The sequence below is a fragment of the Cuculus canorus genome, chromosome 1 (genome assembly GCF_017976375.1).
Source record: "Cuculus canorus isolate bCucCan1 chromosome 1, bCucCan1.pri, whole genome shotgun sequence".
Taxonomy (NCBI): domain Eukaryota; kingdom Metazoa; phylum Chordata; class Aves; order Cuculiformes; family Cuculidae; genus Cuculus; species Cuculus canorus.
Window position 1 is genome coordinate 109,457,985 of NC_071401.1, and position 72,089 is coordinate 109,530,073.

At 38.8% G+C, this 72,089-nt stretch overlaps 2 protein-coding genes across 5 annotated transcripts; one reads left to right on the forward strand and one right to left on the reverse strand.

Annotated features, from left to right (window-relative positions):
• The first annotated feature begins 5,324 nt into the window (after positions 1 to 5,324).
• Positions 5,325 to 17,338, forward strand: CHMP2B (charged multivesicular body protein 2B). Its single transcript, XM_054056118.1, has 6 exons — positions 5,325 to 5,481; positions 9,000 to 9,091; positions 12,005 to 12,199; positions 14,683 to 14,785; positions 15,850 to 15,956; positions 16,106 to 17,338. The coding sequence occupies exons 1-6, from the start codon at positions 5,448 to 5,450 to the stop codon at positions 16,217 to 16,219; spliced, it is 645 nt and encodes a 214-aa protein (XP_053912093.1). The 5' UTR covers positions 5,325 to 5,447; the 3' UTR covers positions 16,220 to 17,338.
• Positions 17,339 to 21,917: 4,579 nt separating this feature from the next.
• POU1F1 (POU class 1 homeobox 1) lies at positions 21,918 to 33,727 on the reverse strand. 4 transcript variants are annotated; one of them, XM_009557196.2, is made up of 7 exons: positions 33,586 to 33,727; positions 30,758 to 30,823; positions 29,642 to 29,755; positions 28,414 to 28,659; positions 26,381 to 26,545; positions 24,884 to 24,944; positions 21,918 to 22,131 (listed from the first exon to the last, which is right to left on the reverse strand). In XM_009557196.2, the coding sequence occupies exons 1-7, from the start codon at positions 33,725 to 33,727 to the stop codon at positions 21,918 to 21,920; spliced, it is 1,008 nt and encodes a 335-aa protein (XP_009555491.1). The 4 variants fall into 4 exon arrangements, with proteins under 4 accessions (XP_009555491.1, XP_009555490.1, XP_009555493.1 ...); XM_009557195.2 differs by having other exon boundaries at positions 30,758 to 30,907; XM_009557198.2 differs by lacking the exon at positions 29,642 to 29,755.
• Between the last annotated feature and the right edge of the window lie 38,362 nt (positions 33,728 to 72,089).

A 72,089-nucleotide genomic window follows, 5' to 3' on the forward strand; every position in this document is an offset into this window, starting at 1 on the left:
TCCAATTTATTTTCCATGGTTGGGAGGAATCTGCTGCTAAACTAAAAATACAGTTTTACCCCCCATTATCTCTGCACATAGAGTCACAGAGCTTCAGGCTAGAATTAACATGAGATAGGCTATTATGACTGTAAGAACATTTAGCAGTCCCTGTTGACTTTGCAGTTTGTACTAATAAATATCCTCCCCATAATCTTTCGTTCTTTTTTCTAAATTTGATGCCTTGAGGAGTTCTTGAAGCTTGTGATAAAATACGAACAGTATTTACCTATTTTGTTGATAGCCTGGATTTCCTTTTCTCCTTGGGCAAAGTCATTTAAAGATATGATATTGCAAGTAAATGCTTTTAAAAGTATAACCCTTGATTTCATGAATGCCCTGTAGAAATCTGATGTCATAGAGTGCTTGATTATTGAAGTAAAACTAAACCTGCTTGTATGAAGTAATGACACTGTATTATAATGAAGCGTTTGCTCTTTAACCAAGGAAGAACCTTGCAATCAGATGTGAAGGTTATAAAAGATGTAGTCTGCTACCCAGAAGTATCTTATTATCACCAATCAAGATAGTAATTAAAACCAGTCTTCCATAAGGAGCAGTTATTTAGAAGGTTTTACAAAGTACTGAACCTCACACAGATACTGAATGGCGCAAAGTACTTCTACTTTATTAAGAAGATGCTGAAAGTGACTGAAACTGAGGTGTAATCTTGCATACATAATTATCTTACTTCGATATGTTGTTTTCATGCAACAAAACCCCCTTATCTACCTAGTTACTCACATACATTAGGGATGTTTAGGTTGGTTTGTTTTGATTTTTTTCCCAGGATTGTTCACAAATACATCCAGGAGTAAGAAATTAGGATGAAGACAACTTCCTTTAAACATTCAGAGTTCTAGTTCAATAAAAGCTCTTCAGCAAACTCTACAGTAACATTTCAGTTTTCTTTAACTTATTCTTGCTGGTTTTTACTTACGTAGAAGTCTCTCAAGTGAATTCAGTGGATTACCAGGCAAAGCATGCAAATAGCAAAGCCTCTCTCATATTAAAAGACAATTTCAGTTTCCACACATCACATAGACCTCACAAGAACAAATTAAATCAGAGCATGCTTCCACACCTAAATGTGTATTTCCTTCTATCCTGTACACCTTATATGCTCTAAGGCATAGATGAGTAGCAGTCCATTGGCAATTAATCCTTTTTAGACAGAGAAAGCAAAAACCAATTAAGTTATTCATAAGACCAAGAATACACTTTCTCTGCTGCACATTCATGCACAATTTGATGAAAATCGTGAACAGATGGGAAGGAAGACATTCACTTACATTTCAGTCACCATATTCCTCAATATTTCCTTGACTCAAAGAAAAATATCCTTTTTTTGAAAAATGGAATGTTTAGAGTTATAAACGATTTCCCGATAGTTAATCCACTGATTGCTCTGTATCTCTCTGATTTGATTCCCCTTGCAACCTCATTTACTTTTGCATTATTCTTACCTGACAGCAGTTCACTACTGCCATCATTTGCTGACAGTTAAACAGTTTTTCCTTATGAAATCTATCTCATAATTTTACTTTCAGTGTTTTTAAGGGATATTTCACACCTGTGTATTTGCTAGATGCTACTCCTCCCACGAATGAGGTATTGTTCGGTTCTCCTGTGCTTTCCACAAAAGTTAACAGAAAATTGTCTAATCTTCAAGGTGAGGGTGAGATCCACCATGTAAAACTCTTTTTTTATACTTACACACATAAATAAGCGATTTCAATTTGAACAAAGCAGAGAAAATTAATTTTGTTGCCACAGTACAGGAGGGAACCTCCAGCATCTTACAGCTGCACTGTTTCCACTGCTCTTCTCCATCCTTTTTACCCACACCTCTAGGGCCTTCTTTATTTATTCCTGCCATTTCTAACTCTTTATTCTTCTTTACAAATTTCTACACACAACTTTTGTGACAGACACTGATCCTCCCCTTCACCTTTTCACACGCATCTCACGTTCTGTGCCCATCAAGTGTGTTGACATCACGTCTCCAACCAGGAGACCGCATTCCGATTTCCAAGTGCCATTACTAATGAATGCAATTAGAGATAACAACATGACATACGTGCAGGCTCTGTGGAGCCATACATGCAAACACAACCATGATGTTCAGGCAGTGCCACAGAAAATTCTTGCTCAGGAAAGAAATTGAGGTGTTAAGTTGAACAGCTGCCTGAGCTTCCACAGGGTCTGCAATACCCTCCCTGCTTTTTCTTTTCTTGAACTCTTCCTAACTCAGCCTACCTTCATACAAGGTAGAAGGTTACATAGCCTGTATAGTGTGATCTCACAAAGTCTTACACATGGAAGTGCTGTGGCATTTGATTTCAGCGGAGCTCCTCCAGAATAATGCAAAGCATCATCAAGTCCTTGCAGGGTTTGGAACATGGCCAGTTGCCAAGGCCCCAAAGACACTTCTCCTCACAACCTTATTTTACACATTAAGTACTGTGCATTTCGTGTAACAATATACTTACACCAGTCTTTGATCATTTATCTCATTCAGGCTCCTATAATTTTCAGCTTACCCACTTCATTCTTTACTACACATGGCCTCATTTAATTTCCTTGTATCTGCAAATGAGAAACTAGACAGGCCCAGAATAGATCAGAGTACTGAATTTGGGTCATTATCTACAAAGCATCCCAAGGCAGTCTGCCTTAGCTTGTCAGCTAAAGTTCACTTGCAGTGTTTCCCGCACCCTAGAAATAGAGACAAGGAAGACTAATAATTTTCATTAGACCAGCTGATACAGCCAGAACATTTGAAAAGATTTAAAGCATGACCTCGAGTTTCTTCAAGACCCATATGCCTGAAAGCTTATGGCTCCTTTTCCTCAGACATACCTTATTTATTGCGGTCAAGAAGCCTATTGCGGAGATCTTTGTTTGCCTCATCACAAGTAAACATTCATGAAGAAATATTGTGGAAGAAAAGCGTTTCTGGTCTCACAGCTAATCAGTACAATCTAACAGTACCCCCCAGTCAAACTACCCAGCCTCTCTCGAAAAAAGTGGGGAAGTGAATCTAAATTGCAAGCGCTCTCCTCCCCTTCATCTGTGCATTTTCAAAGCCATGATTTACTAACCCATCCCTAACTGATCTGACATAACAGACAACACAGACATACAGGAATAAGCTTGTAAAGGTTTTTATTTTATTTATCTCACAATGAATGGCGAAATGATCATAGTGTCTATGGCATCATACAAGATCTGGATTTTAGTGTAGCACAATTGGTGAAGAGCAACTAAAACGCCACACGAAGAACAATGAAAATTTGCTATTTGCAATAAAATTAGTATTTCTGGAAAATCCAGAAATACTGACACCAAATATGTAGTTTGCACATACTTATGCCCAAATATATCTTTACACTGCTATTACAATATTCTAACAGATTGTTTTTCTATGCAAGATTATAAAAGTGTGGTTTATTAAGGTACTGACACTATAAACTTACAATTCTTCCTCAGGTTAAATTTACATCTAGCTATCAAAATGCATTGCTGCATTACGATGACTTGTTTTTCCTTACAAATTAACATAACGCCCCCAATACATTAAAGTCAAGGTATGTGTAGCTAATATTCACACTGATAGCTGTATATTTTCTACTATAGCTCCTTTGTTATTTTCTAATGCTAAGACGTGTACATAGGCAATTGGCAACGATGAAACTACAGCTATGTTCTAAACTACCTTATTAAAAATCAAGGATTGTAATTAGGCACTGAATACCAAAAAAATTATTACTCCTTTCTGCACAGTCTCACATCTTATGCACCATGGCAGCTGTGATGCTCAAAGACTCATCTTAGAGAATTCATATTACTGCTTCCCTAAGCACGGCAACAGCTGAGGACAAGCTGGAAAGGTCCTTTACACAAAAAAACAAACCCAAAGCCCCCTATGTTGATACTCGCAAAGGCTGCAGGAGCACTGCGCCCAACACACCCCACATTCCACGACATGCACGTGCCACAGCACTTCCCACCCAACACAGGTGGAAAAAAAACCCCACACATGTTTAGCTGCAATTTGAGACCAACCCCTCCCAGCTGCCCAGTGTGTGGAACTGCACAGGGAGAGGTGGCATGGGAAGTGAGCCTGAAGAACACCGTGTTGCTGAATGTAATTTATTTGTAATCGTTAGATAGGTATGACGAAAACAGAAAGCATTTATCGGTGAGCAGAGTGGGATGATGCAATGGCCCAGATACCAACACCACCGTCATCATTACCATCATCATCATCATCATGGGGAGAGGGGGGCTCCCCACGATACTGAAAATGTTGGCAAATAAACTCCTTCAGACTGGATTTGGAGTCTTAGAAAGAAAGCACCCTTTATCAAGCCTGGGCAACTCCATCAATCGTATGCAGTGAGACAGGAGCTGGAACACGATGCATTTCCCACTCACATGCAGATGGACAGATTCTCCCAGAAATCTTATGCATATTCTATTATTTTCCAAGGACTGATTTTAATGTTATTATGAACTTCGTAACAGTCCAGTCTCTTGCTGACCTGGAGCTTTGGAGCAGCTGTGCCTGCCCTTGCACTGGAGATGGGGAGAGGCTGCAAAGAGAGGGGATGGCAGGGGCGGAGACGTACTCAGCACAGACTGCACTGAACACAGGCCGTTATCATCTCCAAAGAATAAACAATGTCTGGAAAAAAACCTGTTTGGAAACAACACTCTGGCAGGGGGGCATCCTGTCTAACTTTCAAGAATACAATTACTTAGATGATCTTGACTCTACTTGAGCTTAAACCAAAATATTCCACTTTTTTGTAATACGGGCTACTTGTATCAAGCAGAGCCCGGTCACAAGTTCGTGTCCCCCTGTCGGCATGGTCCCAGCGCTCCTTTCCCGCAGCTCGTGGTGACCAAGCCCACAGAAGAATCCCGCAGGGAGGCGCTGCCCTCTCGCCGCCCCGAGCCCCTGAGCACCGGCAGCAGCCGCGGCTGCGCTGCGGGTGGTGCCAGCGCGGTGGGCGGGGTCAATGCAGTGGGCGGAGTCAGAGCGGTGGGCGGGATCAGAATAATGGGGCGGAGTAAGGGTGGTGGGCGGGGTCGTAGTGGTAGGAGGGGTCAACGCAGTGGGCGGGGTCAGTGCTGTGGGCGGAGCCGGAGCGATGGGTGGGAGTCAGAGCGACGGGTAGGAATCAGCGCTGGGCGGAGTCACCTGAGTGGGAGGAGTTAGATCGCTGGGTGGAGTCAGATCGGTGGGCGGAGTCATCTCGGTGGGTGGAGTCAGAGCCCCTCCTGGGCGGGCGGAGGCGGAGCCGGGCGGGGCTAAGCGGCGCGGCGCTTCCTGGTCACCTGGGAGGGAAGGAGGCAGGAGCGGGCTGAGCCGGCGGCGGGGCTCGGATTTGGCTGCCGCCATGGCCTCGCTCTTCAAGAAGAAGACTGTGGATGGTGAGTGGGCAGCGATCCCGTCGGTGGCTGCGGGGCGCTGAAAGTCCCGGCGGAGCGGGGGCAGGCCGGGAGCGGTGGAGGGAAGCGCGCGGCGGGGTGACTCACGGGTGGCAGTGGGGCGAGGCCGCGAGGCAGGGCGGCTCCGGGAGGGAACGGGAAGAGCGGGGTTAAGGTTTGGGGAAAGACGGAGGAGAGGGGGAAGGGACATCTCGGGGATGAAAAGAGGAGGAGGAGGTTGGGACGGGGCGTCCTCGGATGGAAAGAAGGGGGAGGAGGGAAGGGGCCCTATGGAGATGGAATGAGGGGGGAGAGGTTGGGGAAGGGGCGTCTCGGGGATCTAAAGAGGGGGGAGAAAAGGTCGTCCCGGGGTGGCGGGCGCTGCGGGACGCAGGGGAGGCTGCGTTGTTTGCTGTGCGGTTGGCAAAGAAGAGGGAACGTCTTGCTGGCAGCGAGGGAACAGCACAGGCCCGCGAAGAGTTGCTGGAGCTGGGATTGACCGGGAAACGGGAGCGGTTTTTGCGGGAGGCAGTTCCCCGCGGGATCCGCGATTCTCCTGCTCGGCTGTGCTGGGAGCTGCGGGAGGAGCCGGCGCCTCCCGCTGCCCTTGGCTTTGTATGCGGGGCTTGAGACGAGTTTGCACTTCGCACCCAACGCGGGTGGAAAACAAACCCACGCGTGTTTAACTGCGGTTTGAGGACCAAAACCCTCCAGCTGCCCAATGCGCGGAACTCGCGGGGGTGAAGTGGTGCGGGAAGGGAGCCCCAAGAGCACGGCGTGGCAGGGTGCGTTTATTTGTAATCATTAGATATGCATGAAGAAATCCAAAAGCATTTAGCAGTGAGCCCAGCGGGATGTCCCAGACATCACCACTATCACTGTCATCATAGAATGGTTTGGGTTGGAAGGGATCTTAAAGCTCATCCAGTTCCAACCCCCCCTGCCATGGGCAGGGACACCTCTCACCAGACCAGGCTGCTTAAGGCCCCATCCAACCTCGCCTTGAACACCTCTAGAACACCACATTTTTTCGTTAATAAATCAGACAAGTTAGTGCAGAAATAGAGTTTTTGAAAGGCAAAAAACCCAAAAAAGATTGCTTACCTAACAGCAGTCCTGTGGGTGATGGCCAGCCCCTCCAAATTCATGTGCTCCACCCATGGGCAGATGCTGGCTGCAGCTTAGTGAGCCCCAGAACTGGCTAGCTAGCATGTTGGATGCCCTCTGTCAAATCAAGTAGGTCCTCATTTGAAAATGGCACACCGAAAATGATGCTGTGCGTCAACCAATTGTGTGTCACCAAGGGATAATACGTGTTTCCTGCTTGTCTCTTACTGTGTTTGGTGCGACACATGAGGGGGGAGTAAGGGTGAGATTGCATGGAGCTTCCATGACCAAGGTGGATTGTTGGAACCAGACCAAGCCCTGCTAGATGTCTCTTGTCTAACCTGTTTTCAAGAATGGAGATGCTTCCTCCTTACCCTAGTGTATGAGGTGGCAGCATGACACACAGGAGTGGTTATGGGCAAAAGGCTGTCTCCTCCTGTCTTCTGGAATAAAGCTAGGAGTTTGCATCACTGAACGCAGACAAATAAGAATGAAGTTCTTATCTTGGCCTTCACTTGCAAAAATGAATGAAAGAGCATGTAACTGGAGATAGTTGGTGGGGTTCTTTTTTGTGTATTGCTATTCCGATGCCACAATGTGACATCGGAAACAACAGAAATCTGCGTCATGCTCACCCTTATTGTCTCCTGTCTTAAGTACAGTTTTTGTTTCTTCTAGTCTTGAAGTTCCTACTTCTCAAGCTTTCTATGCTAAGAGATCTTTTTTTAGTAGTTATGGTAGTTAGAAAAGACAGTCTTGTATGTAGCTATTAAGCTTTTTAATTTTTGCGAGTACAGCTGTGCAAGTGATATGTGCTTGTGTACCTTCAAAAGTACTTGCCTGTAGCATTATTTTCAGAGTTATTGTCACTGCTGCTTTGCTGGTATGAAGAACACAGTGTTATGTTCTCTGTTATCTTTCAGCTCTTTGTTATTGTCCATTGAAAAGTTGACATGTCATGAAGATGCTTTTTGTGTAGATCTTGGAGCAGAGGTAGCGCTGTAAAAAGATAACTCTTCCAGAGTTTGTTTGGAATATGTATTTATTTGTCTAAGAACAGTTGGTAGGAGGGGATATGTATGTATATGTATGCCCTCTTTAAAAAAATGCCGCTGAAGGTTTGGGGATTTCTGATTCAAACCTATCAAGGCTGAAATATTTTCAGCAATAGATGTTTAATAGTATGTCTGATTGTGGGAATAAAGAACCTAAATGCTTCTTTCTGTGTATGGAAGAATTGTTGGAAGCCTTAAAAAATGAAAAGGGTGGCTGCAGTTTCTACAATCTATCCTTCGTGCCTTTATTTCTGTTAGTAACTCTGCCAGTTTGTATTAATTTTCACAAGCTTCAAACTTTAAGTATAATAGCAGCAGTCTGCGATGATGTTATTTCTGTGGATTAGAAGAAAGAGCTCTAAAAAAGTTTATGGGACAGTCTGCTTCTTTTAGTCTCCCATCCAAAGTTCATCTAATGTCATGTTGATACGTGTATTGGCAGTAGATTAATCTCTTGTCTATATAAGTTGAAGGATGCTAAGTCAGATGCATTCCTCTCCACCTTTGCCCGGTTGAATCACACCTGAGCGCATGCTGTAAAAGCTAACAAAAGTTAATTGCAACTGGCATGATTGCATATACTGTAAATAGTACTTCCTTTTAGTAAGTAGATATGACTAGTAAATAATTTTTAAATAGTGGAGTGATCAAAACTCCTATGAAGAATGATGTGTTTCACCTGACAGACTGTTCAAGCTTTTGCTGGCTACATTACTGTTCAGGAAACTTAAATTTATTAGAAAGCTTCTACTTTCATACCTAAATATTCTTACGCATCTGCTAACTGAAAAAAATTGGAAAGCTGTGGCTTGAAGTTGGGTTCCACAGATGCAGTACATTTGCAGTGGAGGGTAATCTCTGTTGAACCAGAATAAGGACAGAGAATAGCAGGATAAAGGACTTGCATTGGAAAAATATCTTCATGGTTTTCATGGATAGAGAAACTCCTGAACTGCTTTGAGATCTCATACATGAAGTTTCTTCTGCTGTTGCAGTTAGGCCTGACTTATTGAAAAGGCACGGGCTCACAATGTACAGTTTATGGCTGAATTAGAGTTGAAAGTTGAGAAGTGTATATACCTACCTTCTACTTGCTATGGTAAATAAATACACTAGGTAAAATAGCCTTTTTATTATGGGACCTGGCCCGTGATGCTGAAGCATAAGCATGTTGCATATACAAAATTGTATTTTGTTAATATTTCCTATATTTGAAATGCTGACAACTCTTCTGATAGCTGACTTCATTCTGAACAAAGGGAGGCTGTCAAACGTACTGCATGTCTGCAGAGTGCTAAGGAGACAAGATGTTTATGTAGCGTTGAATGCTTTTCTCAGCTATAAATATTTTCTTTTCAGATGTAATAAAGGAGCAAAATCGAGAGTTAAGAGGTACGCAGAGGGCTATAACCAGAGACAGAGCTGGACTCGAAAAACAGGAAAAACAACTGGTAAGCAGAGAAGAGAACTTTAATTTTACTCTTTAAAAACAAACACCCACCCCCAATAGAACAGAAAGCCTGCAAAACACTAAAGACATAACTGCGTGTGTAATAATTGTCTTCCCCTTTTTGACTTTTCAGTTGTCAAGATTGTGTTGGAAAAAACTTACTATCTAAAAGTGCTAGCCTTTGATATAGGAAAAGCCTGAAACAGTGTATTTAAATTGAATAACCACATTCGTTTTTCCCTTCTGTTCTTAGTATTCTCTATCCTTCAAAAGGCTTTTCCTGATAGGCTTGTAAATCGGTGGTCTTGTAGTGGAAAACCTAAAAGTGTCACTGCTGTCAAATGTTACCATGATTCTCCAGTGGGAGAGCGTACTTGAAAAACCATAGAGTATCATGAATACCCCATAGGCTTGTTATTTTCATTCATATAGAACTTCCCTAAAACTAGCTAATAATAGTAAAACTATCTGCCTAAATCAAGATTTATTTACAACTTAATCTGTGAGCTATCAAGTATTCAGTGAATGAATGCTGCACCTGTGTGGCAGTATAATTGGATAAATAGATGTGACAGATGGTGGGATTTGATGCATGAAGACATGCTCAGACTATGGGAAAAGCTATTGAAATCCAGCCACTGTTTCAGTAGCTACTGAGGTGTTGTTTCATGGCAGCAGGTTGCATAAATACCAAGAGCTGGGAATAATAAACTAAAAGAGGTCAGAGAAATTGTTTCTGGAAGCCTCGTACATGCACAATAGAGTAGGATCCTCATAGATAAAGCATTTTTCAGTATGAGAAATATACTGACTCTGGAAATAACCTTAATTTTTCATGAGTACTCATGTTGAAGTTTGGATTACTTGCTACAGTACATTGTTTCAGAAATGTTGGATTTCTGAGGAGAAGAAAGGTGAGGTGAAATATGTCTTTGAAAAAGTTAAAAATTGCTGTTGGGATGAGAGAATCAGTGGACAGTGCGTAATAATTTTCAAAGTCCTCAGATGAAAAATGACCAAGGACTGATCAGTCCATCTCAGAACATTTTATTAGGTACTTTCTTCAGAATGATTTATTTTTTAAATTTTTTTTATCTATGAGGTACTACACTGAGAAAACCTAGTTTTATTAATTCTGTGTGTGAAATACTTATAGTATGCCAACAGTACTGTTTCAGTTCAGTAACCTTCTATGACTATATGAATTTTGATTATTTTTTCCAGAAGAACATAACTGACTTGAATTAGTTGTCCCCAAACCTCTCAAAAGCAAATAGTGTATTTCAGCCCTCTACCCAAATTATTCTAATTAAAAATAAAATCATCCATATGTAGGGTTTCATTTCTGCAGCTGGATTATCTGCAGTGATTTAGCAGTAGTTTGTGTTGGTTTGTCTTTCACTTTGAAAACCCAATTGTAAATGCTACTTAGATATTTAACCTCAATGAGACAACATCTATTTTCAAAAGTTTGCTGTTGAAACTAGGGTGCAAACCTTTGTTTGCTAGTGTGCAAGTTAATCCCCTCTTCTATCCCTCCCAGTATTGAGGTATAAGAAGGAGAGGTTATTTGGGGCATGCTATAGAAATTTAGTTTTGTGGTCTCTGTGAGCTACTTGAAAAGGGGACAGCTTTGATATACTTCAAGCTTTCAGTGTTTGAACAGTCTCATGCTCCTTATTTGCTGATCTGTCCCTTCTCAGATCAAAAATAGTATGTATGACACAGCCTTTCAGAAACTGTGGATTGTGCCAGTGCAATCTCTAATAGTAAACTTAACCATGATCTTTCCTAGTAGTAAAACTAATGCAGTGGGTTAGTTTACACTTGCCTTTAAACATGACTGTTTCGCATATCCTGGTGACAAATGTTTACCTTTTCAGAGCAACATATCTTCTTGTAAGTGCAGTTTTTGACTACCAGTGCACATAAAGTGAAGCAACTGTGTTCCTGTCACAGGCATATTCTCCTGAAGAATCATAGGACAAAGCTGGTCTTCTAAGGGCTGCTCTTACTTAATGGTAAAAATCAAAATGTATAATTGGACATATATAGAGAAGTGAGATACTACACCAACCTCTTCTTAAAAAGGCCAAGAAGGAAAAATTATTTGAAAATTTTACATCACCAAGTCAGAAATCAAAAGGCATAGTTTAAAAAAATCCCAACTGACAAGATTATTTGTGCCAAACTTTTTCTTGGTACCTCTAGGTTAAATAGCTTGCTATTTCCTCTTCAATTGATAGGTTCAGGTTTGGGGATTTTTTGTAAGCCAGAAGTGTCTGTATTAAGGTTTAACCACATGTTGTAGACAAATTATACTGATTTTAGTATGCGCTAAGTCTCGCTAAATTATGTGGGCAAACAGCCTATAATTATTGCTCTTCTACCTTTACTTCTTCCCCTGAAAAGTATCCTCTGAAGGCTGAAAAAGTGTTACAAACCTGTGAAATCCTTGTTTCTTCCAAGGTTTGATTGTCTTGATTGCCCAGGAAAGCAAGAAATCAAAGATCATTTGAGTCATAGCACTAATGGTTGGCTGGCCACAGTAATTTCTTTTTGTTTTTTTTTTTTTGAAGTGTTCCCCCATATCCAGATATGGAGTTGTATATGCACATATAAGTGAATGTGGTGTTATTCAGAAGTTGAAGCCTTTTAGGAGACTGCATGCTATGTACTATAATTCAGCTTTGCTGTGTTATATTCTTCTGGTCAAATCATAAGAGCATTGCATTTATTCTATTAAATAGCCTCGGTACAAAAGCAAGGATAACTGTTAATATCACTCTGAATGTCTTTAAAAAATCAAGAGGATAGTTAACTTCTGGAATTTAATTATTAGTGTTTAGTGCTTAATTATAGTCTTTGTTTGAATGAAAATTCTGTAGAATTAATCTTGTACCTTTTTTAACAGGAACTAGAAATAAAGAAAATGGCTAAGACTGGTAACAAAGAAGCCTGTAAAGTGCTAGCAAAACAGCTTGTACAACTGCGAAAGCAGAAAAATCGAACGTATGCTGTTAGCTCTAAAGTCACTTCTATGTCAACTCAAACAAAGGTCATGAACTCTCAGCTGAAGATGGCAGTAGCTATGTCAACTACATCAAAAGTAAGGTGTTATAAGACATTCTCTTAGATTAAAATGCAGCATGAGGTTGCAAAAGTTAATTTGTGTTCTTTTGTATAAGATAATTGAAGGGTTAAAACTTACTGTTTAATACCCCAAATACAGTAGGGAAGTGTAATTTGATTCCTATTATGAAATTCTTGTCTACTCAATCCAGCCAGTTAGCACCTAACTAAGCATATTTTCTTAGGCTAGACATATGTCAAATGTTTTCATGATAAAAATAATCTCTAATACCAGGTGAAGAATTCTCTTAGTATATGAAAAAAAACCAAACAATGCAGGTACAGTGTCTTGCCTGTATATCTTGTCACAAGCAGTTTTTATTGGGAAAAAGTAGGGTGTTTCATGTAAAAATCGAGGCAGCATGTCACACTAGCTTTAAGGCTTGTGCAAAATGTAGGTTATTGCTTTGGATCTCATGTTCCTAAGGAAATCTAATCTGGAGTTTACTGTCATTCTCACTCTCATTGCTCCAAGGAAGCAGTATTGCATTAAGTTCTCTCACAAATCTCATCTCAGGAAAATGTGAAAAAATCTCAGTTTTCTGAGTTAGTTATGAAGTTTCGCCTAATTCCCTGAATTGATAAATAGGGAGTTTGGTTTTGGCAAGGAGGATTGTTCAGTTTAGGATGTAAGAAACAGAATTGGCGTGCATAATTGTAGACAAGTTGCACTTTTATCATGTTTCAATTTAAATCCAGTTACAGGTTAAACATAGTAATGCAGTGCAACTTAGTGTGGAAAGTAATTACAGCTAAGACTTTACTGTCAGTTATCTTTTGGAAGCAGTATATTGACACATATCAGCCATTCAGTGATACAAAGCTGTGGCTCTGTAGCAAACTTTCCATTGTCTGTGACTAACCCCACAAAGGAGGCACATGTCTGACTGTACAGCTGATCAAGTTGAAGAGCCTGCTTAGTATTCTAACAACGGTGTTGCATGTGAAGAAGTTAGTTTTGCTTTTTAATTATTACTTGGTTGATTTGTTTCTATCTGTAAAATACCTTGCATTAAAGTGCTCAAAACCAAAGTGTCACTAGACTAATTTTGAAATTGAAGTCAGTAGAAAAAATAAAAATATTAAAAAAAATAAATTAACCAGCATCCAGAAAAGTGATGGGATTTGAAACAGAGCAGATACTTCTATGGACTACTTTCTGTAACTTTATTGGAGAGGAAGTTTTAAATTCTTTTAGTCACATTTAAAGTAAGTATTTTTCCTTGTCAACACAGGAAGCTTAAAGAAAAATATTCAGTTATTCATTTTGAAGCTTATAAACTATTCTTAACCTTATACAACTGTCAGTGAAAAATACATGGAATCAATTGTCTCGGCAAACAAGAAATACATGACTGCAAAGTTTTCACACTATTTTCTGTATACGTTTTAGCTTGCTTGGCCCTAATTTCAGACATAGTAAAGTCCAGTTAATAGTTACTTGTTTCTTTTAATCATGCATCTGACCCTTATTTTATGAAGAAATATAAACTATGTATCAGTTTAGTACAAATATTTATGTCCATCTGTAAGTCCTTTAAAGAACCAACACCTTATAAGTTCAGACTAACCTTTAAAATTCAAATAACGTGTCTATAAACTCAGTCTTTGAAATTCAAGGAACATTAGAAGCATAATACATTATCACTTTAAATAAACTCAGACTTGAAGGCAGAAGAGCTTCTATGAAGCCAGTAGCGGCTGTAGTAGCTTGATAGCATCCCTTTTAATTAACTGCCTCTTTTATCTTCTCAAAGTTGTTTAGACTATGTTTGAATTGCTTGTGTCTGTATTTAGGTTTTGATGTCTCATGAGAGACACAGTAGTTTTCTTCTTGGGAAAGAAGCAAGTATTAAAAACTGGTGTCTGCAAAGGCAGTGCTGCATACTTGTAATATAATGGGTGTTTATTACAGTGTCACAGAAAGATCTCTACCTGTTTCAGAGGTTCACTCTAAGCTAATATATACTTTCTGAACACTTCAATATTTGCTTCTCAGAGAAGAGAAATTTTTGCATTAAATTATAACATAAACAACCAAAATTTAATGCTTGTCCTCTAGTGGTGGTTCAAATAAATGTTCCTTACTGAATAAAAGGCCTGCAGGCACTTACATATTTAAAGTGCATAGCTTGCAAGTTAGGAAATATTGTCCCATTTTTTTCACTTAGATCAGGCAGATTTTTCCTAATATAAGGTCAGGATAAGGGTTGTAGCACAAGAAAGATGGATGCATACATTTATAAGCATATCTATTAGGCTAGTAAATAGAAATATTTCTTACTAGGTGCAGACTGTAGTATTGATCTGTTGTAGGCTGCTGTTCTCACAGTAGGCTGCTGTTGTTGTAGAGAGGCAAGGGAAGTGAAATTTGGACTGAAGGTTTTTTATTAGAAAAGTCTTATTCTTTATTAATGTATATATATTGTGATTAAGGTTTGTTTTTTTCCATGTTAATAGACAATGCAAGCAGTTAATAAGAAAATGGATCCACAAAAGACACTACAAACTATGCAGAATTTCCAGAAGGAAAACATGAAGATGGAAATGACCGAAGAAATGAGTAAGTTCTCCGCTGCAGGGAACAGCTAGCTGCAGCATTCAGTGCTCTTGGAAGTGTAGAACCAATCAAAATACTGATGCTTGAAGTTTTGTTTCTGTTATTAATGAGGCTGACACCAAAAATGAAAAGAAACTAAACAGTGCATTCCTGAGCAGGGAGGCTGAGCCTTAGGACTTTTAGTAGCTGTAGGTAGTAAATCTAGAATCCGTCTCTTTCCATCTTCGTGCAAAACACCCATTATACTTCCAGAAAGAACATACTGTAAGGGAATGGCGTTTGAGACCAGTTCAAAATGTTCTTGGCATACTGGTAGCATGACTTGAAAAATTGCTCTTTCTGTAGCTGGTAGTTCCACATGTGCTTTTTCTTCTGGGACTGGACACTTAATTTAGGTATTATTGACAATCTCAGCTTTACGTATATGGTGGTATGGGATGGGTTTGTCTCCTTTTATTTTAAGCCACAAACAACTTCCTGGGGGGTGGCAAGTTTCTTGTTCCTGATTCCATGCTCAATTAAATACCACACTTCCTGATGTTGCTAGCGTAGTCTTTCCTATTCTAAGCCCTTCCACTGTGTTGGCTGTAGTAAGCGGCATGGACTCAAAACAGTATTGTTGAGCAAGATCTGCACACCTCAACTGTTCAGAAATATATTGTTGCAATTCAGAAATTAGCTGAGTAGTTAACAATTTTGGAAGAAGGAGAAAGGTGTTTGGGTTTTTTTTTTTTGTGTTTTTTTTTTTTTTTTCATGAAACTAACAGTTTTTAAGGAAGGTTACGATCTTGGTTGGGGAGGAGATAGAGCAGCTGAACTAATTTAGTGAAATTAAACATTTTTATAACAGCAGTCTTGCCTTACCCTGTTATTGCTCTAGTTGTGCTCACAAGCTTTGCAAAGCAGAGGTAAGAAAGCCTTTCCAATATACAGGTGCTTCCTTGTTGGTATCTTATGTAGTGGTATTACTGCTGTGTTCAGGGAGGGTACAAGGATGGTACTAGATTATGCTTGTAACTTTGTTGCTCAATGCAGTGTGGATTTCTTTTTTTTTTCTTTCTTTTAAGTTAATGATACTCTAGATGATATTTTTGATGCTTCTGATGAAGAGGAAGAAAGCCAAGATATTGTTAACCAGGTGCTTGATGAGATAGGAATTGAAATCTCTGGAAAGGTATGGCTATTTTTACCCAGTTCATGTGTTTCTTCCTCTTCGTTCCCTTTTTTCAGTAGTTTATTCTAGCAGCATTAATTTTACAGTCTTTTTCTAGAAGTCAGCTTGTCATAACGTGTATTAATTTGAAGAAAACTTCTCTCTTCTAGATGGCCAAAGCTCCGTCTGCTGCCAGAGGCTTACCATCTGCATCAACATCAAAAGCTGCTACCATATCAGATGAAGAGATTGAACGACAGCTCAAAGCTTTGGGAGTTGATTAGCTTGATGGCAATATGCCGTCTGCCTTTTGATTATTCAGCTGCAGACAGATGTAAAAAGTGCAAATACTCTTTAAGTGTAACTGATATCTAGGAAAACTCTGAAGCTTCAGAAATGACAGTTTGAACTTGGTACTGGGGACAAGGAGAAGGGGAGAATATTTTGAATCAATTTATGAGGAGAGATCTGCTTGGTGTGTCCATTGCATGGATTTTTTTTTAGCTTTGGACCAACCAAGGAGGTAGTTCTAATGATAAATTCATTTATACTTATCTGGAACTGTCCTCTGACAGTTTTCTCCTGTCTCAGTTTCTGATGTATCTTCAGGGTTGGCTGTTCTGTGTCTGGTGGCAGTGCCTCCTAGGACAGCACCTATATATCATTTCTATAGAATTGTCACTATAGGAAAACTTGTAGTTTCTCATCTTAGCACAAATGAAACTTCACCTTTGCTCTTAGCTGGAAACTATTTTATATTGTTGAGAAATACACTTGAAAGTGTAGCTAATTTAGGCAGAAAGAAAAGGGATTTTATGCATTTCTTTCAAGTTCCTGTAGTAACTTTGAATGGGTTAAATAATAACTGGTTATTCTTTTTACTGAGAGGGAAGGATATAGTCCTTGTGCAGTTAATTTTCCTGGAAGAGGATTTAAATCTTTAGTGAACTTTGCATGGAAGGCACTGACTGAACTCTTATACTGTAACATAGCTGGTTTCAACAGAATTGCTGTGCCTTTATGTATATAAATCTGCTATCTTTGTGGGGTTTTTTTCAGAATGAGTCTTTGAAAGGTGACTAAACTTATAATTAAGATGGTTTCATAAAACACTGTCGAGACCTCTGTGTACACTTGATGGGACTCTGCTGAAGTTCAGAAATGCACTTGTTCAGACATGCAGCTTGTGCTCTTGCAAAAAGGACATTTGCCTGAAACAACATTTGTATATACGTTACAGTATTTCTTAATGGAAGATAACTGTGCATAATTGTATTGTTTACTAAGATGCAGTTAATCACATTGATAAGCTAAATCTAAATCTTAGTTTTGAGAACAATTTTGGATGATACCTGATAATTACTTGCCTAAACACTATAATAAAAGTGTTCTGGTCCTGTGAAGGTTTTTCTGTGGTCTCTGAACTGCATCAGCATGGTTTTCTCTTTAAGTGGGATGTATTGGGCTAATGAAAAAGGAGCTGTTGATATTTTAAATACATGACAAGGCCTGAAAATGCAGTTCCCGGGTGGTGTGAAGTTCCTCAAGCCTTACTCTGCTGGGCACTATTTGCCTCTCAGTTGTGCTGATTTAGTGGGACTGTTGGTTGAATAGAAACAACAAAATCACCTTGGCTTTAAAAAGAGAAAAGCAAAATACCTCTCAGGAGAGAAACTAGGATAACTGTGGAGGTGGACAAACTTCATAAAGAGACTTTGCTGTAGAGAAGGTGTTGCAGGAAACCCTAATCTCTATGAATCTACTGTTCTTGCACCATCGACTTTCTAAAAGCAGAGAAGGAAAAACCACACATGAGCCTTCACCTGATTTTTGGCATAGAAATACAGGTGTTCTTTCTCTTTGAAGGAAGTAATAGACAGATTATGAATCTGTGAGGTAGTTGGGTAGGAATATTTAAGTTAATATATTGCATATATCTGAAATTATGTGCATTTTCTTTTTTTTTTTTTTACAAGTTATTTTGTAAAAAATCTAATAAAAAGCTTTTTATTCCATAATGACTTTGTCTTCTGTAGGGTTGGTCTTACACATTTGTCTCTTAGTGGGCTCTTTGGAGTCTTCTTAGCTCTGATAAATTTTTCTTTGACCTGAGCTATAAAGCAGCATAATATTTCTTGTAGTTGCTTTTGGGCCTTTGACTTAAACTCAGCATTAGGTAAAGACTTGCTTGAGTTTGCATTCCCTTACGTCTGTAGCTGCTCAAGTGTGCTCTCAGGCATTGAGCAAGAAATGATAATTTGAAAGTAGTTAAGAATAAAATGTTAGTAATTGCTTGTATTTTGGTTGAACACCAAATGTCCTTTCTGAATGAAGTCTGCACTTTATCCTTTTAATGACCATCAAAGTTGCACATAATTTTTTTATGAGTTCTTTCCCCTCTCTGTGGGGTTTGACAGACAGGAATAAAGACGTTGCTTTTTGGTGTAAGTAAGACTGCCGAACTACGGCTACTGTCAATGTCTATCCAGCATTTCTGTTAACAGTTACCTTTGAATTCGTGCAGCTCTAATTTCTATAAAACTTTTTGAGTAGCATAACGAGAAGTGTTACAGGTTTGCACACTTATCTATATTTATTTCAGTTAGATTTAGTGCACTGTAGCTGTCTGTAACAAAATTGAGTCCCCTGTTTAGGAACAAAATCCTTTTAAATCGGTCTTGGCAGACTCAAAAAAACTCCGTTCAGTCTTTACGTGCCACTATCCTTGCTGACACCTTAGTAGCAACTAAATCTGAAAGTCTGCCATCCTAGGACAACAATGCAATTGTGCACACACCTGAGAATGGTTCTATGGGGGCAGACCAAGGTCCATCTCATGCAGAATCCTGCTCCACAAGTCCCCATAAGCAACAGCCAGGAGAATGCGAGAACAAGGTAAACATAGATCATGCTTCCGCCCCTAATACTCTTCCCACCTCAGTTTTAAATTTGGAGCACTTCCGGAGCCATATGCAAGTTCTTCTATATACAACAGCTTTGAGTAACTTTCTCGCCTGTAAACTTGCCGCAAGTTTATTTATATGGGCACTGATATTTTTGGGTAGAGGATTTCCACAGATATTTTTTTCCCCACCGCGTTAAGATCTACCACTTCTAGTTTTTCTTAGTGTTCTTTACAGCCTCACATTTACTCCTTGTTCTCACATTAAGCAAGATGGTCAACAACCTGCTTCCACCCAGTGTTTCAATACAGCTCGTAATTCAGTGGACCTCTATAGTGTTCAATGCATACACATCAAATCTAGAAGGGAGACAGCAGCTTAAACTGTTATTTGTCTTACCTTTGATCATTAGCTTTGCCCGTTGCCCCCTGGAGGGGCCATTTCTAAGTCTGCTGTATTCTTCAGGTGAGTGGGGCATAATACTATGCAGTACTGGGGAGACAGGGGAACCACAGACTTATATGTTGTTATAACATCTTATTTTGTCCTCTGTTCTAGTTTTAACACCTTCCTGAAGTTACCGGGGGAAAAGTAAGAGCAAGGAAAAACCCCACAAACATCTCAAAGACAAATAGTGTTGCCTGTGTTAGTCAAATGTATAAATGGAGGTGTGTAAAGCTACCCCTCGGACATCTTACCCTTTTTCCACAGCCAAGAGTGGTTTATGGCAATTACCCAGTGAGTTGCTTCAGAAAAAAAAAAAAAAATTAATTGTTGCTTTCTCTAAGTCTAATAGCTGCAGCACTTCAGCACATTAAATTGATTTCATGATTTTTTTTTTCTTTAAACAATTCTGCTCTAATTTGTATTTTCATGGGAAGAACTAGATGTGGCTGCTTCCTCCACTTAGACTTTTGCCACTTTTCTGCAAGAAAATACTGTTATGTGTCACCTCTCATTTTATTTTGCTATGCTTCTGCAATTAGAGTTCACTCATGAGACTTTTTTGTAAGACTCAAAATTGCATGTTGCAGTAAGTCTGCTCTTGAATTAACTATCACAGCATGCTAAAATGAACGAGCACGTCAGCATGATACACAACTGGAAAAAAGTAAAGCATTACCAAAACAGAAGTACAAACCATTACCTGGAATACCAAATGAATAAGAAATCTTTATTGGATGGGGAGGTTGGGAAAGACAGGCTTATAGCATTTCTAGGAAGCCTGTTAAAATTAAGAAAATAATTTAGAATATAAATAAAATGTGTATATATATATGAGTAGTTCCAACGTACATAACAACATATCACATAACATGAAGGGTACACAAATACATGCTAGCACCTTTACTGAGTGCTGATCTCAATTGTATTTATCTTTCATGCTTTTGGAAAGTTCATGATCTGCTGAGACACTTGTGGTGGATAAAAGCTATAGCTTGGTCTTTGTCTGCTGTAGTGGGTGAGCTATGCTGGTGATGACCACAGCCTGAAGAGAGTACATAGCACAATTTTTCCCCCTTGAGTTATTAAATTGAAGTTTTCTTCTAAATTAAGGGGTTATAGCAATGCATTCATCCATAAAAAAGGTATTTTTTTCAAATCCAGGAGCCCAGTTTCCATGGCTGAATATGCCTATGGTCACTGTAATAGGTATCAGAGAGAATTTAAAGTACACTAGAGAGAGAGAGCACTTAACTTGTACACACTGCTGCTAAGTAGTCTTGAACATTAAACTGCTTTTGCTTTCTTTGGGCCTATTAGCTAGACATTTTCTAAATCATCAGGTCTGTTTTATGGAAAAATAAAATGTGTCTGGCCATTACTAGTTGCATGTACTCACTTAATTTCAGTCCTGGGAAAACAGTCAAAAATACATGTATGGTAATGGGTTATTCTAATAACAATGAGCATAGCTGATGAGATGGCTGGATAATCTATCCCTGGTGAGCAGTACAGTCATTAATTCAGTTTCTTGGTGCCTGGCTTTCTGATAGGTGGATCTCTGGCACTGTTTTTGCCCCTTACTCAATTATCTCTCTAGGCTACAGGATGACAAATAAAAGATTATTTTCAATTAGTGGGGTGTAAGAGAGTGGGAATATGCAGTGCAATAAATGCTTTGTCTGGATATTTATTTTAGAGTGTAAGGGCCTTCTTTTTTTTAAAGCTTAACACAGTATCTCTGGTGTAAGTATGCCCACACATTGATTCAATCAGAAAAAAACATAATGCAGAGAAAACCCAAAGTAATGAAATCCGTGATAATTCTGTAGTTTTTTCCCCTAAAGGTGTTCAAGACCAGGTTGGATGGGGCCTTGGGCAGCCTGGTCTGGTGGGAGGTGTCCCTGCCCATGGCAGGGGGGTTGGAATTGGATGATCTTTAAGGTCCCTTCCAAGCCAAACTATTCTATGATTCTATATTCAGCAGTATCAGCACTGCTTGTTTAAGGTCGCTTATTCATCTTCTCTTCTTTCAAGCTCTCATTTCTCAATGATGCTCAGCGTTCATTGATGGAGATGGGACCCTGTCATGCGCCCAATGGCCTTCAATCTCAAAAAGGTTAGCATAGTCAGCATGGGGATATCTAGGAGTGGGGGAGGAGGGGTGAAGCACATGCATGGACATGCAGAGGCAAAATACTTTCAGTACTATAGCTGCTGATGTCAAGCTTTGTAAGCTTTCTTCAGGTACAACGGAAAGGCTTTTTTTTCCTGATGCTTAGCGAACCTATGTGTAGTTTTCCTTTAATCATTAAATGCCACAAATGAAAGAAAGGCACAGCACAGGAAAACTGCAACTACTTATGCAACCTGTAAAGCATTTCTAGTTGAATAAAGCAAAATATGTTCCTTGCAGTTAAGCGGAGACCTCCAACTCTTTAAATATACTCAGTAGCAACAATTTGTTTCCAACCCTTTACATTAAAACTAGGTTGAAGCTAGCTAGCTTGCAAGAGGAACAAGTGGTTTACTGATTCTTTTTCTCTTTTTTCTTTTTTTTTTTTTTTAAACAACATAGTATTTACAGTATTTACAAAAAGCAAAACAGAAAACCACATCTGTATGTGGAAAAGCTTTACCGGCATTCATGATGCTCCTTGATAATAGAACTAAAGGTGTTCTGATGTAAACTTGTCTTCACTCTTTTTTCCCTTTGTCTTCTGTTGCAAAACCAAACTCTTACAACTTCTTTCTCAAGATTGAGTCCCTCAGCCATCCTCATAATTTCCTGAGAAGAAGGCTTGCTTTGTTCTCCAAAGTGTCTTTCTAGAGCTTCTTTGGCAGCGATACTGGACAAAGGGATAAAATGTCACCTTTAAAATCTTTTCTGACACACTCAGGCTTTCACCACTAGCTCAGAAGAAGAGTCAAGGAAGAGCACTGAAAGCAGTGACTTGGTTTGTTACCTCTTTTTCTATCAAAGGAAATGCACAGAGCTTAAATTACTCCCTAGTTCTTTGCTGACATGGACAGCATCACATCACGCAGAATTTCAGCACAGAGTAATTTAAATGCAAAGCCAGAATCAAGTTTAATGCAGTTTCAGTGGCAATCATAAAATGTTTGTGCTTCTTGATGTTCTCTAGGAGATACACCTACCAGCCAGATGTGAGTGGGATCACAGGAATTGAAACAAGCCTGACCAACCATTCTGACCCAGCCACAGAAGTGTTGTGGGAGTTTAGCAAGTGTACGTTACTGGGGTTAACTGGTTGAATAGAATCGTTTGAGTTTACAGAGGGGAAGAGCTCCTTCACTTGTAATTTAGGAAATATTTTATGTTGTATCAAGTTCTGCATCTCATTTTGTTATAAAGAGGGCACTAGGGTATTTCTAGAAATCACAGAGATTATGGCAAGCTGTTTTAGTAATCACTCCACTTTCTAGAAGCCTTCCTTAATCTATTCCTCACAGTTGCCAGTGACCAAAGTTGAGTGGTTCCATAAACAAAGTAAGTTAACACTATCTTTCTTTATTGTGAGGTAGAATTTCCTTCCTGTTCGTGTTACCTATTCTCAGAAAACCAGGAGTGTCTGTAACATGCTTATGTCCCACCAGGATGCATCTAAAACTGCCTTCAGCAGTAGTTGTAATTTCTTTGGACACAAGAGGGCACTTCATGCATTAGTCTGGAAATGAGTTACAGGTATTTCTGTTGTAGAAATAGACCAGATATCAGCTGGAGTTCTAGTTATTTCATCACTTTATCTGTAATATGCTACTGGTCTTTCATTTATAGGTCTATTTTTCAATATTTAGTAAAACTACCAAAACTGCTTAATTAGTAACATAGTGTTCTGCACACACAGAAGTGTAGCAACGTCATTGGTTTTAACTAACAGTTTCTTAGGCTTTCTGATCAAAATAGAAAAGAAAATAGCTTCCACAAATTCAAATTAAGTAGATTTTGCTCAGGGTATGGATGAGGTAATTTAGTTAGTGGGATTTTTGTTCAAACATCCATTAAGAACTGCTGAGAGTAAGACTGCAGTTTAGATAGAGCCCACCTCCCTAATTAGTTTGAGGTCTTCAAACTAAGGTCCTATGTAAATTCAAAGGAAGAATTAATATTCTTAATGTATGGGATTCAGTCCTGAGTGTCCCCTCAATTATTTGTGCCCTTCATGACCTGTCATATTTGATACTCCCAGTGCAGTGGAGTTAGATGCAAAAGCAGAAATAATTAAAAACTTCTTAATACAAGGGCTGATTTGCTTGATAGCTGTTAAAAAAAAAAAAAAAAAAAAAAAATCAAAGCCCACAGTGTTAGAATAGTCTTCAGTGAGCTCCTCTAGCCTGAGGAATACAACTAGGACAGAGATTATTTCAACTCACAGCTCTCATGTAGGCCATATTGCATAAACCGGGCAGGGTCTTGGCACTGCCACTCAAATACTTATTGGCTTTAAGAGAAGCTGAGAGGAGAAACTGGACTTCCAAGAGTAAACCTTCACCTCTTGGGAGGTGCTCTAATGAGAATATCCCATCCCCAACTCTATCATAATTGAGGAGCATCCCACTGGAAAAATATTGACTTCGGAAGTCAGACAGAAATCACATCTTCACTTTATTCCTTGGATCAAAGGCAACATGACTCGAAAAATCAGTCTCAAGTTGAATGTGAAAGGAAAATATATGACTTGTGGCTGCGGGGTTCTGAGATTGTGGGACAACAGAGCAGTGTATGTCTCTAGGAGGCAGCATGGCACATTGGGAAGGATCCCTGTTCAGAGAACAGGCACTTCAGTGTAGCAGGAAGGTTCTTGTACAACCAGAGTTGAACCTAGAGGCAGACAAATTCCCTTCCTGTAGAAGAATGCTACAGCTCTTTGAAAGCCCCCTCTGAGTGAATTCTTCACCATAAATGATGAGTCTAAGATACATAAAGAGGAAATAATTGCCCCATGTTTTCGTTTTGCCTATTTAATAATTGTTTTTGTAACGTGATTACCAGACTACTTGATTTCCATATGGAGTTGAAGCTAGGTAGGTGATACTGGTTGGCCACTAGAGACACAATAAGCAGGAGAAGACAGTTCTCTGTTTTCCATTTAGTTTGTGAAAGTGCTTCTCTGGGAACTCCAAAGAATGCAATGACATAGGACAGGGATCCAATATTACGTGTAGAATATGCCCTCAAATTTCCCAGACCTCACTTCTCTGGCAAAATAATGAAATTTATTTTAGTATACTGTAGAACCTCCAAATAAGAAAAAAAAAAAGAGTGCTCTGACACCATATTCACTATGCAAATATCATATTGTTAGAGTGGAATCAGAGTAATTTTTTTTTTTGTCTTTAAGTATGTTGCTGTGTGTTAAAAAAAGGTCTTTAATTGGGAAATGCAGTATCTTTGGAGCAAACTGGGGTTTTGGAGAGTTATGCTGTTATTTTTCACTGGAATGTTTCAAAACAGTGAAACATTTTGAAACACTGACTACAGAGATTCATTAATAGAAAATGACACTTTTGATTTCAAGCCCAAGATAAAGAAGCATCTTAGCCAAAGGGGCAACATGTAACACTCTCAATATTTATTACCTTATGGTGGTTCTGCGCTTCCGCTTCCTCTCATTCACTCCAACTTTTTCATTGTATAAAGCTGCATTAAAAATAAAACAAAACAAACCCTAGCAGTTATGTTCCATAGCGGATGGAAAACAAGCACAAATATCTCCAGGAAAAAAAAAAAAAGTTTCTTTGAAGACAGAAGAAACCTATCAGATAATGCTTCAGAATCAGAGCATCACCACACATAGGGGAACTTTTTTTCTTAGAGATGGTTGTTCATTGTTTTACCTCCAGTTATAAAATGGTTATAAGCAGAAGCACCGCTGGCTCTATGCCTATGTACCTGCAAATCCACATTTCAGCCCCCTCCTCTTACACACCTTCTTCCACCTCCCCTGTAGGGTACAGTCTAAGGATATAGAAGCCATTTCCATATCCCTCGACTACCTCTTTTTTTCAGAAATACAGCCTTTATTCCCAACACCATTTATTCGTCTGCTTCTTCAACTCCACTTGCTAACAGACAAGACCTCTCTCGCTTCTCAGAGGCCATTGCCTACACACCTTATCTTACCCTGCAGCTCAAGCCTGTAATACTGCTCATTCAGGCAGCAGCTGCTACCCATCTCAACCTTCTTACAAGCGATTCTCACAACGTGCCAGCCACATCAGGACACTCTGCTTTCTAGTGCGCTTACAGAGGAAGAAAGCCTTCTGCTTTTGGTTCAAAGTAAACTGATGTGTGTGGCAGAAGGAGCTGTTTAATGTTTCCTACTGTTGAATACAATGACAAATCCAAAAAATAGCATTAAGGTCATCTTCTCTTTCTTCCCATACTAGGTGAGTGCTGCACAGTGGTAGTCCTGGCATTTGTTGTCACCTCTGGGCATACTGCTTCTGAGCGATGCAATTCATACAGATGTAAAGGATGTACTTTAAAATAACCCATTTGCTTTAAATCAACCAACCCGTTCTAAAGTGCACTTCCCACAGCAAACCCTGTGATTCTTCCTACAGCTCGAATGTAACTGGGCAAAAGGAATGGAATCCCCTTTTAGCAAAAAGGTCACATCAAAAACCTCTGGGCCATGCTATTCTTCTTCACAATTCAAAGACCAGCTGAACTCAAATCCTTTCCCCCATGGCCACATCTTGTATGCCAGAGGCTGGAAGGGAAAGTCCTTTGCTGGCAAAGAATTCATAGACGCTGGCAAATGGGTTGTCCTGCAGATCCTACTAACAGCTCTGACCTGCACTACAGGAATGGAGCCATTTTCCTGGGATGGCACTGGAATAAATTATTTTCAGTAGGCCAAGTGATGTTATTCCGAACCCTCTACGCTTTTTAACTTGCCCTTCCTTGCTCACCCAAAAAAGATAACCAGAATTTAATATAAGCACATCTTAGTATATAAAGACGTGAAACCAAAAACTTTAGTCTATGAAGGACACATACTAGTCCTTCAATGTATAGGTAGGATTCTGGTCTATATGCAAATCAGTATTTAGAGGATTTCAATTCTCTACCTCCTACTTGTTCTGCTTCTTCCAGCCACTTGGACAGTATCGATTTCAGTTTGCATGCATTCTTGAAACTTAGCTGCAAGTTTTCAAACCGACAAATGGTAGTTTGGCTGAATTCAGAGCCATGAACAGCAGCCAGTGCTTCTCCAACGTTGGTTTGTGTATAACCTGTTAAAAATTGAGATAAAAAAAGTAATTAGGGGGCTTTCTAGAAAGGGTTACTTTCCTTGAGATGCTTAGCCCTGCACTGTTGACTTATATGAATAGTGTATGCCTGCAGTGACTTCAGGACGAGGTTTCTGCAGAGGTCTCTGTGGCTGACTCTGAGCTCACCTCAGAGATCTTTTCTGTCTGCTGTTGGTTTCAGGGCAGTTTTACCCTGATTTAGCGGAGTTTTACAGTCTGGAGTTAGGGATTTGGGAAGGATCCAGACCTCATATCTTTCTTTCTATAGATAGTACAATGACAATAAGCTGATCCCTAGTGGCACTGCTGGTCTCCTGTTATTTGTTGTGACAACTAAGTTGAAGTGATCAGGGCAATGTTGCAGTTTCTATGCAGACACTGGCTTTGTAAGAGCAGCTCCCCATTCAGTGCTCTGAATGTGTATCTGCTGTGTTCAGGGGTCTGGCTCATCATCTTCCCTTTGTGCCTCTGCACCAGAGCAGGTACAATCTTTTTGGATGCTGAATGTCTCATGAGGCAGCTTTTTACCTTCGTATTGATTTCACTAATTCTGTGTCTGAGTCTCAAAGACATAGCTCATATTAACTCTGTCTTCCCTTGTAAAGCTCAACCTCAGATTAGTTTTCCTGTGAAAATTACATTTTTCCCATCAGAGCATCAAGCCCAGTCTTACAAGCTGTGTGCTTTTTGTTTGTATTGGAGGAAGTTTAGTTCCCTCACAAATTCAGGATGAAGACACTGTAATAATTACAGTGATTAACAGCTTGGGGCCTAGCAAACATTTCCATTGCTGTGGCTGACATTAAGTACATACATATGGAAAACTAACCAATTAAAAACACTACTTTAAACCCTAAATTTTTACTTCTGTCCTTATTTTTACACTGCAAATGTAACATGCTAACTTTCTAGCTGTTTAGGTAATATGTAGATACCTGTAAAACCCTTATACTTACTGGTTTGGGTTTTTTTTACATTTATAAAGCTGGATTTTTGTAGGACGCCCTGTTTTGTGATGATACAACGCAATGTTATGAGTAACAATGTAAAAATTGCAACTCTTCATTCATAATATCCAATGTTTGTAAGCAGGATGAATCTGCAGCAGCAGATACTTTTTCAGTAGTGTGCAAACAGGAATGAGATGGGCTTTTATTTTGCAATGTACCTCAAACCTTCTGTAGAAAGGAGAAATACCCTTCAGATGAGAAAGACGTGGCCCAGTCTACCTTTGTCCTCAGCTAGGACTGTCCAGTGAAACACAAGCACCTCACCGGAGACCCTCTAATGCAATTAATTCATCATGCATCAACCCCAGTAGTTATAAGTTAGCAACAAAAATAGTAGTTGCTACTATACCTACAGCTTTGCACAAGAAAATAAACCAGGAAGAGAAGCTTCCTATTGGTATGAAAGATTTACCATGGATGTCATTTGTCTTGCACACTGAAGTGACACTGCACCATCAGATGAACCACTTTATTGGGAAGGGAGTGGGTATGAGAGGTAGGAGAACGTGTTGCCCTAAGTTGCAGAAAATTTGGGTCTGTGCAAAATAATACACCTACTACTGAATGTAATTTAATGAGCACCAATAATTTTTTCTTCATGTAAAAGAGATTTAAGCACAGGAAGGTTCAAAGCCATTTCTGTGAATGAAGTTGCAAAAAGCTGAAGTTCATTAATTCCATGCAAGTCTTTTAGGAATGGAGAAATTTTGGCAGTGTAAGGCATGATTAAAGTTATGATTAGACAACTGCAGAGGCTAGACTATAAAACAGTTGGAAATAATTGGGCTTTCACTATAATTCTTCAGCCTTTTTTTTTTTTTGCAGACATAAAGCACATACCCAGCTTAATTCTACGCAGCTTAAATTCATTAGCAAATTTCTCCAGTTCCCTGATTTCAGGGGAGTCCATGTCGACAGGCTCTTCGATAGACTTGCTTTTTCTGCGGAACTCCTGCTTGAAGTCTGTGGCAGTGGGATCATCCGTGAGGAGGGACTGGTGCATGGGTGTGAAGCCGTGGCCCAGGGCACAGGAGCTGGCACTCAGGGCATGCTCCGGAAATTTATAAAGGCAAGGGGTCAGACTACCTGAACAACACCAAAAAGAAAACTCAATACAGTTATTCTTTACTGCTATACAATAAAAATGTGCCTTCATTATCTCATAATCCATGTCTGTAATATTTATTATATAACATATGCAAAAGTATCCGAGACTGGGGATCTCCTCAGAAATAGAGTGTCTCTTTTGTCCCAATACATAAAAAATGACCAAGAGCCACTTTCAAAGGCCACAGCCATTTTACTAAGAAACTAGTAAACTGTGATGTACTTTAATAAGATGGTAAATGGTCCAAACTTAAATAACAATCCAAGGCCTCAAGTGGAATTCATTAGAATAATAAATACAGATTTTTGTCCTTTTGAGCCACCTAAAATGCAGCAGTCTCTATTTTATCATACAAAGAATATTTTGCTGTAAATACCATTTTATGCTCAGACAAGGTACTATGTTGGTTTAGCTTTAGCACAAAATTTGTTTGAAGAAAGTACACAGGTAAGAGCTCAAAGAAAAAAAATCCAAAACCCAGAACACCTTCAGAATGATTGTTCTGGCTTAAAAAGAAATTGCTCAAGGACAAAACAAAACTCTCTTATGCTGCCTGATCTATTTGCTATTCAAAATTATCAGACTTAATAAGGAGACTCAGCTAAGAGTGAAGGCTGCTTCTCATAGCGAGGTATTGTACATAGAATCAGAGAGTCTCTGACCTGAAGGGGAAAAAAAAACAATCATTGGAAAAATATTATCAGCAGCCAGTGAATTCCAGGTTCTCAGGACATCCTTCCCAATTTTCTAAATGACATAAAACTTGGTAGCAGAATTCAGAATTTCAATAACCTCGCATCCATTCCTCCATTTACTTATCCCGTCTTCACTACCCTGATTTCTCTCTCCAGTACTGGAGCTTCTAACACCACAGGAAATTATATATGCTTCATGCAAGATAATCACAAACAAAGATTTTTCTCAAAGAATAAGGGAAAAGGTTAAAGAAAGATGACTTACTTTGTAAGGTGCTGACACTGTTTACTACATTGGGATGTGGCATACTGCATGTCTGTAAGATGCGACTCTGAGAGAGACTTGCTGATAGCATCTCTGGAGTTGCAGGCTTGATCCCTAAAAAAAATGTAAGGGTAAAAAAAAGGAGAAAAATGAAGGTATTTTTATTTCAAAATGAAACAAAATGAACTTCTGAGCAAAACTTTCTGTTTAATACCTATTAACTTTTCCTGCAGATCTGAACAATGCCAGGAATGTTTGCAACAGACACATAAGATAAGTGAACAATGAAACAGGAGGATTTGGGCATTTGCACACGTTGAAGGAAGTCTATAGTCTGTGCCTTAACTGTCCCTATGCATATGTATTCACCTAGGCTGTTACTCTATTAATTTCCTTCATTTTTAAGTGAAATGAAATGCTGAATTTCATTTTAGACTATATCCGAATCACGATTATTTCGTGGGAGTTGTGTTGATTTGGTTCATGGCACTGTCTCCGTGACTGCTACTTGAACTAGCATAGAATAACTGTTCCCCTTCCCTACTCAGCATTCGACATGGAAAATTGAGCAGGATGCTACCACAGCTTAATGAATGTAAAAATCCACAGTCATCTGTATGATCTGTCTGTTGAATTCAGTTATCCTTCCATTATACCACTATCTCATTTCATAGCTCCAGTCAGGGCTCCATCACCTGACTACAGGGTACAGGTAATACACAGATATATTGGGTACATTGCTCCTGGTCCCTCAAAACACGATGATTATGGGAAAAGTGGGCACAGATGAGCAAAAAGAGAAGCACTGCCCTAGTCTTGTAGGGAGAAATAAGATATAGAGTGATTTCCTGAGAGAACATAGAATCATAGAATCATTGAATCATTAGCTTGTGAAAGACCTTGGAGATCATCAACTCTAACTCTAACTGTCTACTACTAAATGATGCAGAAGTTTGGGGAATCTCTGGGCACTGACACTTATTTCCTAACCCCTTGTTTAATACCTTAACCCCAGTCCTGTTCTCTTAAACCACTGTCTTCAATCAGTCCCTCTAAAGGAAAACCAACCAAAATCAATACGCCTATAGCTCACCCAGCTGACGGTATATTTCTTACCTGCCATCACCCCATAGGTAGATGGTTGATTTCCATAAGGGCATGAAGGCACAGAGTAATGAAGGCCTGCCAAAGCATTTCCCAAAGTCGCCACGGCACCGCGGGTACAGGAGCATATAGGAGTTCGGATCAAAGACAAAACAGATGGGACTGGTAAGAAAATGTGTGAGGATTCAGGACACAGCCTTCAAGTTCACAGGCAGTTAGTACTTTTGCATGCAGTTTTTGTAACCATTCAGTAAGCATTTATCTCCAGGCCATCATCATCAGGACAACACTGCCTCCAGACACTGCCCAGGTCACACCAGATGAGAATGCAATATGAATAGTGAGATACTCTCTGAGGCAAGACAAGAAATTGTCATGCTGTGGTCTCGATGCATTAATTTTAGTATAATCTATGGGCATAACCCAGTTTAATATACTGCTGAGGAAGAGAAATGTTGAATTCTCCAGCAGGAGGCCAGTTCCTCTCACCACCCAGCTTCCACGCACCATTTCATTTAATCTTATATCAAAACTTGCTCTGTGTTCCCAGGAATTGATTGACCTCACTGTCATGCAAAACCCACAGTGAACACAAACGTCAAGGAAGGCATTACTTATTGCATGCCTAAGACCTGGGTTTCCAAAAGAAGGAGTTTGGGACATTTCCCTTGAGGCATCCAGAAGTCACACCTTTCTTAGTGCTAACTGGCCAAAAGCATTTCCCCCTGCTTTGGCAGGGTGGTAGGAAACCAGAATGATAGACTTTGGGCTCTTCTAAAATGTTAGGCCTAAATCAATATTTTCCGTCAGCAGCACCAACAAACATACAGTTAATTTATCTCTAGTATTTTCACAGGAGTGTCTCAAATCTGTACTCAGTGCCTGAAGAACCAGACAATTTTTTACTGAATGCAAAATGAGAGATACAGATGTTCTTTATGCATAAATAGGCACAGCAACCCATATACTGTCCCCTTTAACAACTGCTATAAAATATAGTATTAAAAATTCATGTTTGCAAACATTCAGATATGTAAAACTGCACTCTAGAGCATGCATTCCAGTTGTTTAGAACAATATAATTAATTAGGGATTAGGATCCCTGTTTTTTACAACAGCAAAATATCCTGTTTAGATACACTTATACAGACATAAAATCTACTGAAACAGGCACACTTATACTAGTATAAGTGCATGCAAAATAAAGATTGCATTAATAATATTAATGCATTTACAGCAATGCAACTTTTCTGCTGAGATGAGATCTAAATGTTAACTGGTGTCTTTTTTCTTATTATTTCGTAATCCATAGACTACATTTTTTAATGCATAAAATAGCATTTTCAACTTGCTAATAAGGATTTAAAATTAAATAGTAACAATGATGCTATTTAAATTAAATAATAACAAATAAAATGTTGAAGATACTGCAGAACTTGACATGTTGTGATATCTGAATAGAACAGTATTCACCTTGGCTTTGTTATGCAGAGCTGTTCCACGCATTTTAAAAGATTTTGACATTTAATATAAGTTGTTATTCAAAATTCTTTCACATTTACTTTGTGCACAAATTCTCCTTTGATACTTTCACCAGAACAGCATTGTCTATTACATTTTTCTGAACGTATGTATGAAATGTGTAAACCTTTACTTGTTATAGTTCGCATCCTCTGCCACTGCTTTTGTTCTCACAAGATCATTTGTTAGATGCAGTCCTGCAAACAAAATTCCCAGTGACTACAGTAGTATTTGTCCTTGTGTGGGAAATACAAAATATCAAACCCCAAATCTGAAGCAGAGCAGAAAAATGCTTTTGGCTGGCTGTCACCATATACTTTTTATTATGAATCTAGAAAATTCAGCTGTGGTACAGATACATAAATATGACCTCATACAAAATTTTAAAATCTACTACCACTGCTAACCTATGGGCATATTAGGATATTTTTAGCCTCTTGCTTAAAGTATAAGATCCCACAGTCTATCATCAATAGTCATTTTTCATAACTTACATGTTTTTCCTATTATTAAAATGTTTCATTACCAATGCATTTCAGAAGGCTAGTTTCTTGTTAAGACTCCAAATAAAATTCTTACTTTAATATCATTTCAAATACATGAAAACTATTTCTTTTTTTGTTCCTAAAAGCTTTCTATCAACAGTTCCTGTATTCCAGAATCCCACTTCTGAAGGTTTACGGCTGCACGAAAGATCTCTTTCTGTCTCTCTCCCAGATAGTTCAATGATTACATATGCATTTAAATGCAATTAATTGGATTGTATATGCAAATACAAAAAAATTAAAAAATATTGGTGAGACTTCCACCACCAATTTTGAATATCATCCCTAAATCTTAATCTTGATTTAGTATGCAAAGCAATGCATTTTCTTCTTGAAAACTTCCCTGAATTGTATTTAGACCAGATATATTTTAAATGCATTTCCTATTTAAAGTAATTTGTATTAGTGTTAATTGTAGTTACATAATAAACAAACTTTTAATTAATTTACATGACACTTGTCATTGGAGATCACATAGACATAACAACAATAACAGTGTTTAAATCTGCTCTAGGTTAATGCATTGGTAACATACTTGACCTTTAGTCTTCTAAAAAACTTCGGCACAGATTTAGCTGAAACACAAATAAATGAGGTTTTCCCAATTCTCTCATCAAGCAGAATTTTGAGAAAATGCTTCTGCCTCAATGTAGATCCAGTCACATATCGCATTGATACCAAACATTTTAAATATTGCGGAATTCAATGAATACGTATCATCTAAAAGCATTGCAAATGAGAGTTACTGAGAGCAAGATTATTTTTTAAAAGTACCTGTAGACACAACATTGGTGGCATGGTTAGAAACCGCCAGGCACTCTGCGGCGCTGTGATGCATTATCAGAGGCAGAGAGGGAGAAGAATCAGAATTCAAGGGCACAAAGGTGTCAGATGAAGCAAACGCTTGGCAAGTCATACCCTCCAACAAGCAAAAGAGCCACTTGCCCCTGTTTTCTACCAGAACAGATCCTGTGTGATTAAGAGCAGCTCAAGCTCTATTCCAGGATTTTTACCTGCATATACATATAAAGGAGGGCTCCAGAGCACAGGGAGGTCGTGTGCAGGTATTTATATCTCTAGGAAATCCCTTTATCCATTTTAATGTTCTTTTCCCAGCAATATTGCTATACTGCCATAGAGCCTCCTTCCTTCCCACACAAACAGAATACGTGCCCAATTAATGGGGAGGGGAAGGAGGGTGAAACCAGAGACATGGTTTGACAGATATTTTCATGTAGGTCTTTTGTGAAGAACAATGACCAGGAAAAAAACCCATAAAAGTATCGTCTCCAAAGTCAGTAGCAATGAGACAGTTACGTTTAATACTAAGTAGGTTTCCATAGTTAACACCTGCCCCTAAAATCTCATTTGGGCAATTGTCTGGAAAGCAACCCAGCTGAGAGCTCAATCAAAAGTCTGTGAAAGTCGAGACCCTATAGCAAAATAATCTAAATTAACCTAATTCCCAGCAGTTGCACAATGATTATTTGTCTTAACATATACTAGAATAGATCAGAGATGTGTCATATGGAGCAGCTGTATCCCAGAGGAAGTTTCTTAACAGATAGCTTTACATAAGCACGATGTGCTAAATATTTATCTTAGGTAAACACTTGAAAGAATCTATAGTGTCACATAAAACTAATTCTCAGTTCCTATTATTAATTTATACTACCACAACATCTACAGTCTCAGCCAGAAGGTCCTGGTCTTTATTGTTCTACACACTAAGTAAAACCAGGATGTTTTCTCAAAGAATTTATTAAGTGATTTGTTGGCATGAGATTGGAGCTACTATATGCAGTAAAGAGCATATAGGTTACCCTAAAAATAATGAAAATTAGAGCAGCATGCTACCGTCACATTTTCTATATATATGCCATAAATTTTAAAGGAAAAAACCAACACTCTTCAGCAGGTAAAATATATTGTTGGGGAGGGGTTTTTTTGTGGTCTATTTTTGGGGGGGATTATGGGGTAGTGGTTTTTTGAGTTGTGTGACCATAAATGGTTGGCTCAAATTTTTTATTTATTTTACGTATAGATGACAATATTTTCATTTTGTTTGGTATGCCAAACTGTTTCAAACGAATTAAGATTTTGATAGCAAAGACTTCAGATATGTGATATAGGAGCAATCATACATAGTGTGTTGTTTTTCATGGATTATTGCAGAAAAGTGGCATTGCATCAAGACTTCCTTTATAATTCTTGATATTACCTTTAAAGGTGCTTTGAAGATGGCTGTGTTTGAGGTTGTTGGGAAATTTCTGAAGTGTTGTATATGGCAAATTACACATCTGATTTAACAGTGGTGAGGCTCTACACTCATAAATATTATCTGTATATGTGTTTTATGTTGCAAAACTTATTAAAAATAATAATCCTTGCAATATTATTGAAGATTTTGTCATCAAATGAACTGCTACCTGTATTACCTGAGTTTGGTCCAATATATATTAAAGACCATGGACTCACAAGTACACTGAGTAATGAATGGGAACTATGTCTTTAACTCCAGCATTTCATTCAGGTGAAGGTGTATTTGGAACCCATAGAATTCTTAGACGAGAGCATGGCAGTGAAGGAAACTAGGATAGTTGACAATTATAACAGTGCCTTATAGCACCTTACAGACTTTAAACAGTTCTCCAATGTTATATCAGTCTCATGACACAAAAAAATTTTTAGCTCCAATGGCAGATGTGTGGCACACCTGGCCATAAGTCCTATACATAGTAGAATGTGCATAAACTGTTACTCAATTGAATGGAAATTCAACAATTATTTTAAACATTTTCTTCTCTGGTGACCTTTTCTCCCACAGCAGGATGCATGATATATCCATGAACCCACATACTGGGGCCTTGGAGCCATGGGAGAAACAGAAACACTGAGAATAACATTTCAGCCCTGTCCTTGATAACTGTTTTTTTGTCAAATCCCAACTGTTATCTCGTAGCTAGGCACAAAGAGGTTGTAGCCTGTTCTCCAGAGCAAAATGGAGCTCACTTCCAGATTTCCATTTCTTCTTGAGATCGCAAGTCTTGTCTAGCTTTGTCCAGAAGCTCAAAGTTTCCAGACCTATACAGTTCATGAGAGGAGATTGTAGTAGGTTCATGGAAGGCACTCACCCGCAGAAGATGGGACCAAGGGAGACTGGGAAAGTGTGTGCAGCCAGCAATCATGAGGCACTGAACTTTTCCTTAGAGTATGGTAAAATGATGTTCTATGACATGATCCCAGACACCATCTCAAATGAGTTTTTCATGCCACTGCTATTTAATGTTGTGTTTCACACTGCTGCATGACTTGGATTTTTAGTTTTATGAGTTTGTGCCACATTGTCTACTTCACACTACAGGCAACCACTTCATTATTTTCCTTTTTGTTTTGTTTGTGACTGAGATTTTATTTGCATTCAGTTTAAAATAAAGTTGTTTGGATGCAGTTTTGAGGATCCTGAATAGCTAGACTGTTACCAACATTTTATTTGACAAATTTCACATTCATCAGATGTGGAGCTCATTTCTGAAGAGTTTTCTCTTCTGCTTGTTTAGGGAGGTCCTCCGGCCACATGGGCCTGAGAAGTACCTCCTTACTGCCATGCTTACCTCTCAGGAACCTGTGCCAGTTCATTGTCCAAGGACACTCCATTCTGGTCATGCAAACATGTTAATCATAAGTAGAAAGGACAGTACAGTGCTCCTCTCTTGTGTAAAGAAGTAATCAGACTTTGGAACTGGAGAAGTCAGGTCCAACTAACAGTAGATTCTCTCTTCTAACTACACTCATGGAAGACCCGAGTTGTTCCAGGCTGGTAGACCACAAATGGGAGACTTGGAGTGATAGGTATTTTTTGGGTTGGTTTGTTGTGGGTTTTTTTAAGAAGAATCTTAATCCTGCGGGGCTGTAAAGTTACCCAACATCCCTTTTTCCTCCTCAGAAATTAACGGGATGTGCCAGCTTATCTATATCCCCCTTCCAATTAGGACTGTACTAATTATGTACCAATAAATCCCAGTCACCATCTGAATCTCAACCCTCAGCACCCCAAGTGGGGACAGCTAATGGAAACTAAATGGATGTGCCTGTTCCTGGTGAGAGAGTGCCTTATGAAGGAGAAGGGCTTCACTGGATATACGCAAGTGTACCGAGAAATACAGATGGAAGTTATTATCACTCAGGGAGTTCTCTCTTCCTTTATTTCTGAGTTGTGTTCTAATGGTTAAAAATGAAAAAGTAACAGTTCAGCTGAGAGTTTCTGCCAGCAATTTCAGATCTGCTGTTGCTGACTGAAAGAGGTCATCCCTTCTCTACCTTTACAAGTGCTCTCAAAAATTCAGTGGGGGTTTTCTGCCCTGAGAGACAGATCCTATTTTTCACTTGGATAGTGATGTGGTGTTAGTACATGTCACAGTAAAGTCCACCTGCCCCCCTCCTCAATCCTCAGCTAAAACTCATCTTTTAAGTGGCTAACACTTCTGTAAGGAGGACTAAGGAAAATCAAGGTTTTGCATGACTGACCTCCTTTTAATACTGTCCATTATGGGATAATACTGAGCTCACTTTAATTTCTTTCCTTACCTCCAATTTTTACTTCATGTCAGACGACTCATTCTTTTCCCCCTAAGACCCTTCTGATCGAATCCCAAAATGCTGAAGAGAGCCTTAGAAAAACCTTTGAGATTTTCCTTAGATAAAATCAAGGTTTGTTTCCTTTTTGTGGCAGAAACATCCCTTCACGTGGTTTTCTCAGCTCAGAGGTAGCTTCTTAGGCTCTCAGGGCTGGCTGTGAGACAGCCAGGGGAAGCATGATCATTTTAGTCACAGAAGCACAGCATCTGAGTTCCCAAGAGATGAATCCATGCTGATTGACAACATGGAGTTTCATCCTCACCTTTTCCAGGCACTATCTAACTGCTAAGGAAACCAGGCATAATGTAGGTCTTGATAGTATCATTCACTTCTTTTCATGGGTCTCCAAGACCTTCTTCTAAATAAGTTGCAAATATAAGGCTTGTTCAAATACAGAGCTCATAAAGATGGAAGTCTTTACAAGCATTATCACTACAAAACTGCCAAACCCAAAGCATATCCCACTCAAACTATCTTCTACATGTACATTTACATTCTAGAGAGAGTGTCTGCATAGGTTTATATACATAGCCACTTATCACCCTCTCCTAGTAATGCGTCTCAGAGAAAAACTTGTTCTCTGAGTAGTAAGTTTCTTTTTTTTCCTTTACTGCTCATGAGGCAGAGGATCTTTAACTATTTCTATTTCTAATACCACTGCATCCTGTCATCCCTGTACATTTTTGCACAAAGTACTTGTATGTAAATATTCCTGTCATGTTTCATTTTTATTCGGAATGTCTAACTTACCAATTTTTAGTTCCATAACTTCATGGTTGATTTTTACTAAGTTGTGTAAAAACTATAAAATAAACAGAGAGAAAACAGAAAACTACCTTCTGACTTTTTTCTGTTTTGCTAGTAACAGTCTTTGGCAGATAATGTCATAAAAATCCAGCTGAGAATGCTCCAGCTCCATTGCATATTTCCAAACTGTCCCAGCTGTACTGGGGCTTTCAGTTGTATCATTCCTCTATATAGGGCATTTTCTTCATTCTTTGTACTCCTGGCACACTCTGCACTGCTCAGTAGTCATGTAAAGCCGAGGAGCCTGTTATAACTGTTCCACATGAAGCATCCAAACTCTGCCTGCTCAATGCTGTATAACAAAAGCATCTGCAAAACAGTTGAAGTCATTCCACATGCAAACAAACTCTAAAAGATCCTTACTGGGACAGCAAGTGCACAGTTCCTCCTCTCCCCATGTCAATGTGGTAGCATACTCGGGCCTCAGCTCCCAGGCGGAAATACTCTGCTTCACGGGCAACATAGGAAATTGGTCTATGAACACCACAGTAGTGGCAAAGGCAGCCCCTTAGGGGCTGGGCTGCTCCTCAGTATCGCAAGTCCACTTTATAATTCAAGGACTCGTCTTCACAAAGTGAGCATCCCAAAAGCAGCTGATATCAATAGGAGTTAGAAGTACTGAACATCACAAAATGGCAACACAGAGAGAGATTTCTGCGTGTCTCAGAATGTAAGCATGACAGTATTATCACACAAACCCAGTGACTGGGATGGAAATAAGCACTAGTGATATGATTGCAGGTGCTGTGTCATTTTTGCAATATTTTAATATTTTCAGTAGTTCACAACTGCTCTAGAGATCTGCCTGCTTGCACAATTCTTCCCCTTATTTTTATTAACCAGAAATATCTTTAACTGAAATCATTATGCTCATGTTATTGGAATAATAAAGGCAAAGGAATGTCATAGATTTATGGCTTACTTCTCACACTGTAAAGGGAAAAGAAAACTCTAAGTATATTACACTGTACGCAGGAAAAAAAAAATCTTCTTTCTTAGGTAAGACATAAATTGACTAATTATCAGTACATGCCATGGATAGTTTCATCCACAAATGATGGGCAGGGAGGATGGATTAAACATTTCCAAGGAAGACACTTTCCCAGGGGCCACCACAATTTAATTCTCTTTTAAAAACCTGTAGAAGGCTTATCCGGTCTTGCTGCCAAAGTCTGGTTTGCTGGAGTCTGAGTCAAAAACATGTGTAATTGCATTAAAGCAAACAATAGCCTTAAAGCCTGATTTAGACCGAGTGAGACTACTTGATAAAGACCAAAAAGAGTGTAAGATTATTTGTTCCTCTGAACCACCTGCCCTTAATGTTAGATCACTTCTGCAGAAAAGAGCCTCTGAACGTACAGCACAGACATGATCTGTCATCTGCAGGGAAAGGTGTCGTTCCCACGGCTCTCGAAGAACAGCCTGAGCCTTGTGAGCAGCTCCCTGTACAGGGGGCATCATAAAATATGTTTAAAGATATAGATAAGATCTACAAAGTTAAATAACACGGATACACAAGTTCCACTGGTTTGCTTCGTGCTCTCAGTCAGACTGGTGCTTCTCAAAAGGTTACACATTGCACACACACTGCTAGAGAGAGACCCTGACACTTCATGGCAGTGGTCCAAGCTCATTTCAGTTTAACTCTCGTGAAAAGCCATGTATGAACAGGCTGCAAGCAGTTATGACTGGGCCCATCCAGTGGATTTATACCAGACATGAATTTAGTCAACTACCTAGGAAAAAAGGTTAGAGCTAATATCTTTAAAACACTTACAAAATACTACTAATAATAATGACTTGACAGTTGTTGAAGAATATGTTTAAAATTCAGAGGTGTTATAGTTGACTAATTTTCAATTAATTCAGGGCTATATAACATCCTTTTCAGTGGCAAAAGTCTATTTTTTTTTCTGCACTTTATTTTTTATTTGGAAAATTGGAACTGTTCCACACAGATAAAGATTTTCATATGCCTGGTTATGAATTTAAATCCACACAATACTATTTCTAACAACCTATATTTTCAGAGAACACTCTTATTCCTGTCCAAGTGGATTTTTCTTATGTAATTTCAGAAAGGATGTGTGTAACACCAGGAAGCTTTTATTAATATCATCCAAGCATGGGCTTTTGCTACAGTAGACAAATTATTAATTCTTTCCTAGCGAACTTTTTCATATTACAAGACAAACATTGCTTTCACAAAGCTTTTGTAAATATTCATGGACACTAAATACAGTGTAAATAGTACTGTGAATCTAGCAAATTCAATGTTACATTGCCTTTTCAAAGTACTTCATTATCTAGCTGCATCTAAGCTGACTATCAGTTATGAATCAAACTTTTACAGTCAGAAGTCATATTTCTTGATATTTTCAGATTCAAAGTTGTGTCCAGCTACAAAATGCTACTTTCAAATGATCAAATCATTCATCCATTCCATACAGCATAAGTTTACTAAAACTTAGTTAAAACAACAGTGAAAAATTGAGTAGCTTCGTAAGGATCAAACATTGTAAAATGGTATTACCCGCTTAGACTTTGACTTCAGGGTATTTCTTAAAAACAGAAAAGCTCTCAACATGGTGCCTGGGCAAACAAATTGTTAGATGGGGTGTTTGCCTGCTGGATACTAACATGAAATACTTAGAAAACTTTAACATTTAGAAGTTAATATAGAATAAAAATGTACTTTAAATGTCCCTTCACTATCCCTGAAATGGTGCAAGCATATACAACCCTTGCAGCTCAGTTTATACTTTCATTACTAAATCAGTTTCTCCCCAAACGTTGCTAAGCAAAAACTCACGTTTATTTAAAAATAAGTAAAAAAGAATCTTAAGACAATCAAAAGAGAATCAAAAGATTCCAGATCTGAAATGTTACAGAAATGCTCTTTTATGCCCTGAAGCGACACAAAGATGGAAAGAAACAAAATGTAACAGAATGAGAGTAAGCACACCAAGGCAAAGAAAGTATAGCAAACGTATCAGACCCAATAGAGACAGCTGCCGGGGTAAAGCTGCTACTCCAGATCTCTAAGATCATAATAGTCTCCCCAGAAAACGTCTTCAAACCACCCAGATCAGCCATCTGAATACCTACCAGCCTAATACTGAAATTCATGAACACTACATATAGCCTAAGATCCCATCATCTAATCTGTGCGTCTTTGCTATGAATTTGTCTATTTACTGCTAGAGGCAACAAGATCTGTCAGAAAAGCCAGAATCTTACTGGCAGTACAAGCTTTCCCCTATTTACAGTGCAAAAACCTACCAAACATAACTGTTTTTCAGAAACTGGGCTTATGCAATTAACCAATTTTATTAACAATGACAACAAACAGACCCCCAAATATTTTTCTTGAAGTTATCTTTCACTTCACATATCTCAAAAAGCAAAATTTCTATTTAATTCCCAGAGATGGTATTGAATAGTAGCCTCACTGTCTTTTGAAAGGAATTCAGAAATTTCCTTCTAAAAGTAAAACGTCCTGAAAAGATCAAAGCATATTTAAAAGCTAAAGATGTTCTTCCATGCTGTTTGTCACAGGGAGATATCTTTGGCATTAAAGCTTGTGCCTTCTTTGAACAACATACACCTTCTGTGTTTTCCTGGGAAGTTGAATTTAATGATCTGGGTTTAGCTCCATCTCTAGCTTTTGGTGGATCACAGCAAAGTTTCTGCTATAGCAAGACAGTCCTCATGAGCATTTTCGTCCCTTCATGCCACACAGTGAAAGAATGTGCTTTACCATGCAGTCTTTAAGTGACCTTATCTCTGACTTTTTACAGCTAACTTAATTAGAAAGGATACGAAAGAAATTTTGGTAGTCTAGACGCTCCTTATAAACTGTCATCAATCTGATGATTCACAGAGAGGGAAACGCATGCCTCATCTGCTCAGGCCTGTCTTGGGAAGTGTGAGTGGCATGAATTAGGTAGCAGCCTAGATCACACTCTGAGAGACTGATTAATACTTTTGCCCATTGTTCAACTTTATTGCAAAACCGGGACAAGGATAAGTTAAAACTCACAAAAAAAGTACTGAATAATCAGTATTTCCCTCCCTCTGGCATATCAATAAGCCTCTGATGAGCCTATTTGAGCTTCCCTCCTCTGCTCCATGCCTCCCAGCCTTAATCCCCATTCCTCCCTCATTATGTGTCACAGGAAAGAGGAACAGGTTGATATGTTCCCAATTATATTTGGATCTTTGACCAGCACAACCGATGAACACTTTTCAGCTATAAAGTTCTCCCAAAACTGAAAGTAAAACTGTTCAGTTTCAACAATTTTGGCATAAAGTAAATAAAACCAAACTTTACAGCTTTCATGAAAAGCCACTCAGAGTTTCAGAAACTATATCAAAGACCTAACCTAATGGTCTGGGTATCTTTGATAAGCATTCATAAATCAAATAATTTTTTTTAATTATCTGAGTTTGTTTTAGATGAAATATTCAAAGATTTTTTAATCTGCAGTATTACTAGTGCTGTTTAATGCAGATAGCTTAACTAGAATGAACTGTGGGAGGAAAGCTTTCCAGACAAACTGACATAAGACATTCGCATGTTTGGGATCAATCCAAATTTGTGACAACTTCTAGGGTTAAAATGTTTCTTAATAAGACTTACAGTAGTAATGGCACAATGTAAAAGAGAAGGCTGTGGATATTTTCAAAATTTAATTTGAATTCTCTGAGGTTACTCTCTTATTTTTCTAAACAACTATAATACTTCAGATGACAGCTTATACAGATACATTTTGTTCTTTCGTACCAAGATAACTGTAGCGTTCATGCTTCACCCTGAAAAATTACTTATATTCATCTAGGTTCAGTCTAATTAAAATGACAGCAACAATCAAGTAAAACTAAGCCAAACCCCAAATCGGTCTCTGAAATACATTCAAAATATTGGGGTCAGACTTCGATATCCTCACTGAGCAGTAGGTTAAGCAGTAAACAATCTTGAACTACTGTACAGCTGGCAAGATGTGGACTAAATAGGACTTTCTAATCTGCTAAAATGGTTGGTGATGAGAAGTCAATTATTTCTGTATTCATGGAGCTAAGTGATAAAATAATGCTGCTTTCTTTCATTATCAGTGTAAAATCAAGGTCATCAGCTGGCTGTACAGATCAAGACCTAAAAAAGACTATTATATGAGCTCCCAGAAAATCCTACTCATCTATATTCATACTTGAACTTTGCCTGCACACACTGCATTGATGAATATTAGTGTATTAGGCAGACAAACATCATCAGCTCAATACGGTCAGCAGTTTTAAGTTTCATTACCAAACAAAACATCTTGCAAGCAAAGTGATTTCATTAGTGTATTCAAAACACTGACTGGCTCAGTCTGAAGGTCATTTAGAATTCTTTGGAATACGAGACAAAATTTTAATTCTTAAATCTCATGTAACATTTAAAATTCATTAATCTTTAGGAAAGTATTTCATAATTCTCACTAAAATTTAATCCACACAACTCGATTAATCTTACCAAGTAGTATTAAACCCGAAAAGTGCACCTTGTCAGTAAAAAAAACTAATCATCATGGTACAGCACCACTTAGCCCTTCAATGTCTCCTTTCATCTAAAGACCTCACTGTTGTCCCCAAAGTTATGACTTCTGTTTTACAAGTGAGGAAACATATTGAGTATCTCACCCAAGGGAACATGAAATCAGTGGCTAAGCCAGCAGCCAGATCTGCCAATAACATTTCGATCAAGGCTTCACTTATAAAACTATGGATCTTTAAATATATTCTTGTGCCATGAAGGAAATCCTGACATGTCTCATTAGGTGAACATGAAAACTCAAAAACTGCACTTTCACTTTTGGGGTTGCATCCAAGGGCAAAGGACAGTACTTATCCAGTCTCCAAATTCAGAAGCCACTGTTCAAGATCTGACGATACAGGTTGACAGGGGAGAGAGCATCCTCCCATTTCAAATACCAGCAAGGGATTAGGGAGAGGGGATTTCTGGTTTTTTTTTTGGAGGTGAAAAGTAAAATTATCTCATTCATGTATGCACTTCTTTTAAAACTTTGCTCAGGTAAAAGATGGAAATGGGGAACCTTCCCGAAGCAAAACACAACTACACATGAACAATAAAAACAGATCAATTATCATGAAAATTTGCTATGGGATTATGAGAGTTATTTGTTGTTTGAAAGCTTTCAGATGTGTTCCTTTCTCTGCAAGGCAAGTATTTTAATGCTTCTCAGTGAAACTGCATCTACAGCCCTTTCATATCACTGCTCTTCCACCTAGGGCATAGCTCTCCTTTTAAGAGAGAGAGTACCTACCACACAGGTACTGTTCTTACAGAAACCACGCTGAGAGGCAGGCACAATAGGGCTTTGAAATTTTCTTTTAAGTCACAGCTCTGCATTTTAATCTGACAGCATACACGTGTAACACATGGCAAGAAGCTTCTCACCGTACCAGCAGGTGTGCTAGCCTGAAGAAGCAGATATTTAAATAAAATACCGTGCCATTTTCCAGTTGTTGAAACAAACAAACGTAACCCAAACATCTATGTGAGAGGAGGGAAGTAGGAGAGGAAACTTTACAGAGAATTACCTGAAAAAATGAAACCCCAAGTTTGGTTCAACAGTATTTAGACCTTTGAAATCCACTCTTTCTTCCCATGCAAGGAAAGCCAGCACCAGTAGGCTGTCATTAGGGAGCACGATTTCCAGCACAGCTTTATTACAGGTGACATCCTCTGCCCTGTACTATATCTGAAGCTGTTGTGCAGTACAGTGGTCTTCCCTCCTGCTCCACCACCACCAGGAAGAGGCAGCTGGACAGATTCCACCTCTCCCAGGGCTGTTGACCAGTATGTGAGGCGAGCAGGGAGCCAGGGAGTGTCACCATGAGATACAACCACCCAGGAATTTTTGCATTTTATGTGTGAGGTCAGATAACTTTGCAGGAATTCCTTTTTGGAGGTAGACTCCTTCCCCTCCAGAGCAGTTAAACACTCCCCAGCTTGTTATTCCCCAGTGTCTTCAAGAACTCCACAAGGAGCCTAGAGAATCCTCCTAGGTGATACCCTTTTCCTTCACCTGCCAGTCCATATCCACCTTGGGACTTCACAGCAGCTGCAGAAGCTGGGATTTTAAGGAAGTTTCCACTAGGACACTTTCACAAAAGATGTATTAATCAGAGGACTCCTATAGTACAGAGCAGGATGCACGCAGCCTGGGAACTTTAAACAAGATTTTTCTCCATGTAGTCCTTCAGATGAAGGGAAGGATTTTGCCACAGTGAAATTCTTCCGTTTATAGCAAGAATGAGGTAGGGAAGAAACAGGGTGCATGACATGACCCTTATCCTCTGCACTTTTTACACTGTGCACCATGATAGTGAAGCAGCTGAGAAAAAATAAGAAAGTGTTGCCAGGAAGTCATAAGCCAGTCCTTGTAGTAACTTAACACCAAGAAACACAAATAATCATTCATAAGTCACCATCAAACTATGAGGTTTCTTTTACAAGAATCATTATCCATGTGTGATGTTGAATAACAAGTCAATAATACAGAGAGTTCTGCGTAGACTACTGCAAGAGGACTATACCTAAGTAAATACTAATCTTTCCTACACTTGCTACCTGAGAAAAATGTGTGAATATACCTAAATAACTGGATCTCATTATCCACATACCACTGACTAGGAAAGGGCAGTGGAAGAGTACTAACACAATTCCCCTCCCTATTCACCCTTTCTGGTTCATATCAGTGCAAATGAGTATTTTCAGAGGCAAAGTGGAAGTAAGCACGGAGAAATGGTTTGAAAACAACAACTTTGAGTTAATCATGGTCTCAGGTTCTACATTGATGATGGTGCCATATCCCTACCACTGTACTATGAAATATATTTATAGCCTAGTTGTGGGCATCAACGGTTCTAGGGAAGTTAAAGGCCATGTTTACTGACATTTCCATAACACAATCCAGTATAATCCGCATGAAAGACCTCAAGCCAAGTGTCTACATGAAACATGTTACCCTGCAGAATGCAATCTGGTTGAGTGCATCTTCTCAACACCCTTTGATTTACTAAATAGATAAGGAAATTTGTCCCTTTTCTGTCACCTTACTACCTCTCTTTGTTGTTTCCTTATCTTTTCAGACCCTGCTTACCTTCAACCTGGAATTGGCTACAATTTCCTTTTCCAAGCTCCCTCCAACTACTTAGTTGACCCAACCACATGGTGCAAAATCACTTGTGTTAGAAGACACCACCTTTTCTTGTTGTCTAGTAAAACTGAAAACTACAAGTTGAGTAAAAATATATATTATATTTTAAAAAACAAGGTGGGCATGTATGAAAGAAAACTAGTTTATCACAATTGTTTGGAGATTAGGTACAGGCTAACCTTTGTATATTTAACTGAAACTTAACTTAAGAGGTACAGCACTCTTTCCTTCATGAAAATAAGAAAGTAACAAAAAATCCAGCACATCCCAAGTCACAAAACTGTAGCAAAGGTGAAAAACACTACTGTTTTTTCTGCCACGTGGCATTTAGTGGAAGCAGATCATAGTAATACTGCCATATTCCAATGAATTTTATTTAACACTAGTTTTATAAACAATAAGTTGTTTTCTCCCCTAACTTCCCTTCAGGTAGTCTCAGACTGAGTAACTAACTACCTTCTCCATGGAACAGAGACTTTATTACATCTGAATAAACATCAGCTTTTCATTTTCAATCTTGTTGGAGTTGTTTCAAAAACTATCTGGCTGGTCCTTGCCAGAGAGCACACAGGCATCTGCCCCTCTGTTTGCACCATGCACCCTGACACAGAGCTAAGGGAACACAAAATCAGATTGCTTGTCTATATTCTACCACACTGAGTGCATGACGATTTCTACGAATGCCTGGGAAGAAACATATTTGATTTTTTTTTACCATCCCCATGCTGATGGGATTCACAGCTGTTGTTATTTATTCTGCTATTCAGCTTTCATGCAGATCATTAGCCAAGCAATCCGAATGACGAATTAAGTCCTTACAATGAAATTCTACCACTTTCAGTGACTGCTTTATACTAGCCTGAAACAAATCACCTCTGAGTTCATAAAAGCCTAAACAGAAAGCTAAGAAATATGGCAAGATAGAAAAAAACATATGTTGCTAGTAATGCCTATGACAACCTATCATCTCCACGTAGCAAACACAGTACCTGAGCAGAAGATTTCCACAAAGCCATCTCTTAATCTTTTTTCTGATTCCAACACTCAAGGTCATCTTCATGTTTTCAAAACATAACCACTTGTTCTTTTTTCCTCAGATTGTTGAAAGCACATCCATATCATCTATAGAATATTCTTCTAAATGAATAGCATGATGTATTCCCAATAGCAAGCCATATTTCAAGAGGCAACAAACTTTATATAGAGAATAAATAAATTTATAAAATGAATACTTCATCTCTAAAGAGAGAACTAATTGATATTACTAAGTCCCTCCACCTATCAGAGGATTTTATTAATAGCTAGATTTAAATAATCATTCTTAGGTAAAGATTGTTTATTTACTTTCCACTATTTGCTCAGTGGTTAAGAATGTTATAAACTAGTAAAATATCACATTGGGATGTCTCTTTCAAAAGTATCACCTGTAGTGAAACACATTAGAGAGATATTAAGAAGGAGGTACACAATGACATAAAATTATTTGCCATAAAAGAGGTACGCAAGACACCATTTTAGTGTGTGTTTGGATTTAAGTATATAAATAATCCAGTAAGATTTTCCACATTTCCACAATAAACTACATGTAAAAAAATAAAGCTACTATTTTAATAGTAGTTATGGCAGCATGCTTGGCTTATACTGTGGGCTGGTCGACTCTCAGAAGGTAACTTTTGCAAGCTATTTTCCTTGATCAAGAATCATCTTGCAACTGTAGAAAATCCATGGGCAAACCCTGTAAAAGTTTACAAAATATATTTGTTTATATACAGATACACACACATACTTCACAGCTTTGCTTTGAACAGAGAGGTAGAGCTGACAGTGAGATTATATCATAGACTGAAATAAAGCAGCTACTTAATATCCACACACCTGTTTCAGAATTAAGATATCTGTTAATTCCATGAAAGGACACTGCACGAATTATTTCATGGTTTTCAGGAATATTAGACATTTTGAGAAAAGCTGAAGAAAGCAAAGTATTAGCAAAATGGCATAATAGGAGTAATGAAATAAAATGCTTTTGACACATTTTTCTTGTATCATTAAGTACAGGACTGAAAAGTACAGAGAGCACTGAGATACATATGAAGGTAGTGCAATAATGGTTACAGAAATATAAATATCCATTTGTACTTAAATGTCATGCAACCTTTTTTTCTGTCCTTACACTCATTCAAATTAAATCTGGAATACTACTTGAAATAATGACTTTCACTACTGTTTTCAGAGAAAATGCCATTAAGAACTTTCATTTTGAAAGTTTGCCACTGTTTAGAAATTTGGTTTGGGGGTTTTAGTACTCCTTATATATGCCCAAACACTGTTCTGCATATAGGCCACTTTTGGAAACTTAACACTGCAACCTATATTTAAGCAAGGAAAGAATTACACCGCTTTCCTTAATTAAAAAAAAATGTGAATGATATGAATGCTGGACTATAGTTCTCTCGAAACATATCAGCTGTTTCCTCTTTCCTCAGCTTCCAGCCTGAATCCCTACAGAGAGGAAAAAGTTTAATAAAGGCTAGATTTTTCAAAAAGCATTATGTCTACTTTTGAGGCTTTGTCTGGTTTTACTGAGAATGTCTAAATAAGTCTACAACAACTGAAATTTAGAAAATAAAAACTGATATAAGAGTATGTGCGTGCATGTAGATATGAGCCAGTACTTCTGTGTTCTCCAGTAAGTGAGAGCTATTGCATATGTTTAACACAATATCTCAAAATATTCTTTAAGAAAGTCATCAAGAGTTGAGGTACAATGCAATCTTCAAGTATAACCTTTGAATTAAATTCATCAAGGAACAAAGGTTATTTGTGAAACAAATACAAAATTTCCTTAGTAACAAGTTCAACACAGAATGATGACAGATCTCTCTAAGTTTACTTAGTACTATTCTACTTTCAGTTTTCTAATGAATACATTTTAATACATTTAAACTTCCTCTTAATGCCTCAAAAATGCTCTTCCACACCTTAAATTTTTGCAAGATTATTTTATTTTAATTGAACTAGTTGCAAACATAATCACCTTTAGCAACACCAGTCAGTCACAGTGGCCAATAAAATACAGGAAGATGCTCAGATACTGTAGGATCTAGATTGCCTCTAGAGAGAGCATAAAGGTGTGGACACAGGCAACAGATAAACTTGCATATCAAATATCTAGGAAAAAACTTGGGAATGGGAATTAAATTAAGTCAACCGAAACATTCAAAAAAAAAAGGAATTGTCTGGCTTTTTATTTTTCTTAGTAACTGAAAAATAAAGGAGCAATAAAACTGATTTGAGATTCATCTTTCATAAAAAAAGCAGTAGCTGGCAGCGTTCAGTGTGTCTTGGATGCCAGATTTTACAACACATTTAATCTTTTCTACAGAAAAAATTAACATAAAAATGAATTGGATGTTACAAAGAGTTCTAATTATGAGAAGTTGTGTGCTCATGCGCGCATGCACACATGCACACTAATCTCTACATTGTACCCTTTCCACAGTATTGGCTTGAATTTTTGGCACATCAAAAATAAAAAGTAAGTTTTTTTTGTTCCAGCAGGCATTTTATGTCTATATTCAAACTAAAGCACAGTGGATAAATTAACTCCTTCATAGTCAATGTAATGTCTAAACAGGCCTTCATCTAGTTTTTCTATAGAGGGCCAGAAAAATTGCTCTGCAGAGATTTAGGTGTACCTTTGCACCACTACTCTTTTCATTTTAGAATCATAGGGCATAAAATAATTAGGCAAGGTGTAATTGCCCAAACTCAATTAGATACCATAAAATTTAATTATAGGTTGGGCTCATTGTCATCTTTTTTAATTTTATGGCAGCTTGTTATGTTAAGCAGAAGTAACAAATTCTTTGTGCTATGCCAGCAGCTATGACCCCACAATGTGAGGAAGTTCTACCCAAGAGTTATTGCAATCTTCTCTACGGAAATGAGGTCAGGACGCACAAAGCAATGAGTGGCAGTCAGAAACGGTAACTCAGATCACCCAAAGCTGGATCTCTCACTTTAACAAGTGTTGTATTGTACTTTCATTATGTTTAGTCTGCTTTCAAAAGTACTTCATCTGCATTCAGTGAGGGATAGAGAGATTTCCCTCCCTGTAGACTCTTAAAATACATGGGCGAGTGCATAACATTCTCTTGTGGCCAGCAAGGTCTTCCTTACCCCTTCCTTCCAATTTCCCTCCTCCTCAATCAAACAGAATATTCAGTGTCAGGGTAAAGTCAATGCTGTGTACCAGGCCTGACACATTTTGTAGTTGTATATGTTCCTCAGTTACAAAGCAGCAAGGAGTGTAAAGGGTCTATGGTTTCTGATAAAGTGCCAGCTACCGTGATAAGTGCTGCTGTAGCATGAAGCAGTCTTGTTAATACACAGTCTCCAATCTCCAGTTCTGCTGGGGCTGCCCCCCATTCTGCATGCTGTTTCTCACATGCACCTACGTCTTCTTCTGGGTAGAAAGACAATATTTGTGGTGTTGATTGTATTGTAAAAAAAGGAAAATATTTAAGAAAAATGTGTAAGTCCTGTTTTCAGAGTAACTTCTCTGACATATTAATAGGTCAACTTCTACCGTTTAGCATGGACCTACTTGTTACAAGCAAAGTATCTGCTCTAGCCTAGGCACACACTGTATCCACAAAGTCAAATACTTGGAATGCAGTTATCTCAAAATTAAGGATGCCTTCAGCTAACCTCTTCAAAACAAACATATCTTGAATAAGGCTTTGGTGGCATTAACAGATGCGATCTTCACCACTGTTGATTCTTTACAAGTTTGAACCCTTTTTGATCTATCTTCTCCAGTTTGCCCCATCCTCATGTTTATTCTGATACATCTGGATCATCACCACTGCTGCACTCTCCTCATCTTTTTCAAGAAGGAAGATTCACGAATGTCCATTATTGTACCCTTTCAATGAAATATTTGCAGTTTTAGAGAAAACTACATTTTTTTTCAATGCTACTTCATTGACCAAGCATAGAGCAATTTTCAAGGGTAAGTTAAAACACATCTCTCTCAAAAAAAGAAAATCCAAATTAAAGTATTTTCCCTTGCTCTTCTCTCACAAACAGTGGAACTGGTGAAACTGTCCATAAAAATTCGTCTGAGACTCTCACTAAGCAATCTCATCCTGAATTGTCAAAGCCTGACAGCTATAAATAACTACAAGCAATACACTATCAGACAAAAGGCTGGGCAGCCTTAAAAACAGGCAATCCTGGCTACAACTCAACTGATTTTTCATCAGAGGAGGGAATAGGTATGTATTATAATGCCTTGAAAGAAATAAAGCTCAAGGTCAAGGAGCCACTTGCCCTGCCTCCAGTCCCCACACACCTCAACAGGGGAGCTGGGGAGAGAAGTGGAAAACAATCCTTTCAAGAACTGAAGGAAGGGCCAAAAAAGAAAAAAATTAAGCAAAGGGATGTCTGTGTCTTCCCTTTCCCTATAGCCATAGAGAGAGGAGAGAAGGGAAAGCAGGTCCCCTTGCAACTCCGCACTCCTCCCCCCATGAAACCATATGCACAAATCCATCTGAAAATTAATTTTGTGCCTTTTAGAGACAAATGATAAGAATGTGCAACAGTGTGGGACAGAACCAGACAGCAAGGACTTCATGGACTTCAATAAAACCACCCTGTTAATGCAAGTCCCCTTCAAGCATCTGACCCGCAGGCCCTTACAGGAGTCATTTGAATTGTCTCCCATTCCCTGCAGTTGCCACAGGAGGTCTCAGACCTTACTTGTTCCCAGCTCCTGCTTCACAAGTCATCAAATCTCTGCTCAAGCAGCAAATGGCACACGCTCTGCAGGGTATTAAATTATTAATTGCCAGGAGATAGCTGATAATTATTGTACTGTGAAAAAGTACAAGTATCCAGAAGACAATGAGATTAGTTCAGGCTGAAACTGGCTGGCAACATTAAGCTGGGACTTATGAGTAATCACTTAAAAAAGCAACAGGATTCTCAAGCCCCTCCACCCTCCCATGGAAATCCGCTTTGTTGGGGGGCTAGGAAAGGGTCACTAAATTCCATTGCTGCCACTGCCTCTTCCACAGGGTTCCCAGTTATTTGTTTGTCAAAACTGACCGGCTTCAACTGGTTGGTCTGTGTTGACCAGCAACGGTCAGCACAGCTGTAGCACACACAAGCAGGATTTTCCATGAGGTCCTTGCACCTTTCTGAGCAAAGATTGTCTCCTCACCCTCCCCAGCAAGTTTGCTACACATCTCTGGATTTGAACAGCAGAGTTGTAATCTTTTAATGCTGTGTAGCACATAAGATCTTCAAGCTAGCAGAGGCTGGGTACATGAAACGAATCAATGGAGCAGGAATATGCTTCATGGGCAGTTACCACAGTAGCACTATTAATACGGCAACTCGCAGATCAACACAAGCTGTGTGCTTGAGCTTGTGGCAGAAACAACAGCAGTCACAATTCCAAGAGGAAATCGAGAGCACCTACCTCCTAGTGTCGTCTCAATCACATCCTGAAGGTTGTTATTCTGAAAAATTCACAGGAAAGGCATCTTCCTTGGGAAAAAAAAAACCCTATGCCATAGATGATGTTCTTGCATGCTGATCAACTCCTGGCATAAAAATACTTTTTTGTCCTGACCAGCTTTTGAAATGCATTTCAAGACAAGTTCTCTAAAGCTGCTATAGACAATTTGAAATCTTTGAGTTACAACAGTATTGAAAAATTCAGGTTCTCTAGGCTGCTTTACAATGGTTAAAAAGACCCTTCAATAAATGAGAACTGGACCTTAGCAATTTATACAATAACTTAAGCCTTGCTCTTTGAATACCTGAATATTTGCATAATCTGCAAAAAACAAAGAGCAGTAAAGCCTTATAAATTTGAGAAACACAATAGCTACAGCCACACTCAAAACGAATTTCCAAGGAGGAAAAAAAAAAGAAATAATTTAATCAGAAGAAAACACTCAGGTACTTTTGCAGCTCGTCTGTGCTTTTATCTTCTTCTAGTATGACTAAACAAGCTATGCAGGGTTTTTACCAGCAGGTGGCAATCCCAAACAGCCAGCAAAACACAACAAAATGTTCCAGGGTCACACACCATTTCTCCACAACGACCACGTTCAGAAAACAGGCGTATCACTGTGGCATCGCGTCCCCCTTGTGACTACGATTACGTTTACTGCATTGCCATTATTTTTTTCCCCATTTTCTTCTTAGTAAAAAACAAACAGACAAAAACAAACAAGAACCAACAAGAACTAACATACAACTAGCTTGGTACATCGAAGCTTTTGCAGTCACATTTTCTGGGTATGTGTGTGCCCGTGAGTACACACCTGTTTGCACATCAAAAGAGCTCTCTCAGTAACACTTATTTTTCCAGGTTGGACTACAAAACAAAGCCAGCTGAGCACAGAGTTCAGCAGAGGAGAAGGCTCAGCATAAGCTCAGTCCATTTGAGACCTGACAAGCTGCAGGACTGTGGCAGGTTCTGTCAGGTCTCCGAGATTGGAATGTCAGGCACAGGCTGGTACTTCAGCAGACATAGTTTCAGCTACACCCAGAACTGTTAGATGCTCCCTGAACTCCAGCCTCCAGGAAAACCAAGGGTTATGCCAACAACCCCCAACTGCAAAGGCAAAACCATCACCTCCAAACCTATTTAATTCTAAAATGTTCCTAGGACTCCAAAGAAGTCATTTGTTAAAAATAAATGAACCAAACAAAAAAATCCAACCCTACAATAAAAACCCTAATGGACTACAATAAATCAGTGCAGATTCTTATCAGAGCTTTCTTGATTTTAATCATCCGGCTCGTATTGAGTGAATACTTCGGAGTGGAGGGAAGTGTGTAAAGCAGCCTAGTTGTTAAAGCTCAAAGAGTCAAGAACAGGAACAAAATTATGTTGGTGTCCAGAGTGGGATTGATTTTCCAATTATTTATAAGGCTGATTTATTTCATTTAACGTTAGAAATTTATATTGAAGTTGTCAGGAGCTGAGCCTGTCACCTTAGACTTTCTTCACAATCAACAGTGAGAAATGAGTACTTCAGGGCTCAATCGTCTGATCCATTTTAGACTTTTTTTCCCAGATGAGTTGAATTGCAGCAAGAAGTGCCTATTTCTCTCCATTGGCCATAAAGCAGATCCAAGACAACCAGGTCAGACATAATAGGCCTATATACACATTTGCTCATGGAAACCTTCCCTCCTCTGGGCCTCTGTAGAGCCTTTAACACTTCTCTGCACCATTAACATCATCAATTCAGAAGCAACCCAGCCAAATGCCTATAAAATGTTTCTCCACCTCCCCAGAAAAACAAACATCTTCAGATAAGGTTTTAAAAGGTGTGTTATTGAGAAGAGAGGCATATGAAGCACCATCAGTATTTTTAAAGCAAGATAGCCTGGATCAAATGCTATTTTTGGGACATGAACACAGTGTTTTAGGAAGCTACTCAAGGCGTACCAATGTACTGTTGGTCAACTGTCTCAGGCTACAACGTGCCTTAAGTCTCCCAGGCCTGTTTTCCACAATTTAATTCAGTCAGAGGCATTTCTTGCTTGTGGAGTTCCTTTACTTCCCTCAGATTACCTGACCTGACATGGCGGCTTTTCCATGAAATCTTCATAGTGTACTAAGACTTTATTTACACAAACACACAGTGCATAGCACAATAGGTGTTGATCCTTTCTCTACCAACTTCCCTCATGGCTACTGTAAGTGCAAATAGTTATTCATTGTCATAAATTTTGAAGGGGTAATAAGACAGGGGAATATGTAGTGCAACGCAATTTCATCTGTGCAATGGAAATACCATCTCAGCAGAGGAAAAATAAGGGTGAGATGTCGAGGGAATCAACATTCAGGCTTCAATGTTACAGAAAGTCAAAGAACTGCTTTCCTGCAGGGCTTAGATGGTCTAAGGAACAAAACTTCTCTCTACGACTCTTAAGCCACTGTTTCCCCGCAAATACCTTTACTGCTCTCATATTCGCTTTTCAATATGAATAATTTCTGGCAAAGAGGAAAACTTGATGCTTTATATGGAGTACTTAATTGCAATAAAAATTCAGTTTAATTACATGACTACCTATTGAGAGAATAAGTAAACTCTGCGAGAATTGCTATCTGTATAAGCCAAGAACAATAAATCAAGTTGACTACCTCAGTAGAGCTGAGAGATTTTTCCTCTAAGTATTTAATCTAATCCTTTGATCGCAGCATCTCATGTACATATCTATGGTAAAAGAAATGAAAAAACAATAGGACAAACTGAGTTTTCTTAAGGGAAAACTCTAAGCCTTTGAGGATATTCTGAATAAAAAGGGTTCAATCCTCCAAAGTCTTAAAGATCATCAGTGGTTTCAAAGATATGTTTATTTGGCGTCTTGCAGAACTAAGTCATAATTGCTCTCAGAAGAGTATAATGCTCACTGAGAAGAAAAATATCTTTATCCATAATGTTTAGCTAATTACATTCATTTCTATTTCATCTAGCATAAGCTGATAAACCTGTGGGAATAATTTAATCCATCTCAATTAATCACACCACAATTTTGACTCTTTGTCCATTCAGTTTTCAATTGAATATTTATTCTAATCACAGTAGCACCTAGCAACATCATTTTAAGATAAGCTAAGCACTCTGCAAACACTTGATCCAAGTCAGTCCCAGTTCTAATGCAGTCAGGGATATTCACAATTCCTATCATTGAAAATCTTGCCCATTTTGCTAGGATCATCACTTCAGGCCAGAAGTTCCAGACAACAGCCAATGGCTTATGTTTTCCTCCTGAGTAGTGTGTAAGTCTATCCTCACTACATCTAATTTAGTCAATGTTTTGCTAGCTCTAGCTTCTCCTTTAGGTTTGTTTGGGGAATGGTACTGTTAGATGGTAGTTTCTTTCATGTTTTCTGCCTAGAAATTCAGGAGGGAGAGGATAATAAAAGATACTTCTGCTAGAGAGTTATAAATTTTTAGCTTCTCCCTTAGAGACCTTTAGCAAGACTTTTAGCCATAATCAGTGAGACTTCTAAACATCTATTGGCAGATATTATTCTGGCTCCCCATCAAATTTCTACACACACTGTTATTTTATGTGCTGCCACTGTGAATACTCATATTGCAAGGAGAACGCTTAGGAATCAAATGCTTTAGAACTAGCCAAATCATAGAATTGTCTGTGAACCATTCAAAAGACTTCTCATATTGAAGCGTCGAGGGCAAGAAGAGAGTGATATTTTGCATAATGTACAATTCTTCACTTTCTAAAAGCAGTAGGACAGCTGTTACAATCATGAACAAGCACTGGTCAGCACTGTTTAGTTTTGGTTTTTTTCAGATTCATGGCAGAAAGAGAGCTTTAAATACGTGATAAAACTAACTATGGCCAAAAAGAGGGTCCTATATCTCTATAATGATCACTATATGTATATATGTCACTATAGCAGTGCTTCCAAACTTATTGACTGTGTAAAAACCCATCCCAACCTAAGCATCATGTAAAACAGCTTGTGTGTTCAACATAAACTTTAATTGCTGCAGTGCCATATTACTAAATTCATGCAGAATCAGTGTCTTAAATTAAGAGTCAGTACTGATGTTCAAGACAGCTAATATTGTTCATGATTCTGCTATCAGAATAGGTTCTCCAGACTTCCATTTCTTCCCTCTCCCTGCCCCCCATAAACCTCCTGCACTGCTAGAGAAGAAAGATTAGTGTGTGCTAATTTGAGGGAGAAAAGTCCAAGAATTTCCTTTATGATCCTTCTCTTACAGGAATTGGCACACTCTTGCGTCTGCTCTGAACCATCCTCTGATCACACAGACCTTCTTGTAATTGCTTCTAGCACACACACAGTTGTTTATGAGGTCAAATTGCAAATGTCCTGTTACTTTTCATGTGAAAAAAAAGGTCTGTTTTAGTCAATCATGACTTTCAAGGGTAAGAAAGAAAGGAAGACTTGACAAATGAATGGAAAGGTCTTTACTGTTAATAGATCTGTTTTCCAGCTCTTGATATATCTCTGTGTTTGGCTGTCTGTGGCAGACAAGTGGGTGATAGTGACAGAATATCTGAGCACAGATCTGACACTGGTATAATAGAATACACAAAGCACATTTTCAAAGAAAAGAACAGCAATTTTACTGCTTGATTCTTATCAGAGTGGCTGGAACCCAGAAGTCTAAATCCCCACTCTTACATGTTAGAAATACATTGTCAGAAGAAAAAATGTTTCATATTGAATGAAGAAATTGGTTAATCATTTGGGGAGAATCACAGTTATTTTAAGAGTGTGGCATCAGACCATGAAACCTACAGTGGTGATTGGCGCCCTCCAATATTGGAGATCCTAGAAAAATAGTTCTGAGATCCCTGACATCCCCAATTTTCCCCTCCTTAAAAAGGACAACTTTGAAATGTAATTTAAGGTTTAACAGCCACTCAGATTTTGTCACTAGTAGTCCTTAAAGTCCTTTTCCTTAAGAGTAAGTGGAGCTTAGAAAATACATTACATGTTTCTTTAAAACGGCATCCTTGAGCCACAGGTTACAGTGAATGACGCAGCAAGAATAGAAATTCCCTCCTTGGTGCCCAACAAGGATCTTTTCTATACTCTCCCCGTCATCCTGCCAGGGTGTCCTTAGGAAGGAGATGCGATGCACCATTGCAGCTGCCTCAACATAGTCTCATGTAGTAAATACAGTGGAGCAGAACACGGGGATCATTTCACGCCTGATCTGAATTTTGCCCACCACAATCAAGAAATACACCTTGAGTTTTTTCAGGTACAATTTTAATAAAGTGAGAAGTTCAGTTCAAGTGGCACCAAACAACTACTGACTCTCCAGAAATACAAGTAATTTCCTACCTGAGACAAATGAAGTTTGGCTTCCCATGGATTACTTTCTGTCGCTTGAAGCGTTTACCACAATAGTGTTATTTTTTTTTTATCCCTTCATTCCCCAGTATTTCAAACCAAATAAGCTCATTCCACAGCTTCGCTTTACTAACTGAATGAATATTTTTGTGAAATTTATGCTTTCTATGACTGCCAACCTCCTGTCAAACTGGACTGAAATTGGCCAGTGAGCTCAAAAACTACTAAAACAGCATGCCTGCAAATTCTCATTTCTTTATGAAACCCAGCCACATAGTCATACTAAAAAAAGCCTTTTTTTTCATTCATTTGCACTGATGTTATTATTAGATGTTAGAGTATTAGATGTTAAAGTACCTGAGACTATCCAACCTGGATGAGCCTGACAGATTGCAATTTCATTCATAGTTTCTTACGCAAGCTGCAGGTAGCCCTTTCATTTTCCTTACTGCATCAAAATTAATAATCTTCCATGTCTTTCTTATCCACTAGATTTGCAGACTTTACAAAGCAGTAAATTTTCTATCTTCATAAATAACACCTACATCAGTAAAAATCTAGGTGAATTTGCAATCTTTTTGTCACATCTGTAATACAAATAATAAACCACATCAAACATCCCTGATCTGATTTAATATTTCACAGCTCTTGCTACATTCATTAACTTCAAGAGCTGAACTAGTCTTTTCTGATATTACTTTTTTAACCACAATAATTTATACCTGAATGAATCTATTATGCACAAAATTCTATGTGCTTTCTTTGCTACTAGAAAAATAACAACATAAAGTTCATGGTGTCCACTAGAGTTCCATGGTGATAAAATAACATAAAACCCTAGAATTTCAAAAAGAAATAGTGGCATGGCTCTCATAAGCTCAAAAGCCTCAAATGGCTTTGGAAAAAGGTTGTCATTTTGTGATTTATAAAAGTAGAGGGAGTTTTCAGAAGGAGCAGAAAATGTTCTCCTTCCAAAGTGACACTGTAACCAGAAATTGATTGGGGGGGGTGAAATAAGAGAGAAGTTACCATTACTATTGTCTCATAGTAAACCCTAGTTTGCAAACGGAGGTGAAAAAAAACAGGTAAAGCTTTAGTTTCATCTATGTGATGGGGAAATAGAGAGTATGGTACAGCTCTCCCCGTACATACTGTGATATTCAGGAAATATTCTCTTTGGGTTTTCTAGAAGATCAGCTGAAAGATGAAGCTGAAATAAGGATGAGATTGATAAGATATGTCTGATAAGAACAAGCAATTACCTACAGACTTCTAGAAACCAAACAGAGGGTGCCCAAAGGCACTGGCTTGACAGGCAAGGGTTGGTCCTGTGCAGGACTCCTGACCCCAGTGCTGCTCTGCAGTTTCTCGAGGTAGAAGGCTGAGGGGAGAGAGTTCAGCAACTGAATCCCTACTCTGCTTAAGGATAACCAGAACTTAGAGATGCTCTTTATTCTAGGCATAGATGGAGAATGTAAGACCCACACTTAATCCTAATAATACAACTAATATTTTATTCTCAGCTAAGTTCTTCAGAAGCAGGCAAAAGCTACTCAGGGCCTGACCACGAGCTTGAGAGTCAATAGGGCCTAGACTTGTGAGCCAGAGATGCAGAAACTGAGTGTAGGAGGGTGGGGAATCTTTCCAAAGCTAAGCAGAGGACTGGGTTTGCAGTAAGCATCTAAACAGAGATTTGGCAGAGTGAGGCAGAGTGGCAGGAAGTATTACCCTTAACAATGAAGAAGTTTCCTCCAGAAAATAGATGGATTTACACTGAACTTCACATTGAACTTTCCTTCTGTGAATTCTTAAATACAGTCTTCATTTAAATTATTTTTAGGGCATCAGATCAAATCAGCTTGCGGGTCATGTTGATTGCTAATATGTTTAAAAGTCATCAAAGTATGTTTGAGTTATAGATACACTTGCTGAAAGGATCTGATAGTATCCTATCTGATAGGATAGATCTGAGTCCTCATATTCTTACATTATTCAGGGGCAATTAAAGCAGAATTTATGTACTATAAAAAAAAACATAAATAAGAGACAATAAGCCTGTGATCCCCTCATTTGTTTTTTCCATTTACTTTCATTATGCTGTAATATTTTTCTTATGCATGACTGCATCCATATTAAGACTATCTTACTGCCACTGATACTTTATCCGATATTCAATTATAGATTTAGATATTTGTCCATCTAGGAAGACATCAAAAAAGAAGAAACCACTATACTTCAAGAAGCTATTCTTAGTGACCTAATCAGTCTAAGGTTCAATATGTCAGGGTCCGTACTCCAAATAAATTCAGTTGAACTCATTTCAGCTAGATGATGGCACTGAAAGAAGTTACATATAGATTTTAAATAATCCATAACTTTCAGATTCTATTCTATAATATAAAACACATGAGCAACAAGGGTTGAAGCTATATAATAATCAGAAGAGTTGGCACAGTATTGGAGTGTACATGACAAATTTCTAAGATTCTGCTCCTTGGACTACTCATCCAGCTGGTCTACCTTTATGATTTTAAAGAGCATGACTAGCTGAAAGAGTTGTTTTTCCAGGTAAGGTTGGTTTGTTTCTTTCTGCTGGAGGGCTACTATATCCAAGATGGATGATGATTTCCAGTTATGAAGTAGAAAAGAGTTACACAATACTTGTCACAGAAGAGAACAATCAGTACAGCATAGATGTTAACAAATTCTTAGCTTCCCGTGTTTTAACCAGGAAGACCATCTATCCCACTTTTACCATACTGATCCTCAGGTTTCCTCTGCTAAGGATTTCCCTAGACTTGAAATCTCCTGAATCTGGGCTATTTCCACCACTTTCCCTAAAGAATCTGTTTTGATTTTGTTCTCATTAAGTCTGGCATCTTCTTTCCTGATCCCCCAACTACACAGTGACAAACCACAATCCCTCCTGAGCATTAAAAATAGATCTTCAACAGAAGTGGCTGTCCTGGAAATTCATTGATGTCTTTACAGTGTGAAAAAATAGTACAATAAAGATGCATATTATAGTAGCAAGACCAGGGATTATGTGTATTTGAAGCCCTAGGAACACAAAATCTTAGTGATTTAGCAAAGTGACCTGCTCATGAAGAAGAAAATAATTAAAATTCCAGGGAGCTGCGCTGGTATGTAGAATGTTTTAAAGAAAGAGAGAGAATGAAAATGAATACACCAATGAACAAATAACCAGGTCTGTAAATCAGGAATTTAATTATAAAACAGTGTTTACTACTTACAGATCAAAGGCTGTCTAAGACACAGAGAAACAGTCATGAGGATATATAGAATGTTGTGTGTACCTCAGCCTATGCAGGAGGCACCTCAGCTGCTGCAGCAAGTCCTTTAGCTATGTAGGTTATGAGCTGGCCCTTACCCACTAGCCAAGAAGTCGGGACTTGTGGCACACTAACAGATGTGGTCACCTGAATCTCTCCCTCTATTTCTCCCTAGTTCTGAATAACAGGCCAAAATTTTGTCCTGATGATCTGCAAAGTAAAACAGAGAGAAGGCTCCAGCCCAGTGCATTATATTGGTTTTCAGCCTGTAGTTCATGGACTGCTGGTGGCTCATAAACCAACAGAAGGTCATCTGTAAAATGCCTGCTAAATTAATCTCTGCTCCAAATGCACATTCTCTTACACAGAAGCAAAGCAGGAAGCAAAACCAGGCACAGAGATGAAAGAATATTCAAACTTCTGCTTAATATTTTCTTAGTCAACAGCAAATACTGTAGCAAAACTGCAAAAGTGAGTGTTTCCAGATCATAAGGTAGTCTATATTTTAATCAACACAAACAAGCAAACAAAACCAAACTAAAACTGAAGTACAAGACAGTGTTGCCATTTAAAGGATGTCTTGTATGTCCCTGGATATCAGGTCTATCAAGTCTTGGACAAACTCTTCTCCCCCAAGGAAAACTGTAAGAGGAACCTAGAAGTAGCAGTCTTTCAAATTTTGCATTACTCTGCACTGCTGCACTCATGTTTCCCGGTTAGTAATATACAGAAGCACAGCGTTTGCTCTTGCAAAACTCCCATTGAAACCTGCAGATGTTACTCTTAGTGAATTCAGAATTTGGACTTAGAAAGTGAATTTTTGTATTAATTCTTGACTTTAGAAAATTAATTCTTATATAATGCAAAAATATGAATGAAACACTGATTGAAACTGACAGATTGTTTTTCTCCCTCAGCGTAATCCCCTCCAAATCCAAGTTATTCTAATTAATTTCCTAACAGGCAGGTATTCAGATCACAAACAAAAACCCATCACAATTGGTGCTGGTATCCTCACTGATAATTTCAGTAGAGATCTAGGAGAGTAAAACAAGTTTGCAGGCCATCTCAAAGGCATTCAGAGATCCTTTCAGATTATAGAAGGAGTATATCCAAGGAAAAAAGGTAGAAGATTTACTCTCTATGCTTGTGTGTTCCACATCCCTCCAAAAGTTTCAGGTTCTTAAGCACCATCCAACCTCTTTGGGGCAGTGTGTGTGTGCGCACATAAATTAGTGACTACAGAGATGGTCTTTACAACTTCTCTTGTATTCTGTGGAAGGGATTTTGGCTGTGCATCTGTCCTTCAGTTGCTCCATCTCTGAAAGGAGGTATTTGTACTTGATGAGGTTTAAGATCCCTGGATGAAGAGACATTTGAAAGCAGATATTTTTTGGTTTCCTGAAAGAAAAAGAAGGGGAAAAAAAGTTTAACTTATTCATTGATTTCTGGTGAAACACTTCCGCATTCCTACCTTATTTTCATCATTTTTATTTAACTACTGTTAATAAGAGAACAATGTATGGCAAACACAAGGAGAAAAAAAAACTAAACTCATGAATGGGACCTCTCAGTGGTACTGAAACCTGCAGGAGTGGGGAAAACTGACACAAGATGAACTCTGAAAGTGATTCCAGGAAAATGCCAAAGTACCCCTCCTCCTCCTGTCCCCTGACACACAGAGCTCAAAGCACAATTGAACAGGAGCATCTGTTCTTTACACTCCAGAAACTAAAATCTGTTATAGAAAAAGCTAAGGATACTTCAGTTGTCAACTTTTTTTTCCTGTTACTTACATAGTAGCAGAATAGAGAATACTGTAGAGGGTGAGCTATAACCCAAACTATCTAACTAAATCACAAGGGACATAAATTTCAGGTTATGCATTCAAAAACATCAGGAAGATTGAAACAGTAGTTTGAAAAACTGCTGCACTCATGGGAGTAGTGTTTTCATGAGGCAACTTAAGACTAGATTTTGAAATGCTGCAAATCTACTAGTTCTATATGAAGAAGATGAAGCTATAAATCCAGCAGCGGGTCCTCTTTGAGAAGGGAAGGCCTGGGGTTGTTTAGCCTTGAGAAGAGGAGGCTGAGGGGAGACCTTATTGCTCTCTACAACTACCTGAAAGGAGGTTGTGGAGAGAAGGGAGCTGGCCTCTTCTCCCAAATGACAGGGGACAGGACAAGGGGGAGTAGCCTCAAGCTCTGCCAGGGGAGGTTCAGGCTGGATATCGGGAAAAAAATTTTTCACAGAAAGGGTCATCGGACACTGGCAGAGGCTGCCCAGGGATGTGGTGGAGTCACCATTCCTGGAGGTGTTTAAAAGACGAGTGGACGAGGTACTCAAGGACATGGTTTAGTGGCAGATATGAATGTTTGGACTCGATGATGCAAGAGATGTTTTCTAACCTAGCGATTCTATGAATCTATGGTGAAATGCCTTTCTGTTTGCTTTTTAAGAGCTTAGCTGCTGCAGTTTTCCTTTTGCAGTCCTCTGCTCATTGACACACTGAGAAGGTAGCACATGGAAGAGATGAATATGACCTGCATTCAGCATTGTGTTTTGAAGTTGCCATAGTTTCACACCTCTGGAAGTCAACAGAAATTGGGTTTTTTTAGTTGTATTCTGTCCACATCCTTCCTCCATGGCAACACAGTGGAGCAGCTGACTTTCTGAGACAGCAGCCTGTCTCTGAAAAATCAATCACATCATACTCAGAGGATCATCATTACTTTAATATTATTTACTTTGACTTCTTTGTTTATTACCTTTAGGATAGCACTTCACTTGTTCTTAAGCTCCTTTCAAGGGAGCTGTTAACTTCATTATGGAAAATCTCCCTTTCTACAAGCCTACAGGTCTACAAGTCTACTTATTCTGTTTTCTACAGATTAAATGCTCTTTCTTGTCCCTCAGAACATGGGCAGTGACAGGAAAACAAAGCAAAGATTTAAACAGATTTACTACCTTCACTGTTATGCAAATTATTTTCCCTAAATATTCAACTTTGATACTGTATTGATTTATTTTTTAAAGAATGCCAATTGTGCATATCCATATATATATATTTGGGGAAGAAACGTAGAAAACATTAGGTGAATAATTCTAAGGTTTCTTTTCTTCAGCAGTCACTTACATCTGTTATATTTTCTGTATTTTCCAAATTCATCATCTTTGTAAAAAAAGAAAAATGGGGTGGTTTTGTGTTCTCTCTTTTGCCTTTATCTTGTTAAAAATGGGTATATCCAGATAGACTATATGGTAATATTTAGCATGTGTGCAGTTTTCAAAGTGCCAGGCTATATGTATGCTGACTGCTAAGTTTGTTTAGCACTATATTAGTTGCTTACTTTTGCCAAGTCATGCCTTAACAGGACATCCTCTATAAGCAGAAAGAATCCTGCAGAGAACATTATAACAGCTGACCAGAAAATAAGCCTGCAACTTAACTTGTCATTCTCTTTAAATAAAGAATATACTATGCAGCCTTAGAATTAATCCTGATTTAATATCAGCAACTGAAATTATAACCAATTTCAGTGACAGGTTTCTGCCTGCAATCTTTTGTGTGGGATATAATTTATTTTTTTTTTTTAGAAGAGTAATAAATACAATTACTTCCATTCAGGAGTCTTGGAACTACAAATTGTAAAAACACAGCTTTTCATTTTCTCAGAGGAAGAATGCAAGACTTAGTCTTCCACTGCACTCTTGATGGGCCAGTTACCTTTACTGGCTTCCTTCTTCCTTTGAGGGATTCTGGCTAATGCATTACTAAACCCCATTTAGGTGGGGCAGCTCCTAGCCCTTGACTCTCTGCCCTCACTCCTCCCCCTGTTTCCAGGTATACACGAGGTCAGCCCAGGGTTTCCCATCTTGGTTGTCTAGCTATTTTAAAGCAACATTTTAAGAAGAGAGCACACTTGTCTATAAGACTTTTGTCACATTAGCAGGAGAGAGGAGTGCTGGTAACAGTTTTGAGGACGGGATTTTCATTTAATTCTCTGCTAAAGTTATTCTCATCACATTGCTGGGCATTTCAGATGAATTACTAGGAATTATTTATATGTTTTATTTTCTTTCTGCAATTTTGGCTAGTGATAAAGACATCTTTGAATTTGAAACATCTTTTTTCTAGACCTGTCCACTGTTGAGCAAAATGCAACACTCCAAGTACATGTGCCATTTCTCAAGATGAAAACTGTGTTTTCCTGATGCCTAAGTGTACCTGCCACTAAAGAGGAAAGATACGTGCTATTAATCACAATCTTTGATTTACATGTGCAAACTTCTTCTCTGTAATGGACCAGAATTCACATATTAGTTTCCCTCCCACCTCCCCCAAAAAAAGGAGTTCAGAATGCCAAGCAAAAAAATTTAACAAAACATTCTTCTACTTGTATTTTATAACAATAGTGTACTTTTTGTTGAAGTGAGCTGTACTGAATCATGAAGTAATACAGAACTCAAAAGCATATGAAATACAATGAATCTAGCTTTCTAGTTTGTGGTGTTCTTTACTAGAAACATTAAATGTCTTTACAAGATGTTTAGTTGCTTTTTTTAGTTGCTTTTTCTTCCATGATGTTACCTCAGCCTTTCAAGAGACTTAGTTGTCAAACACTTTTTCAGACAGAGATTTCATCCTGTGATGATAGAAAAGGTATATACTGGCCTCTAATTCCAATCGCAGTAGTTATTTGGCTTGGTATCTTGCGCTCATGTAAGGAATTTAATTCCAAGCATAAGCAGTATGGTCAATGATGAAAAACTGTATACCCATCAAGAAAGGAGAAATCCCTTTATGAGAAGAGCATCTTTTATGTCTGGTAGTATACAATTCAGGTATCTATATTGCTGATGCACGTTGTCTTATGATAGTATGTTATCGCCAATAAGAAACTGTAAGCGTTCTCATAAAAAAAAGAAAAAAAACAAAAACCCAAAACCAAAAACCATGAACCTCAACACAAACCCCACACTAAAATCATATTTCACTTTGTCCTGTAGCACTGATTATTATGAGATGACTACTTTCTTTGTCAGAGTACTTATTTTTTTGTACTGAAGAGCATCACCACCCAAATACAGTGAAGTCTTATCTCCATGACATGCAACAGGGAAAAAATAGTCTAATAACTCTCTCATCAATTTTAACAGTTTTAATCAATGTATACCTAACCACTTTCCTTTCCTGGTCCAAGAATTCCATATCCTGTCTTTTGCAAATGCACTTGTCAAAGTCTCTGCTTCTTTGTCTTATGCAACAGATAAAATCATGCCCTACGGAAACCTGGAATCAAAACATCAGCAAAATACGGTGAAGTGATTGCATTAGTCAATATATGGTTGGAGGGATGGGGTGCTGGTATGGGTCCTTCACCTGCTGCCCCTGGGCATGCTGGGGATGCCATGGCCAGTTAAAGTCCTGCAGAGATGAGCAGGAGGCTCCTGAGGGAGTAGGTGCCAAGGAAGGAAAAGTCCGCAGAACACCCTATGGGAAATAAGGGGTCTTCCACTAAGAAGGCGATGCAACCAACAGCCCAGCTGAAGTGCCTCTATACAAACACACGAAGCTTAGGCAACAAACAGGAGGAACTGGAAGCTACTGTGCTACTAGGAAGGTATGATTTGGTTGCCATCACTGAAACTTGGTGGGACAAATCCCATGGTTGGAGTGTGGCTATTGACTGCTACAGGCTGTTCAGAAGGGACAAACTAGGAAGTAGGAGTGGAGGTGTTGCCTTCTATGTCAGGAAATGGATAGAGTGTGAAGGGCTGTCTTTGAAGAGTAGCCATGAACAAACTGAAAGCTTGTGGGGTAGAATAAAAGACTGAGGCAGCCAAATGAACCTTGTGATTGGTGTATACGACAGGCCACCTGATCAAGCAGAGCATACTGATGAAGCCTTCTTCCATCAGCTACAGGAGGCTTCACGCTTGCAAGCTACAAACTGCTAGGGGACTTCAACCACCCAGACATATGCTGGAAAAGTAGCACGATTGCCTACAGCACAAGCTGTAGGCAATCAAGGAGACTCATAGAGTGCATCAGAGATAATTTCTTATCCCAGCTAACAGATAACCCCATCCAAGGGAATGCAATACTGGACCTGATGAACACCAATACAAGTGAGCTCAACAGTGACGTGCAGCCTGGGCTGCAGTGATCGTGCACTGGTGGACTTCAAGGTCCTGAGGGATGTGGGACAGGAGAGTAGTATAGTCAGGACCCTAAATTTTAGGAAAGCAGACCTATATCTCTTCAAGGAGTTAGTCAGCAGGAGCCCCCTCAGGGACAAGGGAGAAGAACAAGGCTGGCAAATATTTAAGGATGCTTTTCATAGAGTGCAGGAGCACTCAGTCCCCTGATGTAGGAAATCAGACAGGGAAGGGAAGAGAACAGCGCGACTGAGTCAAGATCTGCTGGTCAAACTGAAGAGTAAGAGGGAACTGCACAAGCAGTGCAAGCAGGGACAGGAAATCTGAGAATAGTATAGGGATGCTGTCTGATTGTGCAGGGAAGGGGTCAGGAAGGCCAAGGCACAGCTGGAGCTGAACTCAGCAAGAGAAGTGAAGACCAACAAGAAGGGCTCCTACAGGCATATAAATCGTAAAAGGATGGTTAAAGAAAGCGGACCCCAACTGATGAATGAAAATGGTGAACTTGTATCAACAGATAAGGAGAAGGCTGAGGTGCTCAATAACATTTTTGCCTCAGTCTTCACTGGCAACCACTCTCCTCACCCCTCCTGTGTCAATGGACAAGAAGGGGATCAGGGGGATATAATCCCTCCCAATGTAGGGGAGGAGCAGCCCTGCAGAGAAGGACTCGGGGGTGCTGATTAATGAGAAACTTGACATGAGCCGGCAATGCACACTTGCAGCCCAGAAGACCAATTGTATCCTGGGCTGCATCAAAAGAAGCATGGCCAGCAAGCTGAGGGAGGGGATTCTGCCCCTCTGTTCTGCTCGTGTGAGACTCCACCTGGAGTATTGTGTCTGATTCTGGAATTCTCATCATAAGAATGATATGGAATTGTCAGAATGAGTTCAGAGGAGGGCTACAAAGATGATGAGAGGGCTGGAGCACCCCTCATATGAGGACAGGCTGAGGGGCTTGGGGTTGTTCAGTCTGGAGAAGATAAGTCTCCGAGGAGAGTTTATAGCAACTTTCCAGTACCTGAAAGGGTGTACAGGAAAGCTGGAGAGGGACCTTTTACAAAGGCATGAAGTGATAGGACAGAGGGAAATGGTTATAAATTGGAGAGGGGAAGATTTAGACTAGATGTAAGGAGGAAATTCTTCATAATGAGGGTGGTGAGCCATTGGAACAGGTTGTCCAGGGAAATTGTGGATGCCCTATCCCTGGAAGTGTTCAAGGCCAGGTTGGATGACTCCTTGATCAGCTTGATCTAGTGGGAGGTGTCCCTGCCCATAGCAGCAGTGTTGGAATTAGATGATCTTTAAGATCCCTTCCAACATAAACCATTCTATGATTCTATGATATGATGAGTGACATCTGCTTTCCGGTCTGTTACTATTCAGGTGCTTGGACAGAAACAGCCTTGTCCAGATTGTAGGTATTACTTTCTGTAGATGCATCTCCTACACTATTTTACTTGCCTCCTAGAAGCTAAACACAACGTGGTTTTCCATTTCCAACGAGCTCTTTTTCTCTAGATAAGCTGAAGCTGTCTTTTGTTCCTTGTATAACGTGTGTCAGTGACAAATGTTCAGGATGGAGGGATGTCAAACAGGAAATTTTCCTTTACCTGCCTTTAATTGGCTGTGGTCTCAGTACCTGCACAGAAGCAGTTTTACTACCTACCTTGAAATGGCAGCACATGTTCTCCTTAACCCAGTCATCAATAGAAAGGACTCACGCACACACACACCTCCCCCAGCCTCCCCCCGTCCCCCCCCCACCCCCCCACCCCCTCGAGACACACCTTCCTATCCCTCTCAAAGCATTTTTAATGAGCCTCGACAAAGCATTTCACTTGAGAGCTGTTTGTGACTAATAAGTTGGAGCAGTGACAGGACAGAACTATTGTGGACTTCATATGCCAAAGCTCCTAAGACAAACAGCTACAAATCACTGCCTTTTGGTTTATACTGAAAACAGTCAGCAAAGACAATTAGGAAGCACTATTTTTAAACACCTGCCAGCACAAACAGATGCAAAAAAAGACTGATAGGTCAGGTAGCATTGATATAATTTTTTCAATTCTTTATGTGGTCATTAGGACATCTACCAACTGTATGTACAACATGGAGATTGGCACATTCCAAGAGACTCCAAACATTACTGTAGGAAGAAGGGGACCATAAAATTCCTTGGTTCACTGAGATTTCACCAAGTAAAGGTCAGGAGTCACAACCAAGGCCAGGATGGGAAGTCATCTACAGATTCCCATTTCATTGGTAAAATGATAATCTTGTCCTTAAGCAAGCAGGTTGTTTCTTTAGAGTGGACAGGTTAACCTAAATGCACTTTGAACACAGAAATAAGACATTAGGTTGGCTGAAGACTTCAAAATCAGTTATACTTAGATAGCAGTGGTGTTAGAGAAGTAGCAAACTGAATGTAATGCATTTACATCTGCTAACATTTTCCCAAACTATATATCTAGACTGTGGGGCTGTAAAATGCTCTATAAAAGCAGACACAAATCATACTTTCTGTCTCTCTGAACTTTACTGCAAATAACTTCAACAGGTAGGGACTGTCTTATAATCATTCTGTTCATTACACGTTATTGCCTCCTGCCCCACTTTCACAGTGAAATTGTATTCAGCTATTCATTATTTAGCTAAATCAAAGGCAGGACTATTAGATGTAATCCTAAAAGAAGACACTAATACAATCCTCCACAAGAGAGTAACACATTGTTTTAAATTACACAAATGGTCAGCAATTATTACCTAGTTAATCCATAATTTATTGGGTATGTGTACTATGGGTAACACGTATCTCTTATTTGGATCTTCTTTCCACATTGCCTAAAATCACTGCTAGAAACACTGATTTTTGAGAAGTGACAGTTTTATTTTAATTCAGAGCAGTAAATGTAATGTAACACAACATAGAATGCTGCCCAACTGCTTGTTACTGGTACAGAATTACTAATGGTTACTTATCTGCTCTGTGGGAAACCCAAATGAACAGTAGCAAATATATTTTTTGTTGGGTTTTTTTTTTGGTAGAGCTGAGTCAGAATTTTATCCCGTTGAGTTTTGGAGAGGAATTCTGCCTGAAGAGCTTGACTCACTGAGCCAAATGCAAGTCCAAGACCCCTGTGCTACAGTTCCCACACACCACAGGAGAATAGATCAGATCTACTCATCTAGCAATAGACAGATATTGTTTAAAATTAAACTGTCCCTCTTGGAACATATATTTGGATTCTGTATAAAAAAATATCCTATTAACAGTTGATTGGTGTAGGTCATTTCATAGCATGATATAAGAAGTCAAAGCTCTGACAGAATTTCTGCCTAAAATTGAAAAATCTCCCCATCCCTCAACATACCTTGAACTGCAAAATTATAGCATGCTTAAGACAGAAATGCATAATCAGAAGAACGTAAATGATTTATCTTAGAATATTTTTTTTGTTTTCTTCATTTGCTAGGGAAATACAAACCTTTCAAAATGCATCATGCTTCTACGAATATTTCAACATCTGTTTTGTAACAGAGAAGCGATCTTTACATATGGACCCCTTGATAAGTTCCTCAGTTTTCTGATTACTCCTATTTTGATTTGATTACTCCTATTTATGGTGCAAACCACCAACAGTGAAAATGATGAATTACATATTTGATTATAAAATTCAGAGTTGGCATCTGCTTAGCCTGAAATCTTTTTGGCTTGAATTCAAGCATAGAAGCTAACTATTTATTTGTGCACTCAGACTGGTAAAAAAAAATGCACAAAAAATTAATTAAAAAGAACAGTAAACCCCCCTCGTGAATTCTGAAATTATTGCTAAGAAATCAATCCAGATTCTAGCAACAAATGATTCATGTGTGCCATGTTCCTGTCACTGCACAGGCAGCAGTTGAAACAGGCACCATGCAAAGAATTTTCTCAGATCTCTAGCATTTTTTTTAGCCTGGGTTTTCTCAAGGATAAAAGGCAATATCATACTGAAAGGTTATTTTGTAATATTATATAAAGCCCTGAATATTAATCTTGAACTCTGGATTTCTTATGCACTCTACGTTATTGTAGATACTGTCCAAACTACTGAAAACAAAACCAAAACCTTCACATTTTCCAGGGCAACTTGAATCCTTGAAAAGGACTCCATTGGCCTTCCTAGCACATGGCCTTGATTACAACAATTAATTACTCCATTTGCATCCACTTTTTTCACTATCTCTAAGGCATATTTGCCCTTTAATACA

Coding starts and splice junctions, on each gene's coding strand:
- CHMP2B (XM_054056118.1), top strand. CDS start 5,448: ATGGCCTCGCTCTTCAAGAAGAAGACTGTGGATG. Junction 5,482..8,999: donor CAAGAAGAAGACTGTGGATG/GTGAGTGGGCAG, acceptor TTTTCTTTTCAG/ATGTAATAAAGGAGCAAAAT. Junction 9,092..12,004: donor AAAAACAGGAAAAACAACTG/GTAAGCAGAGAA, acceptor CTTTTTTAACAG/GAACTAGAAATAAAGAAAAT.
- POU1F1 (XM_009557195.2), bottom strand. CDS start 33,727: ATGACTTGCCAAGCGTTTGCTTCATCTGACACCTTTGTGCCCTTGAAT. Junction 28,660..29,641: donor CAGTGTCAGCACCTTACAAA/GTAAGTCATCTT, acceptor GGTGTTGTTCAG/GTAGTCTGACCCCTTGCCTT. Junction 26,546..28,413: donor GCTGCGTAGAATTAAGCTGG/GTATGTGCTTTA, acceptor AATTTTTAACAG/GTTATACACAAACCAACGTT.